This window comes from Magnolia sinica, chromosome 6 (assembly GCF_029962835.1).
Source record: "Magnolia sinica isolate HGM2019 chromosome 6, MsV1, whole genome shotgun sequence".
In the NCBI taxonomy this organism is placed as follows: domain Eukaryota; kingdom Viridiplantae; phylum Streptophyta; class Magnoliopsida; order Magnoliales; family Magnoliaceae; genus Magnolia; species Magnolia sinica.
Genome location: NC_080578.1, coordinates 34579971 through 34652059, shown reverse-complemented (window position 1 = coordinate 34652059; position 72089 = coordinate 34579971). Strand labels below are relative to the sequence as shown.

General features: G+C 39.2%; 2 protein-coding genes across 2 annotated transcripts; one reads left to right on the top strand and one right to left on the bottom strand.

Annotated features, from left to right (window-relative positions):
* The first annotated feature begins 13649 nt into the window (after positions 1-13649).
* Positions 13650-17177, top strand: LOC131248644 (glucan endo-1,3-beta-glucosidase 11). The gene is made up of 3 exons (XM_058249012.1): positions 13650-13977; positions 14057-15168; positions 16804-17177. Exons 1-3 carry the CDS (start codon positions 13923-13925, stop codon positions 16888-16890), a joined length of 1254 nt encoding a protein of 417 aa, XP_058104995.1. The 5' UTR covers positions 13650-13922; the 3' UTR covers positions 16891-17177.
* A 3052-nt stretch (positions 17178-20229) lies between these two features.
* LOC131248643 (ubiquitin carboxyl-terminal hydrolase 9-like) lies at positions 20230-53074 on the bottom strand. The gene is made up of 13 exons (XM_058249011.1): positions 52523-53074; positions 51479-51730; positions 48420-48564; positions 39314-39373; positions 39120-39215; positions 30728-31129; positions 30473-30613; positions 30058-30228; positions 24423-24680; positions 24161-24309; positions 22409-22978; positions 21953-22229; positions 20230-20746 (listed from the first exon to the last, which is right to left on the bottom strand). Exons 1-13 carry the CDS (start codon positions 52672-52674, stop codon positions 20585-20587), a joined length of 2835 nt encoding a protein of 944 aa, XP_058104994.1. The 5' UTR covers positions 52675-53074; the 3' UTR covers positions 20230-20584.
* Between the last annotated feature and the right edge of the window lie 19015 nt (positions 53075-72089).

Sequence of the window (72089 nt, the reverse complement as noted above, 5' to 3'; positions counted from 1 at the left end):
CGATTCCCTGAAACCTAATAAAGGGAAATTCAAGAAGAACACCCAAAAGAAAAACAGAAAGTTCAAGGGCCCATGCCATGTCTGTGGAAAAATCGGGCACTATGCTCGAGTATGCCGCTATCGCAAATCTAAAAAAGAGGAAAGTGCAGTAGAAGAAGGCGATATCGTGGCTATGATCACTGAGATGAATACCATCCAAGGCAAAGTTCCAGGATGGTGGTATGATACTGCCACTACTGTACATGTGTGCTACGACAAATCAACCTTCAAAACCTATGAGGAATTGACCGATGGTCAAGAAGTCGAAATGAGTAATGAAGTCCGATCGAATGTCGTCGGCAAAGGAACTGTCGAACTGATATTCACCTCTGGAAAGAAAGTGATTCTAACTAATGTACTGCACGTCCCAGACATGAGACGAAACTTAGTTTCTGGGGATCTTCTGGGAAAACTAGGCATACGGGTGGTGTATGAGTCAGGTAAACTGATTCTGTCCAAAAATGAGAATTTTATCGGAAAGGGATATGCTTGTAACGGAATGGTTAAGTTTTCTCTGAATGAAAGTAGCACTTCTGCATATATGGTTGAATCCGCTAGACTGTGGCATGATAGACTAACCCATATAGGGTATAGTACCTTGAAGTTCATGGCTAGGAATGGTTTGATCTCATACGCAGATAATGAAACTGAAAAAATGTGAAGTGTGCATAAGATCCAAGATGACAAAGAAACCTTTTCCAAGTATTGAAAGATCGTCTCAAATATTGGATCTTGTGCACAGTGATATCTATGAGTTAAACGACATTCTTACTCGTGGAGGTAAACAGTACTTCATAACCTTTATAGATGATTGCTCTAGTTATGTGTATGTGTACCTATTAAAGAGTAAAGATGAAGCATTAAGCATGTTTAAAATATATAAAGCAGAAGTGGAGAATCAACTGAATAAGAAAATAAAAATTCTCCGTAGCGATAGAGGAGGAGAATACTTCTCCAATGAATTCGATAACTTCTGTGAAGAACATGGACTGATACATCAATGTACAGCGCCATATACACCTCAACAAAACGGAATAGCTGAAAGGAAGAATAGAACATTAGTAGAAATGGTCAACTCAATGCTGATAAGAGCAAAGTTGCCGCTAAGTCTATGGGGAGAGGCATTGCTTGCAGCATGCCATTTAATAAACAGAATTTCATCTAAAAAATATAAAATATCTCCATATGAAACATGGAGATGTAGAAAACCTAACCTAGGATATCTAAAAGTGTGGGGGTGTCTTGCATATTGCAGAACCCCTGATCCAAAAAGAACTAAGTTAGGACCAAGAGCTATTAAATGCGCCTTCGTAGGGTATGCACAAAATAGTAAAGCTTATAAACTTCTAGACATAGAGTCTAATACAATAATAGAATCTAGAGATGTTGAGTTCTTTGAGAACTCACTATCCTTGGAGTCAAAGAATAATGAAATCCAAACTCCTAATAAAGAACCAGATAGCACAGCTCCACAGATAGTGGAAGCTCCTATTGAGCCTCGTAGGAGTCAAAGAACAAAAATAGAGAAGAGTCTAGGAAATGACTATATAGACTCACAACGTGTCATTTTCCATCTTGTAGAAGGAGATAAAGAAAATGTTATAAGAAAAATACTTATAGTAATAACTATAGAAGATGATCCTAAAACATATAAAGAGGCTATATTTTCTAAAGACTCAGCTTTCTGGAAAGAACCTATAAATGATGAAATGGAATCCATACTATCAAATTAAACATGGGAACTAGTTAACTTACCTCCAGGTTCTAGACCCATAGGTTGTAAGTGGGTATTTAGAAAGAAATATCACACTGATGGAACTATCAAAACCTTTAAAGCTCAACTAGTAGCTAAGGGTTTTAGACAAAAAGAATGGATAGATTACTTTGACACATACTCTCCTGTAGCTAGGATAACATCCATTAGGATATTATTTGCGCTAGCTTCAATACATCATCTTCACATCCACCAAATGGATGTAAAGACTGCATTCCTGAATGGTGACCTCAACGAAGAGGTATACATGGAACAACCTGAAGGATTCGTTCTACCAGGAAATGAAAACAAAGTATGTAGATTAGTCAAATCATTGTATGGATTAAAACAAGCACCAAAACAGTGGCATGAGAAGTTTGATTCCAAAATACTTTCTCATGGTTTCATGCATAACGTAGCTGACAAATGCATATATTCTAAAGTAGATGGTAGTTACATCGTTATTATTTGTCTGTATATTGATGACATGTTAATAATAAGTAATAAAATGGAAGGTGTAACTGAAACAAAAATATTTCTATCTTCCGTATTTAAAATGAAGGATCTTGGATAAGTTGATACCATTCTTGATATCAAAGTTAAAAAATATTATGGGAATTATGCTTTGTGTCAATCTCATTATATTGAGAAGATACTAGACAAGTATCTTATAGTAACGGAGATACTGGAAGGATTTCACCTATATGAACGTAGAGATGGTGCCGTCTCTCATAAGAGTTAGGAGTTTTTCTCTCGGGATCGTTCATGAATTAGGATAAGCACATGGACATTAATTGTGCTGAGAAAGATTGTGGGAACTCTAACAAACACATAGCGAATATGTGTGTGGTATTTCCAATTCTGTTATCTAGGAATAACTGGTTCAAAGCTGCGGCTACCAGTTATTTCGACAGAGTTTTGAAATACTTACACTAAGGAAAGATTAAAATCGAAAGATATCTTTCTTTATGCATATAAGCAAATTATTCTGGCAGTATTGTTTAACCGAGAAAATATTTTTTATAAAAATCAAGTGGGGGATTGTTGTAAAAATATTGATTTTAATAAAAAAATAAATATAATATAAAAAGTTGTTTTGAAAAACACTTTTCTACGAGTTTTTTGGAAATAGTCCCATATGGAAAAGAAAAGAGAAAAACATGTGGTTTATATGAAGGATGTGGAGTATTATAATATTTACCCACCTAGTTCGTGGACTATGGACCTTGCACCCGCGCGCGCGCTCGCGCTCGGGCTCGCGCTCGGTCTCGGTCTCGGTCTCGGACTCGGACTCGGACTCAGTCTCGGACTCGGACTCGGACTCGGACTCGGTCTCGGTCTCGGTCTCGGTCTTGGTCACGGGCTCGGGCTTGGTGCGAGGGCGTGGGCATGTGAGGCAGTGTGGCTGTAGAGGCGCTAGTGGCGCACTTTGCACTTCGCACGTCCGCATCGTGTCGCAGAGGGTCACTCCTTCACGACCTTGAGCGAACCGAAGCGAGACATGTGCGAGTCGCGGTGCGACTAAGTGGCTATGGCAGGTGGTTGGTTAGTAGAGAGACTAAAGGACTGAGAGAGAGATCTCTCAGTATAAATAGAGGGACTGAAAAGAGCTGTTGCAGCAGAAACTGTAACAGCTGAGCCATTAGTGCAGGGTCCAGCTGTAACTGCTGCATGGCTAGCCCAACAGCTAGAAAATGGCTAGCTGTTGTCTCACAACAGTCAGCATGCAGCAGCTTAATGGTCCATGCACAACAGTCAGAAAACGGCCATAAAACGGCTAGTTTTCCAACAGCCAGAAATGGCTTAATGGAATTTAAATCTCTGGACCATAAGCCCCTAGCCATCCTAGCCTATAAAAGGAGAACCTGGATGGGTTTCCAAACCATCTCAACTCACTCCAGCAAACCCATACGAACTGAGACAGCCGGCCCCTCTCCACTTATATATTCAAGTGTTTACAGCAACATAGCAAGGGTTATACCTTAGCTTGAAGAACAAACCAGCGGTGTGGTCTAGAACGGTTCAACTAAACCGGTGGCTGAAGATTTGAACTGACCTGTGCAGAAGTCAAAACTCTTTTTCTCTTCTTTTCTTCTTCTTTTGGGATTTTTTCCTTTATATTGTAATACTGTCAAAAAGCGTGTAATTGAGTTCCATTTGGTGGGCCTTCGTGTTTGTTGAACGCAGACCCACACCAGGCTCGTCGTATCCTAGAAGCTATTTACCTGTAACCTATCAGCATACTCAATTCACTTGAGTAAGGACAAATAACGCTTTAAGGATAGCGTTTCAGACGTGCTTCAGCCTGTCCTGATTTCTGATTATTTTACACTTTTCGGTTTCCACATTATACAGAAATACATTAATCTATATAATTTCCAACAGTTCATGGTAATTTTTATTTTTTATTCCACCTGTTGATTAGGTCACACAGGCATGGATGAAGGGAAAACACAAATATTCCCTTCATCCAAAACTTTTGTGCCCTGAGAAGTTTTTAACGGGGAGCGTTTAATCACCAATGTTCCTGTTTCCTGTGGTGTAGTCCACGTGAGATTTGGATCAATGTCTTTTTTTCTGTTTTTTTTTTTTTTTTTTTTTCATGCCCTGAAATGATATGAAAAATAATAAGGATGGAGAGCATAGATAAAACACATACATCATGAGGGCCCACAAAGCACCGTCCAGTACCTTTTAGCTACTGACAGCGTCAGTAGGCAATCCGCATGCCCATGTAACCGAAGTTACCAACCGAAAGTAGACTATTGCTCATCGTTCATCTGCAATATCCATCGGGCGACAAGGTAAATCTAGTCTGGGCGATGCCCCATACATCTCATAGTCCACCAGATCAACAGTCCCCATCAGGCGATCACCAACCTAGACTACTGCCACGTGTACAGCGGTAATGCTGCCAGCCAGAATAAGTGAAGCCTGATAAATTTCTCGAAGCCGAGGTTTAGTTTCGTCATCCTCAATCAATTTGGGTCCTACCGTGAGAGTTCACCACCATTTTCAAAATAGCATACTTATTCACCGTACAAGCAGCCTACGGTAGTGTTTATTTACAGTCCAACATTAGTTCCCGTAGACATGGAGGGGGAAGACACAAATATCAGCTTCATTCAAAACTTGTATAGATTTTAACAGCTGTAGGAATTTAATCACTGTTGTTTACATGGTAAGGTCAACCTGAGATTTGCTTCATTTTGTAACTCATCCCTTAAAATGACTCGGAAAAAATGAACATCATAGATAAAACACTTACAAAATCCCTATAGAGGGGAGTGGATTAGGTGAGACATTGCCTTATTGCTATATTTATTCTATATTCATGTTGTACATCTGTGTTTTCAAATTATTTTAGAGTACGAACTAAAAATTATTATTTTCTAGCATGATTGCCCACCTTACTATATTTATTTTATATCTACACCATCCGCACGTTTTTTCAAAATTATTTTAGAATATGAACTAAAAAATATTATTTTATAGAATGACCTGAAAAATAAAGCACATCATGTTCTCAGGTGGACCATACCTCATAGAAACACAGCCATTGTCCATTAATAAGTCATCAAAGTTTTGGATTAAGGTAATATTTTTTTTTCTGAACATCCATACTCATGTGACCGTGTGTACAGGTTTGATGACAAATAAACAGTAAGAAAATATTACATTACTCCCTAATAAGTTTTTGATGGTAGGGTAATCAATCACCAGTGTTTCATATGGTATGGTACACCTGAGTCTTGGATCTGCTTTATTACTGGGTTTATCTAAAATTACTTAAGAAAACAGATGAACATCAAGGTAGGTCTACGCCAGGGGCCGCACCTTTGATAAGGCCGGGGGCCGCACCTGAGCCGCTCCAGGCCTCTGATTTCATGGGAAAGCGCAGTAAGTTTCTGCGCTAGGAACCTAGGTGGGCTATCTTGATGTTGGTGAGAAATCAACTCCGTCCAATCCATTTTTGACCTAATTTCATAAAAAGGAGATAAAGTGAGCAAAATCAAAGACTTAAATGGGCCGCGCTAAAGGAAAAAAGGTGGGTAGGAAAATTACTACCGTTGAAACCTCCCTGAGTCGACAGGGATGTTTACATGCCTTCCATACGGTTAATAAAGTCATTACTAATGTGATGAACTGAAAACATAAATATTAGATTGATTTAAAACTTCTTTGGCTCCACGAATATTTCAACTGTTAGCAATCAATACTCACGTTTTCAGCCCACTTAAGTATTGGATCCGGCTCATTTTAAGTTATACGTAATAAAATGAGATCAAAAGACGGATGGATGGTATGGATTTCTTACAAACATCGTGGGCCCCAGCTAGGTTAACAGCCGAGGGACTTACTGCCAAAGGCTTTCGCAGTAAATCCGCGTCCTCCGCTCCAAGGGACGCGGTTTGCGTACGACAGCGTCAGTAGCTGCTTGGCTATTGACAGTGCTCTGTTAGCCCCGCATTGATTTTTATGTTTTATCGAAGCAGTTCATCTATATTTTCAGATCATTATATAGCACGAGCCCGAAAATGAAGGATATCTAAATCTCAGGTGGGCCACATCACAAGAAAACAGCGGCAATTGAATGCTCACCATTAAAAACTTCCTAAACTCACTCTAACGTTTTTTGTCATCCAACCTGTTAATTAGGTCACGAATACCTGTAATAAGAGAACAAGCAAATATCAGCTTAATCCAAAACTTTTGTGGCCCTGAGAAGTTTTCAATCACCACTCTTTCCTGTGGTGTGGTCTATATTAGATTTACATCTAACTCATTTTTGTGATAACGCTATAAAATAGCTTGGAAAAATGAATAAAAGGTTTGGATAAGATGCATACATCATGATGGGCCCACAGAACACCATCAATAGCCACCTTGCTACAGAAGTAATCAGTACGCAATCCGCGTCCATACTCAAAATGCCGTTGAACGATCACATGTCTAATCGTCTTTAACTCGTCTCTTCTTTGTTTTTACCTAAAGTGAGCTGGGACAACCCACCGTCTTTTCGGCGCGCGTAAAGGATAATTTGAAGATAAAGTAGATTCGGGAGCACCGTCATACGGTAGATCTATCTATCTACAATACATTACGTAGGTGTTGTATCAATCGTGACAGTCCAATTAGTAGGCCCAATTACTCTTACCCATGTGTCAAATAATAATAGCCATTATATAGTCTTCATTCATAATTTTCATTAATTCCCCCCTTGATGAATGTGGGCTATCCGATTGTTTTGTAGACTACTATCCGTTTGGAGGTCACTCATCATATGGATAAGATCATCTCATATCTGTTTGGAGGTCACTTATCAGATGGATAAGATCATCTCATATCTGTTTAATCGGAACGATTTACCATCCAACGGTGCAAAATGGTAAGACATGTGAAAAAGCGGATCAAAGTAGATAAAGCGGAACCGAGAAAACAGAGAAAAGTACATGTGAAAAAAGGGCGTGGATTGAGTGTTACTCGGGTAACATGGTTGTGGGTGTTACCCCGACTGTATGGGGCCCACCTTGATGAATTTTCTTTTTTTATATCCACGTTGTTCATCCGTTTTTCCATTTCATCTTAAGATTTAATCCTAAAACTTAAGGAGATCCAAAATATTAGGTTAACCATAACATGGAAACTGTGACGGTTGGCCATTAAAAAGTTATTGTGAGCCATAAAAGTTTTAGAACAAGCTTATCTTTGTATTTTACCTTTATTCATGTCTTTTCAACCTTATCAATCAGTTGGATGGAAAATAAAAATTATAATGGGCCCTAAATGGGCCATAAGTGATTTTTAATGGTGGTCATTAAATCACAACTGTTAACTATGGTGTGGTCCATCTGATATTTTGATCTGCTTAAATTTTAAGGTCACATCTTAAAATAACCTGAAAATATAGATGGACGGCATGGACATACACAAGATTTATCAAGGGTAGGCCCATACGGTTAAAGTAATGCCAATAGAGTGTGGTTTAGGTGAGAATTGGACTCACCCAAGATTGTGTGACCCTTACATGGGTGCTCTTGATTTAGGGGTGCGCATGGGTCGGTTCGGTCCGGTTTTGGGGTGAAAACGAAATCAAACCGTTCTTAACGATTCTACAAATTTTGGAACCAGAACCGGACCATTAGCACCCTAGAACTGAACTAAAATCGGACCGTGAAAAACAGTTCGGTTCTACGGTTCTTAGCTTTTAAAAATCCAATCCAGTTAGTTGATTTGGAAAAAAAAAAAAAAAAAAGATGAAGAAAAAGAAAAGATGAAGAAAAGAATAGAGATTGTGATGTACCTTTCCCTTCATTCCCCGGCAAACACTCCACCACTTCACGGCTCGCGGAAGAGGCAGTCGGTGTGGGAGAGGTCGGAGAGGCATTGGGCGAGGCCGTATACGGAGCCGTTGACATGGGTCCCCCAGCCAGCGCGGTTAACTTGTTCAGAGAGGGACTCCATGACGGCGATGAATTCACTGATGAAGTTCGAGCGGACCGCGTTGACAATCCCACAGAAGAGGCCTGGTTTGGTGATTCGGGGGTCGGAGAGGGAAATGGAGAAACACATGGAAAATGAGAAGAAGAGAATGGGGAATTGTGTTAGAGATTGCATTGAGTTGGGTGTTTTGAATTTGGAATTTTCTTTGTCGTGGGGTTTTCTTGAGGCAGAGATCTAAATTGGGATTTTTTATTTTGGGTTTTCTATGAGAGAGAGAGAGAGAGAGAGAGAGAGAGAGAGAGAGAGGGCAGAGGGCAGAGGGAGGGGCGACAGTCGGCGAGCTACAAGAGAGGGCAGAGGGCAGAGGGAGGGGCGACAGTCGACGAGCTACAAGAGAGAGGGCAGGGGTAGGGCAGGGGCTGAAACTAAAGGTTCAGATCGACGGTTCGGATCAACGGTTCGGTTCATAGTACGATTCGGTTCTACAGGATCCTAAACTGGAACCAATTCGTATTCGACAGTTCTCAAAATTTTGGAACCGGAACCGGAACCGGTGTTGTCTAGAACCAGACCAAACCGAACTGATCCAACGGTTCCGGTCCGGTTACAAGGTTCCACCGGTTCGATGTGCATCCCTATCTTGATGTATGTATCATGTATCCATTCCATCACACCCAGATCCATAGCTCAACTAGCAGACTAAGTGGAGATACCTCGTTTCAACACTTGAGGTCTTGGTATCGATCTCTAGCGGGGGAGGCTAACATGGAGTGTGTACACACATGCATGTGTACTAACAGGCTAACCCAAAAAAAAAAAAAAAAAAATGTATCCATTCCATATATCTGTTTTTCCAAATCATCTTAGGGCATTATTTCAAAAATAAAATAAATTTAATTATTAAGTGGACTATACCACAGGATATAAAACAATAGTGATTTACTTAACAATTAAATTTGCTTCATTTTTTAAACAATGCCTTAAGATGATACCTAAAAAACAAATAAATATTGTGAATATATAATACATACATCAAAGTGGGCCCACAGGGTAACTGTCTTGAGTAAATCTAGGGTCTCACCTAAGCCACTCTCATCGGACTGCTTGGGAAATGGGAGCCCACATGTGCCAAGGTTGGTATTGTGGATGCTTGGTGGGTGATTGGCGTGCCAAGATGTTTGTGTTGGTGGGCGCTTGGTGGGCCCACCCTGGTACTAGTGTTTTTATAACGGTCACCCCTCCTTTCTAGAGTACGACACAGAAATGATATAAATTCATATTTTACGTGGACAGCACCATATGAAATATTGGTGATTGAAGATTGAATGGGCACCATTAAAAACTCCTTGAGAGAGCTATAAAAGTTTTGTATCAAGCTAATTTTAGAGTTTTTCCTCGTTCCATGTTTTTGTGATCTAATCAACGTAAACATTACAGCAGTCGGTTTTCAATGGTGGGCGTTCATTCACCGTTATTTCCTTTGGTGTTGTCCACTGTATATTTGGATTTTACTTCATTTTTGGATCATTCCTTTTCAAAAAAAAAAAGACTTAAAATGGTTGGACAGCTTGGATAAAACACAAGCATCATGGTGGGCCCACGGAGCACTCGCCAGAGCAACTTGATGCTGACAGAAGAGGTTCCATGATTGATCCATGTGTCAGAGGTGGAGAAGATAATCTCGGTTCGATTCGAAGAAAGGAGTTATTTGATAGACCACTAAGGTGTTACCCTTATCATGTGGAGCCACCTTGATGAAGATGTTATGTATCCATGTTACTCATTTGTTTTTTCAGCTCAATTTAGAACATTATCCTAAAACTTTAGTAGATCCAAATCTCTAGTGGACTGCATCACTGGAAAAAGTGACAAATGATTATTAAAATTTTCTTGTAGACTGCAAAAGTTTTAGATGAAACTGATATTTGCATTTTACCTTCATCCATGTCTGTTTGACCCTGAAAGGGAGCAGATGTGTTACTAGAATAACACATTAATGGGTGTTATTCTTGTTGGGATTTGTTCTGCGGAATCACACAAAGATTGATCTAGGATGACAATCCAAAAGCACCAAGCAAATATAAGAAAATACAAAAATTTAACGTAGAAAATCCTTTTGAGAAAAAACCATGACACAAAGCGACAGAAATTCACTATAAAAGCATACATTACAAAGAGAGATGACTTACCCAATTCGAAAAACCTCAAATCTCATCCTTGCTACACCTTTTGAAAACCTTATAACCCTTTTAGAAACCCTTGGAATACTTTTAGACAGCTTTAACCTACCTTAGAATGGCCCTAGGGACTCCTATTTATAATTTAGGAAACCTCACTTCCGCACTTCCCTAAAACTGCCTCAAATTTACGCAATTCGCAAACGATCCGCACATAATCTGCACAACATTCGACTTGTCGAACCTGTCTTTCGACTGATCGAAGACTTCAGGAATTCTAAATACATTGTTGTTGGACTTCGAGCCGAACTTTATAGGATTAGTCGAACTTTTCCAGATTTAAGACGCCTGTTAATAACAATCCTTATTATTTGTAGCCCACCTTGATGAACGTGTTGTCTTTCCATGCCACCCATTTGCTTTTTCAGCTCATTATTTTATTGAGATCTGAATCTACTTAATTGTTTGGACCACTCCTAAAATGGGCTAAATGGGTCACATTATTAAGATGGGCCCCACAGTAAGGGTAAGGATGCAGATTAGCTACTGATAGGTTGAGCAGCAAGAGTCGGTATTGAAGTGACATCACCAAGTTTTGTGGATCCCACCATCATGTATGGGTCATATCCACACTGTATACATCATTTTAGGGTTGATCCAAAGAATGAGGTAGACCCAAAGCTCTTGTTGATCCCACCAGACAAAACAGTGGAGAGAGTGATGCCCATCATTGAAACATTCTTAAGTTCCACCGTGATGTTTATTTGAGATTCAACATTCATAAGTTAGCACAGACATTAAAGAATTGAAAACACAAATATCAGCTTGATCAAAAACTTTTGTGGCCTTTATAAGTTTTTAATGGTGGGCGTCACTCTCTCCACTATTTTCTGTGGTGGAGTCCACTCGAGTTTTGGATTGACTCGTTCTTTAGCTAATGCCCTAGAATGGTCTCTCCAAATGAATGGACAGTGTGGATATGACACATACATCATGGTGGGACCCACTGAACTTGGTGACGTCACTTGAGTATGGCTACTCAGACCTGTCAGCGTCCACAGGGTAACAACTAATCCACCTTCGGTGGGGGCTTCATATGCAGTTATTCAAAATGGCACGTGAAGTTATCATAGCCAGAAGATATGTGTCGCCCATAGAGATTTTTGCAACAAATCAACTCTGTTCATAGTTTCTCATGGCCATACATAGGAAGATTTGTGAGTGAAAGGAAGAGAAATAGGGATGCAATTCATGTATTGATTTGAGTACGGAAAAATACTCATATAAAGATATCATAAAAGCTATTTTTAGAGAGATCTAATAATTATATAAAATTTAGTTATGCTAATATTAGAAAAAAAAAAAAAAAAATCTGTTACCACTGTATAAGATTATTCAGGCTAATAAAGAGTCCAGAAATCAGGAAAATTCAAATTTCATGTTAACCACACCAAAAGAGATTGGTCACTCACCATTGAAAACGTTTTTGGAGGCTATAGAAACTTTATACAAGGATTATATTTCTGCATACAGTTTATCTGAATAGTAGCAATCATATGAACGGTTTGGATGGCATAAAAAGACCAAATTCATTTCCAGGAGGGGTCCCACGTTGGACTACTGTACTACTGGCATATAGAAATCGATGTACAAATCGTGTACCTTCGCGCATCACAAGAAGTTTCTGTGATCGAAAGTTAGGTGAGGCCCACTGCTATGTTTGCAAGAAATCAATTCCGTTCATCCATTTTTTTCGCTCACATTAATGACATAATATCGTAAATGAGACTATTAAAAACTTAAGTGGGCCGCACAGCAGAAATGGTGGGGGAGAAAAATGCCTACCTTTGGAACTTTCCAAAAACCAGCTTGGCTCGGCTCGAAAATTTTTTGTGCTAAAAAATTCAGCCCAAACTGAGTTGAATTGAGCTTTTTAGAGTCGAGTCGAGCAAGCTAATTGGGCTAAACTCAGTTCCATGTACAACTTTATCTGTCATCCAAGTTATTTATAAGTCAATCCCATTTAGATGAACAAAAAACGTAAAAATATTAGAACGATACAAAAACTTAGGGCCTATTTTCGAAGCCCCCAGGATATGAAATCCTCCCGGTGCGTTTGGCACCATGGATTGTGAATTAACTTTAATCCAAAAGTAGCTATGCATGATATATTTATAGGGATTTCAATATAATTACTAAATCAACTTTAATATATCTAATTAGTAAGATATGTAATTTTTGACACAATGGTTGCAGTAAACCCGTTGAAATATATGCTTTGCCTGAAAATGATGAAATTCCAAGTCTCGGATGGGCTACAAGCACAAGATCATGTCTAAGTGACTAACCAATGATTTTTAATCGTTAATTTACATGGACAATGTTTGGACGGTGCTAGATAATGTTTGCTCTCTTGTCCAAACAGGTAGACGCTCGTTCTCTGTTGGACATAACGTTGATATCCAACCTACTATGACCAAATCCAACCTAATACTCCCGTCCAAACGTGCCCTAAGCAGCCGAACAACCGGGGATCCCAAACCCTCATCACAACCAAGGGATTTGAAACCCATTAAATCCACGGTGGCAAATGACCCCAACTTCAAGAAATGTTTTAATGGCAATTATTTTACTCTCTATTATTTTCTCTCATGTGGACCACGTGAGTTTTCAAGTCGATTTCTCACAAATATTATAGTGGGCCCCACCGAACTTGTAAGTTCCTGCATTTCCTTGTCGGCGATCCGCCTCCCGTCAAAATCTGCGTACGTAGGAACGTTGCTCGAATTAAACCAACTAAAGTATAGAATTCACCTTACTAATGTCACAATCCTATAATTAACAAAATTAAACAATTCTAACCTATATGTGGACACGTGTTTGTTGACATGTTACCATTGCATCTTTTCATTTTTTTACCGTCCAGTAACTGTCCACTGATCTAATAGTCAGATGATCAAATAATACTGCATTTTGGTTCATGACACATCCATATAGCGACCCATAATTTGGACGGTTCAATCTAACTTACCTTCAGCCAACGACACTTATTCAATTTCTAAGTGCATATCACTATCTGCTGGAATATCAAAGTTCTTCACAAATTCCAGAACATGACGCACCTAAGTCTGCTTGTTTTAAATTGAATATATTCTCTGTGAGTGCAACTGCACTGCTGGCTTCTGCTAACGTGTGCCGTGGGTCCACGTTAATAAACAGCACCATGCACCAGCTCTTTTTAGGGAAGAAAGAAAAGATAAAGGAAGGAGAGAGAAAGAGAGAGGGAGCTGTCAGAAGCTCCGAGACTGAAAGAGGGTAACGGCTGTTAACGGCGTATCTGTTTCACCACGTGATCTCCTGAAGTAGATGAATGGAGCATGCGTCAAGATTCTTGCCGACAACAATCTCCAGACATTAACGGCATACCTGACGCCGTTTAAATCACTCCCTCACACCTGCCTCTCTATCTCTTTCTCAACTGACGGAGATATCTTCTCTTACAAGCATACATGGCAAAGTACGGATTCATCAGCTTCTCTTCTCTTCTCTTCCTTCTCCTTTCAGGTATCTCCCCCTTCTCTCTGCTGCATTTTTTTCCGGCGGAATCGTACATTTTCCGGCGATATCTGACATTTCCAAGCAGGTTTTACCATCACAGCATCCTCAGCTCCGATCGGCATCAACTACGGCCAGATTGCCGACAACCTCCCCTCGCCGGAATCCGTCGTCCCCCTCCTCCGCTCCATTGGCGTCGGCAAGGTGAAGCTCTACGACGCCGATCCCCGCGTCCTCCGCGCATTCGCCGACACCGGAATCGAATTCGTCGTCGGCCTCGCCAACGACTGCCTGTCCAAGGTCCGCGACCCGTCGAAAGCTGTGAACTGGATTAAATCAAACGTCGTTCCCTACCTCCCGGCTACCAAGATCACGTCGATCACCGTGGGAAATGAGATCCTGACCAGCAACGACACGGCCATGATAGAGAACCTCCTCCCTGCGATGAAGGGCATGCAATCCGCGCTCCAAACCCTAGGCTTGTCGAAGCAGATCACAATCACCACCGCTCATTCCCTGGCCGTGCTCGAGACCTCGTATCCGCCGTCCGCCGGATCGTTCCGTAGCAATATGGTGCCCTACATTTCACCAATCCTCAACTTCCATGCCAAAACCGGGTCCCAGTTCTTGATAAACGCCTATCCCTATTTCGCATATAAGGCGAATCCGAAGCAGGTCCAGCTCGATTTCGTGCTGTTCCAGCCAAACAGAGGCGTCATTGATCCGGTCTCGAATCTCAAGTACGACAACATGTTGTTCGCTCAGATCGACGCGGTGTACGCCGCACTGGCGACATTGGGGTATGGACGGCTGAGATTGCAGATATCAGAGACAGGGTGGCCGTCGAAGGGGGATGAGAACGAGGCGGGGGCCACCTTGGAGAATGCGAGGAAATACAATGGGAATTTGATGAGAGTGATGATGGAGAAGAAGGGAACGCCGATGCGGCCAAAGGATGAATTGGATGTGTATGTCTTTGCTCTGTTCAATGAGAATTTGAAACCGGGGCCTGCTTCGGAGAGGAATTACGGGCTGTTCAAGCCTGACGGAACGCCGGCATATCAGTTGGGAATTGGGGCTGTTAATGGCAGTAGCAGCAGCGACGGTAATGGAGGTTCTGGTGGAGATGTTGGTGTAGGAGCAGTTACGCCGTCGCCGGAGGGTACGACGACGGGGTATTTTACCATCTCAGCTGCTGAGGTAATTTCTGCAACTTTGTCCTTTTTCTCTGGTTTGGGAATTGAGATCATCTACCTTCTTTCTTTCTTTTACTTAGGCTGTAGTGGTCTAACGTGCGCCTGGGGTGTGGGGGTGCACTGAATTGAAAAGGACGCTTTGAACATGGGACAGCATATTGGAGGGGATTATCTTACGGAGGAATATGATAAAGGGCCCACCAAACCTTACCTGTGCTGCTGTCTTTTTCTTTTGTCTGAACTGTTCATATGTTGGACCACATGGAAGATGGGACGTATTGAAAATATCCCTGGGTGGCTGATATTTTTCCTGTTGGATGTGGACCATTTGCATTTAACACCCAATTTGGAGGACCCAATTGGATTATTGGGCCATGGCCCACAAGATTAATGGGATAGGCCTCCCCCACCTGTAGCATTGCTGGGTTGGACAAGTTGCTGGTTTAGACCAAACATTCTATAATAATTCTTAGTTATGTTTGCTCTTGTTTGGTGCCTTCCAAGGAACAGATCCTAAGGGTGCAATTTGGGCGGGTTGGGTTAGGTCAGGTTGGAGGGTCAGCCCAAGCCCGACCTGACCTGAAAACTGAACCGGCAACCGGAGATTCCAACTGCCTAACCCAAATCCAATGGAACTTCCTCTGCACTCGTCTCAATTTGACCAACCTGACCCAACCCAACCCAAATATGAATGCCCGATTGTTTAGTGAGTAACTATAGAATATTGAGTAAACTTTGTGGGGCCCACGATGATGTCTGTGTCTTATCCACGAGTTTTACCAGCTCATTTTAGGGCATGAGTCCAAAACTGGAGCTCAAGTGGACCACAGCACAGGAAACCGTGGTTATAATGATGTCCACCATTGAAACCTTCCTAGGGCCCACAGTGATGTTTATTTGTAATCCAACCTGTTCATAAGGTCACACAGACACGAACGAAGGGTATGAACAAATATCGTCTTGATCCAAAACTCCTGTGGCCCCCAAAAAGTTTTCAACGACAGCTTCAATTCCCACCGTTTCCTTTGGTGTGGTCCACTTGAGCTTTTGGTATACTTCAATTTTGGGCTCATGTCCTAAATGAGCTGGTAAAATGGATGAACAACATGGATAAGAGACATACATCATGGTGGGGCCCACAGAGTTTACTTAGTACACTATAAGAAATTGAGTCAATCTGCATCCCCAAATACATGTGATTATTCCCAAACCTAACTCAAATTAGCTCAACTGGAACCCAACCCGGTTTCAAATTGGGTTGGTGTTTTCCAACCCAAACCTGATCCGAGGACCTTCTTGGGTTGGCATTTTCCAACCCACACCTGACCCAAAGACCTTGAGTAGCCAACATGACCTGACCCCTTGGATTGGGTCAATCGAGTTCGATTAACCTGAACGCAAGTAACCCTAATCCTAACCTTATAGTGCGATTCATGCAACTCGTTGTGAACCTAAAGCGGGAGTGGGAGAAGTCATCAAATCCGGATAGTAGTAGTTTGTATACAGTGGTAAATAAATATTTTTTTAAAACCCGACATGTGATGATATGGGATGTCAAATCATCTATGGAAGCTACTAAAATGTTTGTTAGATTGTTTTTGAATTGTACTGATATTATTATTGCAATTACTGGTTGTAGGGGAAATTGCGATTTGGTGGAGTTGGGCTTTGCTTGCAGCAAGGAGTGCCTTGGGCCTGCCTGAGTTTGATTCTACTACTTTTCTGAATTCTGGGTGTGCTGAGAAATGAATGGAAAGAGATTGCTCCTACGTTGCATGCAGATCATGCTGCAGGTAGGTTAGATTATATTAGATTAGATTAGATTAGGAGAGAGAGAGAGAGAGAGAGAGAGAGAGAGAGAGAGAGAGAGAGAGATCAACCACATTTTATTCTTGTTAGTCTTAAGAATTTCCTTTGTATGCTTATCATTATTGTTGTTGTTGTTACGAAATTAGGGATTGTACTAATTAAAATCAATAGCACCCCTAAGAGGGTTACAATCTTCCTTATTCATTTCTCATCTCATTCTCATATTGCTCATAGTTTGATCAGGTTGATCAGATCTGGACTGTTGGGTAAGGGACACTGATCATTTCATGGACTGCCATGCGTGAATCAAGCCAATCAGATTAACTGATCTGTCTAAAAGTTGCCATGGCCTTCTTAATAGTAACCGGTTTTCATCTCAATTCATTGGATTGTTGGGACCGACGGTATGCCAAAAGCTCCCACCAACAACATGCTTTCGGTTCATACATCCAAATTTTAATAAACAATCTTGATCTTTTATTTTTCAGATGGCTTGATCAGCCTGGCTGTTGTGATTTTCTTAATGTGAGCTGGAAATCAGATTCAGGATTGCTTGCCATGCTCCAGCTTTAATTCACTCTGTTGTCATCTCAAATTGGCAATGCCACAGGATTAAGACTCATGATGTTTGCCCTCCATCCCAAGCGGTGTTTGAAAAACTGGACGGACTGGAACTGGTACCCAGCTTTTAGAAAACCTGTCTATCTAATTTTCAGGATGAAATTACCTCAAATGTGTAACCAAGTTGGTCTTCTTTGTTGCACCGAAAAGCTCACTTGAGGTAATAATGATTCTCAACCACAAGGAAAATTAGGGTTTTATGGAAGAGAAGATTTATTTAATGCTAACCTTGAGAGGAGAGAAGTATCTCAAATAAAAGCTCTACACCAATATTTAGAAAAATTGCAATTACATACTAACTCTAATATCTTTTTTAAAGTATGGTGGTAATGAGGTATACCAAATTATCACACCTATTTCTAATAAGGTAGATCCAGTTTGACACCTCTGAGAGTACAATCCTCCTTGGGGGATAGGATCGTAACAAATCTACACGTGGACTGGAAATGGTTTGTCTTAATTTCCAACCACTTGTTCTAAATAGTTGTCCTTATTACACTCAATTGATCATGTTTAATTCCACATGAGTATGCACAATTTTATCTTTGCAAATTTAATCGATTAAAACTCATTAAAAATATTAATATAATAATATATAACAATTCATAATTAAATATGACACTATTTAATAAATTCAAGCATTCAAAATCTTAATATAATCCAATGAATAAATATATACAATGTCAGGAACATTCCAATAGACCATTCACAAGTCTTAACATTTGTTCCACCGACTGTTGGATGATTCAACATAGAAGGTCAGGAACTAATTTAATTATATCACGGTGCAGTGACAAATGGTTGAACCTGTTTAACCAGCAGTCCGAAACAATGTGGACCGACCGACAGACCCCTGGTCCGGTTTTAAAACATGGTAGAAAAGTGATGGGGTCGCTTCTCCTTAATTCAATATTCAGCTGGTCAAGCAGTACTCAAACCTCGGAGTTGTGATTTGAGACGACCACTTTTTTCTCAAAACCTAGGAAAAGGGAAAAGAAAAAGGAGTGGTCCTCTATTGGCGGGAACCCAATGCCTCCTCACCTCGAAAGGCAACCGAACATGGTGGACCCTTGTTCCTACAAACAAACAAACGCCTTTGGTTTTCACATGCATTAGCAGGTTATCGGGCCGGGTACATCATACAGTCAACTTGCGTCAATGTAGAATGTTCATGCAGTATCCAAGTCGTTGAACAGGTAAGCCTCACAATGTATGTTATGTGATCCAAAATCATGATGGTCGATATTGCAAAACTTGCATGAAACAAGGATTCTGATGGTATTCGTTGAGATGTTAGATGAAGGGAATATTTGAGGTTCGCTTTTAAGGGTGATCTAGCCCAAAATTTAAACAAGCCTGCAAATCTGGTAGTCACTGATCTTACACTAAAATACATTTTCATTAGTAAAACAAAAGGAAGTGGTAAAAGAAATGAGATGTCTGATATTAGATGCAGTCAGATATAGAAGGAGGTGGATGGGTCGCAGTCTATAAAAGTTGCTGAACCATCCAAGGTACAGTTAGAATGGTAAATTGTTAGTCCCAAAGTTTGACAAACAAATGGCCATTAATCAGAGGTTAGGATGAACTAATTTATCAATCCGATTGTTTGGGTCTTGAACCATCTGGAGTGGGTCCCATTCTCGAATTAAGTTAGATGTGCCGCACATAAAATTTTCTCATTCAGTTACGTAATCTATGTGATCGGCAGAAAACCACATAGATTACCTTATCTCCAACCTGAACAAACATGGTACCATATCACACCTGAAAACCCACTCCTAAGGGTTATATATTCACCACACAACATCTACATGAGCAAAGATCAAATGGCCATTAAAAAAAATAATAATAAAAATAAAAAAATAATAATAATAAAAATAAAAATAAAAATTTAAAAATCTCATGATATAAATCCAATGTACCACAATTCACATGACATGTATCACATCAAAAGACTCTAATGTCCTTAAATATGTCCTACAAATAATTCAATGTACCCTCGTCCAAACCTGAAACTGGTTTCATCAGTGCTCATCGCACCATTAGCATCCATGCCAAGCCTTTTGCTTTTCTCCAGACCTATTCAACACACGATGTAATACATGGGGTGCCATGGCATCCAATTACATTGAGAGAAGTAACCCTTCCCTCAATAAATAACCTAACCGTTTGCAAAGCAATACAATACACCACCGAGCTAGGGTGGAGATTTCTCCCTTCAAAACGCGATGAATAAAACTGATCACCTCCAGGCATCGTTGCCCCACTGTGGTCCATACATCTTTCCCACCAAAATGCTGAATCTGTCATGAAAAAGGTAGGCCCACCATGAAGATCCCTATTATCAATCATCAAGCTGAATGGCTACGTAGGCACACAACTCCTATATGTTGAGTCTGACTCTCGATTGTCCATTGATTCCAACATTAAGGCCCACCCAATGAGAAGACGTGATTTTGGTATGTTGATCTTCACGACAGGGCATACCGATTTCATGGTACTGATGTCTAGTGCAAGTGGCATGTTGATGGAAAATAATATATGTTCGTGCGAGTTTTGGTATCTTGTCCATAGCTGATCAGACATCTAAACAATAATGCCTATTACAATAGGATAAACAAAAGCAGTCAGATGAATCAACAAAAAATGCATCTACTCAGAAAATTAAATAAAATAGGAAGTCACTGCTATTCTAATTATTTCTTGACCATGATAGCTATACCCCCGCATGCCAATGCATCAAAATTTTAATCCCAAGAAAAAACAAGTCGCTGCCCGACCTATCTGCACCCCTTCCAAAAAAAAAAGATGTATATGTTCTAGCAGATCAGTGGAAGATCAAATCGATAAGGTTCTCCATAGCTGTAGCTACTACACAACTACCAGCAGCGGCATGTCTTGTGAATATTTGCACAGCATTGCAGAGGTACTTGTCTCTCTTCATCAGATCAGGGGCCCCATACCAAAAAAATGCAGATTGCAACTGTTCAACGACTTGGAGAACTGGCTCCGGATGGCTGTCCTGCACCTGGTTCAACTTTAACTCGTCTATAGAACAACACATAAGCAGCTGAGGTCTTTATGGCCTCCTCACCTACTGGTGAAACATGGCTGTCATCAAAATCATACCATCTGTTCTCATTTACAAGCTGCGCAGCCAACATAGAAACAAGCTGATTTATGAGTAAACGATACATCCTAATCTAAGAGTTTAACGCCTTGAAGAAAATAATTCACTCAAATAGATTAGCTCTGCAGTGAGGAATGAAAGCTTTTCCGTGGAGTCCATTTAGGGAAATTTGTGCAGATGAGAGGGATGGAGGGTACGATCATCAGGGGGCTACACATGCAGGATGAAAATCAGTGTTACTAGACACTACTTTTGGGTTTTGCAGTGTGACACTTGGGGATACTTGGACATTCCCTTGGGCATAACACTTCAAAATTTGAACAGAAAGTTTCCTAGCAATGTCATCAGAAAGTATTGCATGGTAGACTCTTGAGGTGTCAAAAACACGTTCTCCTCAAAGCCTTCATTTTTTCTCTCCTCACTCTCAAGCTATCCTCCATTTATGCCGTTGAAGAAACTACTAACTACTAGTAAAAACTTCCTATCTACCTCTTAATCCCTAGATTTAGTTCATTATACATTACAAACGCCTTGAACCACATAACAAAAGGCAGGCTTTGTTGTTCCTTTTGCTTGTTCTTCTGTTGGGGCTCTATAATTTTTATAAGAGATCAAGTGACTTTCATGCAGACTACTCTTTCTTGAGATGATTGTGTGATCTTTTTTTATGTTTTGTGAATTAATTATTAGTTGTGAATTTCACAAGTACTGTTTATTGAGATGATTATGTGTGAATTTTCTATGTTTTGTTAACTAATTTTTGCTATTTAGATTACTGGCAATCGGATTTTATTGGGCCCATGTGGAATTTCTTTATAATTTCTGTTCTTCAATTTTCTTCATTTAATCACAAGATTATTTATTTATGTTCCAGAAGAGTCTAGAGTCTACCATGCTGGACACTTTGTCACTTGGTCCTCGACCCATGTGTCTAGGTAACACTGTTGAAAATGGGCAGTTAACATTTCAACCAACCAACGCCAAGCATTGAAATAATACCCATCACACCTAATGAGCAAGCTGCCCTGGTTACTGGGTTCACCAAGGTGCATGCTTGATAAACAGCCCCAATCTTACACCTGTTCCCATGAAGCCCATTCTCCATCATATTCATGCAACTATCTCTGGCATTTCTCAGCGAACTTGCAGGCTTTCTGTAACCAACTTCCCCCAAAATTTAAGGAAACCAAAAGATAAAAAAAGATTAAACCTTATGAGTCATTACCTTGACATAAGCAGAATAGTGACCACCTCCTAAGCCACCATAATGATTGCTCACCGCATAGAGTTCGTACACATGAGATTGAGGAGCCCCACCCTTATGCTTTACATACTTGCTTAAATCAAGGTTATTAATCGGGAAGTTCACAAAGGTGTCAAGTTTGTTCTTCAAATATCGGCTGTAAGAAAATCGCTTTAGGTGAACAACTAGAATTTCTGGCAACCTCCATAAGTCCAGTTTCTTGGTAGCTTGCCTATGTTCCTTACAGGTAGGACAGTACCTACATTGCCATAATCAGATATGGAAATGAGTATGAGCATAATAGGTAGAGATGAATTTCCATGAAAATAATACAGAGTTTAAAGGCAGAGGTGAATTTCCCTGAAAATAATATGCAGTTTGAAGGCAGAGAAGATTTCCCTGAAAATAATACAGAGTTTAAAGGCGGAGAATACTGACCACATATCATCCGGTCCCAAAGGTTCCTCCTTCAAGAACGATTCCAGGCATGAAAATAAGGAGATTGCTTCCTGCCGTGTCTTCTTCATCGTGAATCCGGATTTGAGAACCTCAGGCAGATCCTCAAGGAAGCTGAAGTCATATAACTCAAATTCTCTCTCTGACCAATCCAACAAAACCTTTATGACTGCATCAGGTCTAATGGGGGAATCATTTTCAATAGGGATTCTGCTCAAACCCTTTTCATCAGTCAACCAAAGGTGAAAGCCCAGATCCTCACTAGGACTTTGTTCTAATTCCATGTCAAATATGGAGCAATCCTTAGGACTGGAACAAGGTTCGTAATTCTCCATCGGGCTGTCGGCATCAACTACTACACTAGAGCCATTTTCCTTCCCGGTCTTGACATGATTTGGAGGTAGGAATTCTTTTCTTCGCAAAAGTGGTGCAAGCACAGATCTCACTGCAGCTTGAATATCACCGCCAGTTTGCACATCCTCTCCTAAATAAGACACAAGTGGGGTTCCAAGAAGTTCCCGGTATCCACCATTCTGCAGGTCTGATGTGCTTCTGAAGCAGGCAAGTAATGGGAAATATTAGTAAAAATCAAACACAAGAAATAAGTCTTGCAGGTTACGCATACAATCCAAGTGTGTGTGTGTGTGCGCGCGCGCGCGTGTGTCATAGAATTAAGCTCAGATATTTCTCACAATTACAAAAGCTGGAGCATGAATCATGGCTGAAACTAACACCAAGGAAGCCAAGAACATGTAAACAGTGAATATATATGTTGACTAGTCCTGAATACATATGAAATTTACACTCCTGAAATGCTGAGAGGGTGAAAAAGTATATGAACCCTTTGGATTTAGTTACAGCAGAAAAATAAAAACCATTGGATGACCATGGAATGAACCAGCTACACACAAAAACTCACAGGAACACCCAGGAAAGAGTCAGCTGAGAAACAAAATCAAAGAACTGAACTACCATGAAATGAGGCCAAATGATGTGTAGATGATGTCAAACCTATCCAACAGCTTAGACGCACCATGAAGACACCCAGCACAAAAATCTGGCCAATCCAATCATCAGGTGGGACAGGTGAATTTGAGGATTATTTGGCATCGATACATTGTTTCTATGGTGTGCCCCAATGTTACCAAAAAAAAAACCACAGAACTCCCTATGTTTCCTATTCCATGTGAATTATGGGTCATTTGCAATCTAGATAACTAATTTTAGTGACCCAAAATTATGGCTCTTTATTCTTATTATTGATTAAGTTAATGCAAATTTCTATTTACGATCTAGAGATTTATACTTTTATTTATTGAGATATAATATAGCATTAAAAATGCAGGTCTATAAGAATAACATTCATCATTTCATACATAAATTACAATATATATAAAACTATATTGCACTCCTATCATTGTTGGAGTAACGCACATGATCCTACCCCTAGTGTACCACGTATTGGAGGTAGCATACCGCATACCAATTCCCATATCATGTACCAAAGCGACCCACAATCCAGGTAACCTTAGCATGCCCACCTGATAATTGAATTGGACCTAGCACACATCATGGTTGTTGGATGGGTTGGATGTCATCCACACAATGCAGACCCCATAACAACTCAGTACCACTACTAAGAGTGGTAGTTCAGATACCATGTGATCGTTTTCAGACACACACACACACACACACACACACACACACACACATGGAGATGGATCCAAGAGTTACCTTTCCCTCCTCATATGAAGTACTTCTAGTCTTGGCAATTTCTCACGCTTTATAGGAAGTCTATAGGCTACGATATGATCATCATCCTTTATCCCAGCTAACGGCTCAGAAGGATTGTCTAGGTATCGATATATTCGATGACCATAAACCTGGCAAGTGGAAATCTACTGCTTCAGAAACCATAGAGAACAACTGAATCAAACCTTGTGAAAAAATCACACGGAAAAAAAAAAAAAAAAGGCATTGGTAATGTAAATTATACCTCTGCGAGCAATATACTTTCATCAATCCTCAAGCAACATTCAGAGCTCAAAACCTGACTAAGATCTTTACAACAACCATGTTTTGGCACACTTACAGTAAAAGGCATGGGAAGAGCACTTCCATCTCCATAGAATACAGTAACTGTCATTGTCCGTTTGGCCATTGAAGGTAACGGCAATGACAAGTACATGAAGGGATCAAAGGTTACTGAAACTTTGCTACAATTTGGGCAGACCAAGGTTGATTTATATTGACCCTGAGAAGATTGCCAATCAGTACAAGTGGTTAGAAACAAAAGAAATCTATTATTTTCTTTTGAACTCGAATAAAAATCAGAATCCAATGCAACATGCACTTGACATAAAACTGGAAAATAAAATTCTGGTATCAAAACCCCAACAAGTTAGATCTCCAAGAAAGTACTCAGAAAAACTACAAATGAAACTTCGGTACAATTTGTGCAGACCAAGGTTGATTTATATTGACCCTGAGAAGATTGCCAATCAGTACAAGTTGTTAGAAACAATAGAAATCTATTATTTTCTTTTCAACTCGAATAAAAATCAGAATCCAATGCAACATGCACTTGACATAAAACAGGAAAATAAAATTCTAGTATCAAAACCACAAGAAGTTAGATCTCCAAGAAAGTTCTCAGAAAAACTACAAATGCTTTCAGTCTGCACGATGTTTGTTTCCTATCAGAAATTTGAGGCCAAGTTCCTTGTTTGTACCAAACATGGAAGTTCCCTGATCACACCAAATCTATACATGTGGGGCCCATTGGTTGGTTTTATCCAAGCCATTGATCTGAGCACCCCCATCGAGGATTTTTTGGGGCCCATGGTTCGTTCATCCAAGCCATATTGATCTGATCACCCCCATCATGGATGGGCATGCCCAAAAAATCTCTTGAATTGGTCATTTCTAACCTTTCCATTGTTGGTATGTAAATACATGGTTAAGAATAAATGCACCAACAGTCCACATACAACAAGTTTGGTTTTATCCAAGCCATTGGTCCGATGGCCCCCATCATAGATGGCCATGCCCAAAAAATCTCTTCATTAAATACAAATGAGGATTTTCTGGTAGTAAGATTTACTGAGTTGCTGTAGGCAAACTCGACTTGGGCTAGAGCCACGTCCCACTTAGATACATTGTCGCTTATGACATTCCTCAAGAGGTAACCAAGGCTCATATTAACTCGCTCAATTTAGCCATCATTTTGAGAACTAAAGCTTAGTCCCCAATCACTTCCATAAAGTGCGCCAAAAGTGGCCCACAAAATTTGAATCATGGTCCAGAGTTCTTGTTTTCGGTACCTAGTAAAGTCGCACAATTTCTATGAAAAATATGTTGGCAATATGTGTAGCGTCCATTGTCCTTTTACATGGAATAAAGTGGGCTATCTTCGAAAAACGGTCCACCACAACAAAACCCTTCAAGTCTTAGAAGGACCCGGAATAAAGTCCATAGAAATATCCACCCATTTTTTAACTGGAACAGGAAGCGGTGTATAAAGGCTGATATTCTACACATGACCTTTGGAGACTTGACATCAGCAACATCGTACTACGAACCGTTCAACATCATGGCATATGCGAGGCCAATATTATTTTTAATCCACCATGGCCAATGTTTTATCTCGCCCAAAGTGTCCACCTTGTCCCTCGTGTAGCCCAGATAGGATCTTTTCTCACAACAATCCTTTCGGAATACATAAGCGAGAACCCTCGAATAGATATCCATCATGTGAGATGAATTCACACTTTGGATCTCCGCCATCCACACACTTGTCAAGTATTTTGCAAAAATTGAGGTCTTTTTTGTATTGTTCTCTTAATGCCTCAAATCCGCCCACCTCCACAGTGAGAGTTCCTAGTAAAACCACCCTCCTAAAAGGGTCTGCTACTTTGGTCTAACTTCCAGCTTTTTGGTGCAAAAGGAAAGTATATTCTTGTAGAAAGTCATCCACTTCGCATGACGAGCATTCAACTACTTTTGGAAGTTGAAATATCTAAACGCCTCATGAGCCGAGAATAGAATGAATCAAGTAATGTCTCTAATGCCATAATGCCAGGACCACTGTATAGAATTTGAAATCATACGTGGGGTAGTTCTTTCACATATCATTAAGCTTCTTGCTAAAAAAAGCAATCGGCTTCCCTTCTTGACTCAACACCGCACCCATGCCTACATTTGAAGCGTCAATTTCCACTTCAATGACTGTCAAAATCCGGAAGAGCAAGAACTGGAGCTTCTGGCATTTCTTTTTTATGGCACCGAAGCTTCAATCCATTGCTTAGTCTATTCAAACTTGCCTCCCCATATGCAATCAATGACAAGTGCGATGATAGTGCTAAAATTTTGGATAAATCTCTGGTAAAATGTCACCAAGCCATGGAAAGAAAGAACCTCCAAAAGGGTTCGTAGGGTGTGCCATTCCATAATGGCTTGATTTTTTCTTGATCAACCTTAATCCCTTTTGCAAATACAATATATCCAAAAAAACACAACACTATCAACAAGGAATTAGCACTTTTTCAAGTTAAAAAATAGTAACTACTCGGCGCATTTGAAAGGCCGAATGGCATGATGAGCCACCCATACAACCCATCTCGGGTCTCAAATGCAGTTTTCCATTCATCTCCAACCAAATACTTATCGGATGATAATCAGTGCTTAGGTCAATCTTTGAAAAGACCTTTGCTCCATGTAGCATCTCCAGCATATCGTCTAAGTGAGAAATAAGAAACCGACACTTAATACCAATTTGATTGATCGCACGATTGCCCATGCACATCCTCCAAGATTAATCTTTCTAGAAGTTAATAATGCAGGAACAACACATGGTGGCATGCTTTCTTGAATTAAAAAGGAAATTTCTACACAGGCCCATAGGATGAGTGAATCATCTTGATCATCAAGCTAGAGTGTTGACACTATGACCACCTTTTAGAAAATTCCAAGATGTGCCAGCTTGGCAAATGTCGTGCCATGTAGAGGATCTTAGTTCTACTACATACATGTGGAAAGAGCAAAGGCCAAGATAATTAAAGGAATTTTTTAGGACAATTTTCCAAATTAAGTAATGTTTCAAAAACAGAATTTTTCTAATAAGCATCTAAAATAACTATGCATGTGGGCATAAATGTGACCGATACATTACCTCCATCAGCCAGTAATGGTATGTGTCTCTGATGCTTATCTGCCACCAAGATGTGGCAGACATGTATGGTGATAGGTGAGAGTCGTTGGTTATCCAACGGACTATGCTATCAACGCCTCAGGTGGTTGATAAGGAGTGATGGCTGTGACACAATATCTTGCACACCATTTGTACTTCTAGTGGGAAGATATGCACCACTCTGGTGAAGAAGGGGAGCAATGAGAGCATTGTCTCTCAAGAAGTGGTTAAGTAAAAACTCAAAGAATATAAGCACATGGTGACATGCTTTCTAAATTGTGACTTTGATAAAAGTCACAAGCATAAGTCATGGGTAGGAACTTCCTTTCTAACTTCTTTTCATCTTTTTTCAAGAATTTATTTTCTTCTTACGACAAATTCATTCGGCTTAGAAATCCTCCCACCATGCTAACACGTGACCGGAAAACTTCACTACTGCTAAATTCACCTTTTGATTTTCCATGATTTCCTTGTACTTGAATACCTTTTCCACCTTACTTAACCAATCAATGAAGTTGTCAACATGCAACTGGCCATGGAATTCCGGAATTCCTACCTTAATTCTAGGCTCCCTGTCACATTCCAACAATCGAAGGATTCGATCATTGTCTTCACAAACTAGGGCCGCCCATTATTGATTAGGACCTTGGTGGAGACCTCCCCCGACATCTCCAGATGCACCAACTTCGGTCTCTGGATTCCCCTCCAAGCCGAAGCTATCCCACTTGATTAGTTAGATTGCCTACCATATGCGTGACAAGATCTACTCCTCTGTAAATGTGCATCTCAATTAGGTTACAAGCACAAACTCTTCTAGTGTCACCTCCTTCGAGCCATAAGGAGATAATGTGGAGTTGGCAGATCCCCAACAATCACCTATTCTAACACCAAAATGGTGCAACCCGATTATCGAGTCAATGAAATCTCGATACCTTAAAATAAAAATAAAAATAAAAATAAAAAGTACACCCACAAGAATAATGGAGCAGAGAGTGAGAGAACTTTATTGATATCAACCTTCTTCTCTTAAAAAAAAAAAGTTCACACTAAGAAAATTTGGAATATCCAACTCCAACACCACCCTCCCCTTTTAGAGACACTAAATGAATCTTTAATTAAAAACCTCCCAAATAGGGATTGATTTCAAATCAATCATAATTTATTTCAAACCAAACTAATCTATCTACGATGGTGAAAACCTTATAATATTAAAAGCAAACAAAGAAAATAATCCTAATCACATCTCCAAATCAGCCCCGTACCTTCAATCACATTAATCACATATTCAATCATATCTTTAAATCAGCTACATATCTCCCAAAAAATAGTAAATTGCAATCATTGATTTAGAACCCCATATCTGCAAATAAACAATCCAAAAATCAGCACATGTTGGGCTCTACAATGGGCTATGGGCCTATAGTGAGCCTAGATGGGCTATGGGTCTGCATCACTTTGAGCCACACCAACGAGTCCAGATATGAAGACAACAAAATTCTAGGGGGGGTGGGGCAGGCACTCTAAGACACCTCGGATCTTAAGGCCGAGTAGCAAAGATTGATAAAGACGTCCACATCCAAGGACAAATTCACCAACCTCAGGAATTCTTCACACAGCCTCCTCCTCTTGCCCAACCAAACATTCTTCCAGAACCTAAAACCCCTCTCCCCTCCCCTACAAAGAACCCCACCCCCTCCTCGAATCTCTTGAATCTTTTCCCACACTCGAGATAGCCTTCCACACCCCCATCACCCAATATACGAAAGACTTCTTGGTCCACCAGCCCCTTTATTTAAAAGGGGCAAGGGGTAAGAGGAGTTTAAAAACTCAACGAGGATACTTGACTCAGTTCGAGTGGATTGCCAGTACACTCCGTATAAAACTTGTCACAATCGACTTGACTCATGTTTTTCAGATTTTCTGTCATTTCCCAGATTTCTTAAGATTTTTTCGTCCTCTACATCTATTTTGATTTATATATTAAATAATATTTTTTTAATAATCAAATAGTTATTAATACAGTTTCCAGATCAAGTTTTTCCTAGTTTTCTGTTGTCTTTGGGTCTAACCAACTCAATGGATTTTTGAGTTGAGTGGAATTTTTGGGTTTTCTAACAATGATTAAAACAAATAAACCGCAGTTGTACCAGTATGTATAATGGACTTGTACCACCATTTATCTCAGCCTAGGCTACAAAAGGAAAGTGATCATCCACGTAAGAAAATAATGGCAGATAGCATCTTATTATTTCACCTTGCAAGAAGAAATAGCAATGGGGAACTATATCTCTAATAGAAATATCAAGGTGGCAACAAGTTTTTAATGAGATCATCTGATTATATGCTTAAATTGCAAATAGCGTTCACACAGTTATTCCATAAAACCAGCTACTGTGCAAAATAAGATATACAAAAAGCAAAAGCACGCATAGAAACCACTCACTTGGCAAACATCCACAATAATGGAATCATTTCGAGCTTTGTGATTTCTCCAACACTCGTCTGCAAACTCCTCATCAGGACGACCATTTGCATCTTTAGTTTCAAAATAGGGCTTGTCTTTGACACGATTCAAATCTTCATGCAACCCGTCCAATAAAAAAGCAAGAAGTTCCTAGAAAGAGGCACAAAATAAAATCATGTAAAGCAAAGAATGCGAGTAAAGACAAAATATTAACAAGTAAACACTCCAAAACTAGTTGAAAATCCATACAATTTAATGACCACACCTAGTTTTCTCTGTATCTCCCTCTCTTTCACTAATTTCTTACACTCATTGACTTGTTTTCTGATATCATTTACTCAGAGATATGGAAACAGAATTCACATGCTCAAAGTATGTGGATGGTAATACTAACTTGAGAATCGTGCTGGTTAAACCCACTGAACTGGGGAGCAAACCGAGCAAGCTTTCCTTTAAAAGCACGTGGTGCAATTGGTATCCTCCCAGGAGACCACAATTTCCTCAATAACTCTCCAAATGCTATTGCAAGCTCACCCTGCATAGCTACTACAATATATTAGAAGCCTTCTAAGAATATAGCAATCGGGCAAGTATTGAAAAAACTCTACAATACAAAAAATAGTAAATGACAATGAGAAGAGTATCATACTTTCAATCCCAAAGGATTCCACCGATTGATCTCCTCACTGTAATCCTGTATAAAGTACTCAACCAGTGGGGGTGTATGAACTAAGCACTGAAGGGCACTGTTCATAAAGCAAGTGTTGCCGAGGTTCTGCAATCCATTTAATCCTCCACCATCTCCTTTGGTGCTAGTGCTAGTGCTCAAAAGTTCACGCCCATCTTCCGTATCCCTTTGTGTCGAATTCAAAATACCCCCATATAAGTTAGATCCATATCCTGTTGAATAACCATTGGACATGGTAGGGCCTCCAGCAATTGTTGTGGATGACCTTGAAGGTTCTATGGGTACCAACGCTAATCCATTTCCCGTTGAGTCCAAGCCAGAACCAGATGGCCAAAACCCATCAACCTCTACTTCCAAAAGAATCTGCACAAATAAACATGTTAACAGAGTAACCAAATAAACAAATATGAGCAACTGAATCTACAAATATAAGCGGGCAAAAGTCATCCCTTCAAACATTGTGTGCAATTTCTCAGGAATAACTCTTGAAAAAGTTGAATTTAGGAGAAATACAAGAACAACTATACACAAGTAGACTTTTGAACCCTTCAAATTCAATGCACTTAATAACTAACAAAAGAGGACAGATTGAGACTCTCCATGGAGTAGCATATTGTAGAAAATCAGAAATAGAAAAGGGGCCGTTTGGATAGAAGTAACTGGGGGTAAATGAAGGGAGTTGGGAGTACATGGTATTTTAAGTGTTTGGATAGAAGTAAAGGCATGCAAATGAAATGAAATGGAAGTAAATGGGCTTGTAAATGAAATCCTCCCTACAAGAGAGGATTTAAAAGTAAATGGGGTGAAATGCCTTTTGAGCTCCCTTGGAGAGTTGTGTGACTAAATAAAGATGGCGTTATGCACATGTCCACCATAAACATGACATGCTAGTGCTGCTCCAAAACCATCCAAATACTGGCTACATCAATAAAATCACACCAATAAAATGTTCCAAACCGTCTAAAGGTTGACCATCTAAATGGACGGTCAAAAAGCTTTGGAGGCTCAAGATTTTTTTTTAAATTTTTGGCTAAATTATATATTTCAATGGGCTTTTTACAATCAATCTATTAAATATCACATATGTCATTTGAGATATTCAAGTTGATTTGGGATATCACACATGTTACTATGAATATATTGAAAAAATTCAATGCATTCCAAATCCTCCCATTTACTCATATCCAAACAAAATATTTGGATTTTAAATGCATTTCATTTACTCCCATCCAAACACACATGCTGAGTAAGCCATTTACTCTCAATTCCATTTCCCATTTACCTCCATTTACAAGCTCCCAAACGAGCCCGAAACTGTTGAATAGCAAAGTCCAGCCCACGTTGTATTTAGAAACGGTAACCCCTTGTATTTAATAAAGATTTAGGGTTAGGGTACAGATTATCTCTCTTCCTATACCCTTTCTCCCCTTACACTACCTCTCTCTTTCTCTTTCTCCTCCTTTCATTGCAAAATCATGTGGTATCGGAGCGAAACGGTCTCTGATTGTTCCAACAACTACAGTCAATTCGATCTCCTCTCCAGCGTTCCTATCCCTTGGTGCATCTCTCGATAGCTGTTTTGACTGTGTCAAGGCCTTCATCTCCTCTGTTTTTTTATTGCAGAACTACTTGGGTTCTGCATAACTGTTGGCTGTAAATGGCGTAAGACATTGCTGCGTCTTCCTTTCTCCAAAATCCGTTGGATCCAGATTTGTTAAGGAGGCTAGATGTTTCTGCACACAATCCGATCGGTGTTATTGTTAGATCCAGATCTGTTGAAAATCTACCCGCTTCCTACTATCTTCATCATCAATGTTCTGATTTCGATGTTGGTGGCATTGCTGCATATGGTGGTGATGACCTCTTCTTCATCATCGGTTTGCCATTAAAACCGTTGATCCTTTATCACTGTTGGAGATTACGGTGGCCATTAAATCGGTCGCTTCCCTGCTGTAACACATCCCCGCAGTGAGGTCCCACCATTTGTGACCCATCTAGAACTGCAAGATCTGCTCACCGTTAGATCTGCTATTGATCCGTGAACGCTGGATTCATGATCTATTGCCGTCTTCTTCCTACCAGCTACCGGAAAGAAAGAAGAACCTGATCCGCCATTCCGATCACTATGACCATACCTTGATGGGGTCCACCAACTTATTTGCTGAAGGTTTGCTGGAGACATATTTGCTACATGTGTTTGTTGGGGTCCACCAGATTCACTGATATAAACGTATCTATTGTGAGGCCATACAGTTGCTGGATGTTTGCTGGATACGTGTTCAACACGTGGCTACAAAGTGGAATCCTCCAACAAGGCCAATTTCCGTGGGCCACTATCATCAAGAATCATCATCACCACCTGTTGCATCTCACTTGCTGACAGTCAGTTTCTGCATCATCATCGGCCAATTAACTCAGTTGATCAGAACGTGTATTACATGGTCTAGGACCATAAGACATGTATTAGTCCATCTTATCCAAAATCGAACAAGTCCATCTATTTAGGATCTATTGCAGCAGATTTCTCTATTGTGTAAGGTATGTTTGGACGTTCTGCATTTGTATTGTAGCGGCTGCAGTTTGTGGCCCACCTGTTTGGACGTTCCTCATGAGGACCATTGCTGTGGACTGGCCCAACACGTCACACTATTAGCTTTGTCCTATTACTTGTGCATTGTTTCGCTGGATAAGCGTTGGTTTGCTATTGCCGATGGATTCCAAGGCTGAGAGTAAATATGAGAACTTGTAAATTTCATCTGTCAAACTGCATGGCGTGGATAATTATTTACCCTGGGCCCGCTCAGTTACAATTTTTCTACAGTCAAAACGTAAATATATGCATCTTACTGAGAGATGCCCTGGTAAAAAATCTGACACCTTTTCCAAATGTAAAGAAGATGACTATCAAGTGATGAGCTGGCTCTTCCATGCTATGGAATAGCCCGTCTATCATAACATACCGGAACAGTTCAAAAGAGATATCGGATAGTTTAATAACAGTGTTCCACAAAGAAAAGTATCCAACGACTTTACGATATCTTTCAGGAATTTCAAACAATTAAGCAAGGAGATAATTTGCATGAGCATTGTGCTCGCTTTCTTGGATTAGCTGATGAGTGGAATCTCCATCATCCGTTCACTGAAAACTCGGCACAACAGCAACATCAACGCGAGGAGATTTTAGTTGCATTGTTTCTTGCTAGTGTTGGCCCAACTCAGATTATGGGAAGTGAACATGTTCCATCCCTCTCCGATGTATTTGCCCAAATTCTTCGTGTTTCCACACCCACCCTCCCTATATCGCTACCCTACTATTTCCTAGTCATCTGACAATGCGGCACTCCTTACTAATGTGAGCAATGCACATGATGGGCACACACCTTCTCGAGGAAACCGGGGAGGGGGCTGAGGTTGTGGACAGGCAAATGGACAACCACGATTCTGTGTTTACTTGAAAAAGACAAATCATACAGTTGATAAGTGCCGGAACCTGCTTGGCTGCTTCGGAAGCATAAATCTTCACAATTTATTGTCTGTACAGTTTTGCACAATATTTATCCTCTGCAGGAATCACTCACCAAACTTCGTGTACATACAAACCTCAGTAAAATAGAGTGGCAGAACAGAAGAACCTACACCTATTAGAGATCGCTCGTTCCTTATTAACTCACATGAATGTTCCAAAACGTTTTTGGAGTTATGCCATATTAACTGCCTGCTACCTCATTAAAAGGCAAACCTCGTTTGTTCTTCATGGGGCCACCCCATTTTCGGTTCTATTTCCTGAAAAGCAGTCCTTCCCATTACCACCCAATGTCTTTGAATGCACTGCATTTGTACGTAAATTAGGTGTCCATATTGATGACACCTAATGATAAACTCGACACACGTGCCTTTAGGTGTTTATTCCTTGAATACTCACACACCCAAAAGGGATATCAGTGCATGGATCCCGTCAATCAGCATGTCTATGTTAGTGTTTATGTCACTGTTTTCGAGGATATGCCATACTTCTCTATCCCTGTTTTGGATAACGATCTGATTGTCGGTTGTCCCCAACTCTAATGCCACTCCTCAACCATTTCATATTCCCTACATCACTCATGGGACAGTATGGGACGCATACTCCTACCGAACCATCATCGCCAATATCAACTAGGGTCCCTAAGAATCTCATTGTGTCTTACTTACCTTCTGACTTAGATCTTCCCATTGCCTTCTGGAAAGGTACTCATTCATGCACTCTTCATCCAATTCCCATTATGTGTCTTACGATCGGCTTCATCCTTCCTTTTGTTCTTTTGCTATGGCCCTATCACGTGATGTGGCCCTCACATCTCATCATGATGCCTTGGCACACCCTGGCTGGAAGAAGGTGATGCAAGATGAGATCGCCATGCATCACACTATCAAGTGGACATTGGTGCCTCTACCTCCTGGAAAGCGAGCCAGTTCGATGGTGGTGGGTGTATACAGTAAAATACCGGCAAGATGGTTCAGCCGATCGGCTCAAGGCTCGCCTCGTGGCAAAAGAATACACTCAGACCATTGGTTTGGACTACAAGGAGACATTTTCCCTCGTAGCTAAGTGTTGATCTCTCTTGCAACCAACAAGTCCTAGCCCCTATACCAGCTTGATGTCAAGAACAACTTACTCGACGGTGATGTTAATGAGGGAGTGTATATGGAGCAACTCTGTGGTTGTTTACCCGGGGGGAGACTAGGAAAGCACGCAGGCTGTGCAAAGCGATTTATGGGCTTAAGCAATCTCCTCGGGCATGGTTCAAAAAATTTAGTCGTGTGCTTTTTTATTTTGGACTTTATCGATGAAGGGGCATGGTGATCCTTATTGTCTATGTTGAATCTGATGATATTATTGTCTCAGGCAGTGATGTCGAAGGAATAACCGCAGCTAAACATTACATCTTGCAACATTTCAAATCAAGGACCTTGGTCCAAAGTATTTCCTTGGAACTGAGGTAGCAAGGTCCACCTCTGGGATCATGTATCTCAAAGAAAGAACATGCTTGACCTGCTGGATAAGACTGGGTTAATGGGATGTAAGCCTGACACTCCAATTGATCCAAACGTAAAACTAGCTGAAAGCAAGGGAGAGCTTCTTGAAGAATCAGAACAGTGTAAAAGACTGGTAGGCAAGCTCATATATCTTACAGCTACACGACCTGGTATCTCTTTTGCAGTTGGAATGGCCAGCAGATTTATGCACCAACTACGTACTCATCACTGGGATGTCATTCTACAAATTTTCCGCTTCTTAAAGGGCAAACTTAGCAAGGGTCTCAACTCGTGTATAGAAGAAATGGACACCTCCATGTCAAAGTATATGTAGATGCAGATTGGGCTGGATCCATGGCAGATAGAAGATCTACCTCTAAGTATTGCACATTTGTTGGAGGAAACCTCATAACATAGAGAAGCAAGAAGCAAAGTGCTGTTGTTAGATAGAGCCGGGCAAAACAGATCCGATCCAGTGGATCCGACCCGATCCGATCCTAACCGAACCAACAGTCTGGATCGGTGTGGATTGAGTTAGGTATTTCAGATCCGAATGATTTTCGGATCAGGATCGGGTCATCGTCAATCCGGACCGATCTGATCCGAATGGATCGGGTTTGATCAAATCCGACCCAATCCGGAGCCTTAGGAGGATTTTAATGGAGGATATCCAATCATTATTGTTTTCCTGTGGTGTGGTCCACCGGAGATTTTTATCCCTCTAATATTTTGTATTAAGCATTAAAATGATCTGTAAAAATGGATGAACGGCATCGATGAAATACATACATCCTGGTGGGGCCCACAGATCACAGAACACAGGGACTCCGGGAGTAGCCAATCCGTTTCTGTCAGAAGCATCAGTACCACGCACCACTGACACCAGCTACTACTGTAGCCTAGGCTAGCTGTAGCTAGCTAGGTACGTGGCGTGCGAAGATGAGACTAACGCTCCTCGAGCTCCGAGTTATACGAACGGTTCAAACGAGATCGAAGTTATATGGGCCCCACAGTGATGTATTTATTATATCTACACCATTCATATATTTTAAGAGATCATTGGAGAACATTATCCAAAAAATGAATAATATCCAAAGATCATCTGGACCACACCACAAATAGCAGCAGAGAATGATTTTCACTGTTAAACATTTCGTGTGGTCCACTTGATAGTTAGATCTGTCTTATTTTTCGGCTCAAGCCTTATGACGAGCTCGCCAAAAGGATGGACGGTTTGGATATAACACATACCCCATGATCAGACCCACAGAACTTGCTATCGTCATTACAAGTCACTTGCATGAAAAGTATTCACTGGACTTCCGTGCAATGCACGTAACACATGTTCGGTAAAAGTATATATACGGTAACAGAGAGTTCTTTTGGAGCCATGTGGGGCCCACCTTGATGTATAAGTTTTATCTAAGCCGTTCATCCATTTTGACATATCATTTTAGGCCTTGAACACAAAAAGGCGGTATATTAAAGGTTAATGTAGACCACACCACATGAAATAATTAGATTAAATTCATATGATCCGAATCCTACCGAACCCGATCCGACTCGGTTTCACTGACCGAGTCGAACTCGGTTCGGGTCAGGTCAACCATGCATCGGATCGGTTCGAGTCAGGTGACCCGGACTCAGTCCCGGATCGGATCGAGTTCGGGTCAGGCCATTGAGACTTCGGGTCCGGTCGAGTTAGACCCAATCCGATCCAATCCGGACCGATGCCCAGCTCTATTGTTAAATCTAGTGCTGAAGTAGAATACCGTGCAATGCGTCATGCAGTTTGTGAACGCTTGTGGATTAGTTCTCTCCTTTAAAAAATCTGGCTTTTTATGGGAACTCAATGACTATATTGTGACAACCAGGTAACAACCCACATTGCCAATAATCCAGTCTCTCATGAGAGGACAAAGCACACTGAAGTCGACTGCCACTTCATTCAGGAAAAAGTGGCATTGAATGAAATGGTTATGGAACGTGGATCCTTCCAAGGACTAGCTAGCCGATGTTCTCACCAAGGGTTTACATTATGCACAAGGTGCAATCATATGTAACAAGCTCGGCATAATTAACATATATGCTCCAGCTTGAGTGTAGAAAATCCGGAATAGAATAAGTTTTTGAATAGCAAAGTCCGGTCCACGTTGGAAGCCCATTAGGCCTAACATGGGCCACACACGGTTTAGAAATGCTAAGCCCTTGTATTTAATAAAGATTTAGGGTTAGGTTAGAGATCATCTCTCTTCCTATACCCTTTCTCTCCTTACGTTACTTCTCTCTCTTTCTCATTCTCCTTCTCCTTCTTTCATTGCAAAATCACACATATAATTACAAAAATCCAATACAAAGGGAAACAAAAGAAACTACTAACTGAATTAGGGTAACTACATGACCAAATTGGCCCAAATACCTATATGCATGACTCTTTAACAGTTTCAGTCATCCAAGTTCATAACATGCATAAATTTATGAGAGTAATGACACTAAATAAGCAACATATCTAAACGATCAATGAAAAGAAGAGGCAAATTTTACGAATAATCATCCTGAACGATGGATATCACTCAATCATCTGTGAAAGATGTTAATTACATCAGTCATCAAAGGATATGCTAATCTAAGCCAACACCAAAAACAGTATAATGTGAGTTGAAAGTTTGAACTGCTCACATATGTATAGATGGTAGAGATGTTAATGAGCCCACATTAATAATGAAGAAACGAGACACATTCAAATAAGTAATAGACTGTACACATAAATGCGGAATGGTTCAGTGGACCCCAATGGATATCTATGTCATAAATCAAATGTAGATAATATATATCTCACTCATCATAGTACAGATCTTGTCAAGGGCTTTCATCACTACACAAATCATGGAATAGAAGAGACTGCTGACAAATGATAATACCATGTAGATATCTACTCAAAAGTTAATTTGAAGCATGAAACCATAAAGTATAAAATTATAATTACATAAATCAAGAAAATACCCTGAGTTTCCAACCAAAATCATTCAAAGGGCAACAAATTAAATTTCTTTGATATGGGTAACAAGAATTTTCTCTTTTGAAGTAAGAAGAAGATTTTACATAGTTTTTTCTACAGTAGACACCAGTCTAGCAATGAACCCGGCAACAAAAAAAAAGAGGCACCAGGCCTACATTTTCCACTTCCAGGAAAGGCCTACATTTTCCATATGCTATCATCATTTCATAAAACAACAGGCAAACTCATGTATCAATATAATAACCATAAAAAGGAATATTTTTTTTTTTTAATCCATAACCTAATATAAAACATGGGCACACTATGCAGAATACTCACATGTTGGTCCATCTGCAACTGAGCATCTTCTAGTGTCCGGTTGAAATCAGTCAATAGCTCTTGTTTCTTCTTGTTGAAGTAATCCCAAATCCGAACCTGTAGATTTCAAAAAGAAGAAGAATAAGAAAATAACAGAATCTAGTCATTTGGGGTGATATATAAAAGAATTGTAAAACCAAAATCATGAGACATGCCTTCTCCTGCTCTAGCTTCAAAAGGGTGCACACTCTGTTGTAAAGCTCACGTACAGAAGCCTGAAAAGGTAAAATCATTTAAGAAAAATGAACATATAGCTAATCTAACAGGATTTACATAATGTGTTAGCAGTCTCAAATTGTTGGTTCAACCTCACAATGAAAATGATAAGAAGGATTATAGAAAATTCACATAAAAGCTGAGGCCACCTGTATCTTGCTCAAAATATTGATGAAATTTTATGCATGATGCAATAATATCAGTGAAGATGTCCGATTAGCACATGGAGCATTAATTTAAGAGCAGCAAGGAGAAAATATTGCTAAAGCCAGTGAGTCAGCAGATTTTTCTCGATGCCTACTTCCAAAGTAATCTTTTGAGAACGTGACTAATTCATTCATCATCATCATCATCATCATCATCATCATGTAAAACTTGTCCCAACAAAATGGGATCGGCAAGCTAAGCTAATTCATTGAAAACAGAAAAAGAAAGATACAAAGATACAAAAAGCAGAAGGTGATCACATCGTGACTCTGCATCGAGGCTAACTACAACAGAAAAAACAAAGAAACCAAGGAGAGATTCAAACACAGCATCTAGAGCCAAATCTCCAAGAATAATCACCCAAAAACAATCATCTCCCAATGTTTGTTATTTCTAGGTCTTGCACTACCAATAGTGTGAAAGAATCTTTTATTTTTATCCCCTTCTTTTAACTAGGTGGCTCTCGAGCATTGTCTCCATTTAATTTCCTCCTCCTTGAGATGGCTTGAGTAACCTTGTGATAACTTCAGCCCTTAGCCTTCTCTTATGCCGAGAGCTCCAAAATTTCTGCCTTCATATCAAGAGCCTGAATTCCCTTTAAAAACTTGTCCAACTCTGTTTCCCTCCCTCCCAACACTTCCCTTTTCTAATCCACAATTTTATTCATCAACTTGAGTTTTTGGGATAACCAGAACCGAGCAAACCCTTAACTTCAAACAAACTCCACCAACCTCTGAAACCTGTCCTCCTCAAACCAGGTAAGCTCAAAGCAGAACAGTTTAGGGCCCCAACTCTCTGTCTCAACTGATAGAAAACAGGGTACTGGTCCGACACTAGTTTTAGCAATGGTTCAGAGAAAGCAAGCCAAAACCTCTCCATCCTTGCCGACAAGATAAGGAACTTGTCCACTCTAGACATGATTAGCTTAACCTACCCATTGGACCATGTGAGTTTCCCTCATTCATCAACAAACCAACTAGCTCATGCTTACTTACCAATCAAAAAATAATAATGATAATAAATAATAAATAAATAAAATCTTTCATGCTTCGAGAAATACCCCACCACCAAACTTCTCAAATGAAATCAAATAACATTAAAATCCCCACCCAAACACCAGGGAAGATCAAACCAACCTCTAACAGAATCAAGCTCATTCCAAAAGTCGGCCCCTTCTACCTGCTTGAGTCGGACCATAACTATTGTAAAGTACCACCTGAATCCAAAAATAGCATCCTAGGCTAACAACATCCCCCTCGCCGAACCCACAAAACTAGACTCCGCCCAATCTTTCAACTTTAAACCCTACAAGGAATCCATTATCCTTCTATGAACTGACTAAAGCTAAGATTCCTAAAAGAAGATAACCTAAGCTTTCCACTTGCAACAAACATCCTTTTATCTTTTCCCTTTTTTGAGGACATCCCAAGCCCCTCACATCCTAACACAAGATCTTCATTTTGGAATAGATCTACCCCTTCTTAGCCCGGCCTCAAGATCAGACTTAAATCAAGGACAAGGCTAACCAGCTCCCGATGACCTCTGGGTGATCTCGACGTCTTTTTTCAGACTTTGTCATAGAAATGACCGTGCCTCGATCTTTCACAAACTAAAAAAGAGAATAATAGTTCTCAATACTATCACCGAAAGTGACCCACACCTAGTATATCGCAACCCTCAACCACTTCCTCTATGTCGACACCACTTGAACCATGACCAGGTCTTCCACAACAGACTAAAGAACCTCCAAAGGGGAGGGAACCCAAGATCCCCAAAGCCATCTAAAGAGAAGCGACATTGAGGGCCTCCCTCAGCTCGCATCCTTCCCCCACCCCAGCTTTGAACCCCACCAACATGCCAACTGGCGCCAAAGCCGACTTGATCACCAAAGAAGAAGAAGCCATCATCCCTTTAGAGTCATATGAGACTTTAGCCAGAATCCCTTGAAGACTAGCTTCCATCCCTCTCAGAGAGAGATGAGGCAAGCATCCACCAAGCTCGAACTAAAGAGAGGTCCGTATAGGTTTGAACTCTGTGAAGGCAGCCAAAGTCAAGATAGTCATATATAGGCATGTGACAGTTTTTTAAACAATTGTCACACATGACCAAAAAGCATCAAAACCCACATGAGGCTCGCCGGACACATGCCACCACTCTATCTCGATCTCATCAACCCCAACACGTGGCAAGGCTGCTACATGGATGAGCACTGCCTCCTACCACTCTTTGAACACATGTCGCCATCCCTTGTCATCGAGATGCTGACAACGGCATCCTCCAAACCTCAAGCCGCCTACACAGGCATCCGAGCTAGCCCACATGGACTGACATTGCCACCCTCTGCCAAAGATGTTTACTAAGCCAGAAGCCTCCCTTCACGAGCCTGTGCCATCTCCTCCCAAGCCAGCACATTGTCCGAGCCTCCCTCAAACGTGCCACACGACACCCTCAAGGAGCCTTGGCCATCAATCGACCCATCAGTCGCGACAACATCTATAACTGCCTCTACTGGTACGCTTCTCGACATGCCACATGTCAACACGCTATCATCACCTGGGCTAACTGTCGTGCACAATGCCTTCGAAGGCCTCCACATCTTCCTCATGTCACTTAATGATATGTGGGACCACCGAAAAGATGCTCCCTCATTTGTCATTGCTAACCTTGAAGTGCTCCAAGGAGGAGCTTTGATAGCGGCCTCCCCCAATCTTTCTCCTGAACACTTCCCCTCCAACCCTAGCACCTCTGTCACTACATTTACCTCCACCTTGACCTCTCATAAGTCATACCTAGATCAAAACCCTTTCAAGCACAGCAGATAATTTTTCTTCTTGAATATTCAGGCCACCCTGATCTCTGCCCCTACCTTTGTAGTCAGATCCAACAGCATTGTCTCGCCAATACAATGATCAATAAGGGCAAAGGTTTCCAAAAACCACAGCTTCAATGGGATGCCCCAAACTTGGTACTAGTCCCACACAAAGATCGCATCGTCCTCACATTGCTGGAGTCGAACCACCACCACCTCTACGAAAATGGCTCCCACTATCAAGATTCGATTAAGCTCCGATTGGGGTTTGAAGGTTACCCAAAACCTCTGAATTTGATAGGTACCTAAGATAGAAATCTCCCTCCTCAGCACCCCCGCTTTCTAGCACCAACGATTCCACCTCCTCCATGATTGTCCCGACTTTCACCTCGGCCATCAGACTCCGCTACAAAACCCCCCAAGCGTTATCAACTACCTTTGGATAGACCTGCACCACCGCCCCCCCAACTAACATCTCCTTCCACTACCACTTCTCCCTGCTCGGCTCCTGCCATGAGATTCTTCCTTAGCTTCCCCTTTCCTTCCTTACTCTCATCCAAACACCATGCACAACCATGTCCCTGTAGGACTGAGAAGAATACAACACTTAATCAAACCCATTGGCCCCCTTTGTATCTTCGAACATTCCCTTTTCGACATTTTCAACCACCACCTTCCTCGCAATTTAGTAGTTAGCTCTCAGGACCATACCTGGCCCGTCAGACTTACAACTCCCTCCCTTCAAACTTTTTCGAGTGAAGTGTCGTTGCCACCTTCGAGACATCCTCCGCCTTGCTCAGTCGAATGAAAGCAAAGCCCCTAAATCCCTAGCCCTAAGAATCACCACCTCCTGGACCTTCTCTCCCTTCCAAATACCCTTTTGAAGTTGAGCTCTAACCACCCCTCCAAGAAGTTTTCCACAAGAGGATGGGAAGCACAGTGAGAGGCCTAGGGGAGGAGACCCCACCACCCTACTTCCCTACTTTAAACCACTCTTCACATGACCTAGCCCCCACAGGATTGCTTCCCCTCCCTCGGCCCCCATTTCCAAAAGCTCCTCCACCAACAGCCTCCTCCAATAACACTTCATTTTGCTTGCTTCTACTAGGTGTCCAAGAACCCCCATTACTTCTAACCCCCCTACCTGTCTCCCCCACCCCCCACCCCCCGGGCTTTGCTTCCATATCAGGCCTCTTCTCACCTTCATCACAACCCCCGCCGATGATGTATATCATCCGCTACACCTCCTAACAACGAACTCAGCCTATAGGGAGCCCCCTTCCCCTCGAAATTCTCTTCTTACATGCCTTGATCCTCCCTGCTAGCGAGCAACTCAAGAATAGAACTTGGTCTTGTCTCGCATTTTCACCCTTGTCGAGCATGAATACCCTAAAAGATATCTCCCTCTCATCTGCATAGGAGATCGCACTCTCATTTGTCACACTTGCTTAGCAAAGATCTTCCCATTGATTTTGTTGCCAAATGGAAATGTGAAAAGTTCTTTTCCTTGGTAAATGATTATGAGATTTGCAAAACCCTCATCTCCCCATCATCTAAATGTGTCCAAAGGAGCACATTCCACACAATGAAACCCCACATGGATTCATAGTGATCCATGACCTTAGCCTCTTTATTAATATTTAATCACTAAAGAGAATAGTGATGGGAAACAAATTGCCAATTGCACAATGCCAAAATCCCAAGCCAAACATTCTTCCAAAATCAAATGCTATCACAGTGACCCACCACAAGTCATGTCCCTTCCTCAGGCAAGCTACCAACTTTCTCAAGGATTCACCGACCCACATGCTCTTCTAATACAACTAATAGCATTCCAAACATTCCGCCTCCTGCAGTACCATATTTCTAGAAAACGACTCCAGTCTCCACAAGGCTTCCAGTTCTTCCCCACATTTCTACCACCATTTACCAACAAGGGCCTAATTTTAAAATAATTTCAACACATGGTAATTATATTTCTATGCAAAATTATGCTTGCATTTTGATTATTGTCAACCAAGACTGTGAATAAGCTTTTGAGTAAGCTAAGGCATCAATAAACTAAAAAAGGAAACCAAACGACGATATAAACCTAGATGAGTCAACGAGAATGCAACTTGCCTTGGGGGATATCCAGTTGTTATTAAGCTGAGTCCACAAGGTACAAATTGTTCAATACAAAATGTGATGGGAACATCAAAGTACCTACTTGGGTGTACCAGAGACAGAGACGACCACCCACATCAGCGCAACTTTCTTTGTGGATGGGAGACGAGTTCCAGATGGGGCCCACCGTGCCATTTTGAAGACCTCACATGCATTGGACGTGCATCAGGAAAACCTCACTTTGGAATGATGCATGTGGGCTACTTAGGAAATCATTTTAGTCATAAGATTTCTATTTCGTGTCGATCCGACCGTTAGATCTTGTCGATCAGGCTATCAAGCCACCAGATCTTTTAGATCTGGGCTCATTGGACTCTGATATTGCTTTCTTTACGTTTTTGTTATTTTTAGGAGTTATTTGATGATTGAGATTGTTAATAAATGTTTTAGTTTTCTTATTTTGGATGATGAGTTACTTCACTTAAGTGAGTGGTATAGTTGTAATTATACTGATTTTTAATTCCAAAATTTTAATAATAAAAGCACAAGGGAGGCGGAGTTCAACCGTAGTGAAGATTTGAGAAGAAAAAAGAAGAGAGGAGCTCTCTTGTGTGAAGAAATTTTCCTCCTTATTTTTTAGGGCTTTTAATAAACACTCACTTCCAATTAAATAGTGGAATGGTAGAATCTTGTTTGGTAGTGGATTCCCAAAGTTACATCTTTCGTCTTTCTCTTCTTCGTCTTCTTCTTCTTCTCTTGTCTTCCTCTTTTCCCTTCCATTACAACCTTCTAAGCCCTAGAATTTCAATTTCCACTTTTTCCCAATTTAAAAAAAATCCTAATTCCAAAATCTCCAATTCCCATAAACCCTAATTTTCTGAATTTCAGATTTTCCCCTTCCTAACCCTAATCATAAAACCTACAAATATGTCACCTGATTGTGAAATGTGCCTATGCTAAATTGGAAGTTTTATCCTTCCATCGAGCCCAATTTTAATTAATTTATGTATTTCTTAGCATGCGGGCATGTGATTTAGGTTAAATTAGATTTATTTCATATTATTACTCTTAATTACTTGGTGGGTTAGCATATTTTGTTAATTGAATTACTTTATGGACTCTTTCATAATCTCCACGTTGCATGCTAACATTAAATTATGTGTCCTGCATCAAAATGGAGCACGTCTACTGTAGAAAACCAAGGAACAGTAGCTACAATGGATTATATGACATTTTGTACGTGCGAATGAGTACCTCAGCATAAGTGAAACCAATAAACCATCATATACAAAAAATTCCTCAACTCAAAAAGCCTCACAACCAGAGAGATTTTAGGCTTGGACTCGGTCCGTGGTAAAATCACCTGTAAAGACATGGATAAATTATATCTGATCGTGTTATTTGTGATCCTTCACTGCATCACTGGCTGTTTTCTAGCAACATTTGGAGAAGTACCATGGCTGTCAATTAACTCATATTTGTGCCTAGGGGTTTACGAATGTAGCTCATAAAAATGCAACAAAGAATTATAAAAGTCAACAATACTGCGAAGTCCAATTTTATTGTTTTTATTAAGCATGGCAAGTAGGAGAAAACTCAATTGATATTCATAGCAACATCCAAAGAATTCTTCCAGTCAATATCAACTTGATTGGACAGAGATCTCCAACTAAATAAGACATTTTTTTCAAGTGACTATTTCATTCAATGGAATCAAACAAGAACAAGAGGAGCAGAAGTTCTGATACAAGTAGAAGACCGCAAAACTCCTTTAGACAAAGAATCCAATAAATGCTCCTTGCACATTCTAGGTAAACGAAATGTTTACCCTTGAGGAGATGAGGTGGATTTTCATTAAATATAGACACAAGCTTCCACAGGCCACCTTGGCCAATGTGGGTCCACAATAACAGAGTCGCCTTCTGCAATAATTGGCACGGTGAACTTACATGGGAATAGATGAAGCCATGCTACCAGGGAGAAAGCTTCCACCATAGAAGCATCACCCACTCCTACAGGCCCAGAAAACACACCACAACTGAACCTTTACCATCTCTTATGACACAGCTTATACTACGAGGGTTTGCATTTCCAAGAGACGAAGAGTTTTTTTTCTTTTTCTTTTTTTGAAAGATGAGAAATTTATTGAAAGGCAAAAAACAAGGAAGACAAAGCACTCAAAAGAAACGAACAAAGAAAGCAGAAAAAAGAAAAGAGAACTAATAACACGAAACTGCTCCACAGCAGCTCCAATAGAGGAAGAGTTGAGCTTCCAGTAGCCAGAAGGAGGAGAATGGCACCCACAGGCCACTTTTTCTGCACCTAGGAGATATTTTCTACTTTGTCAGTCCAAGGTACACAGTCCCCAGAATTCCAGTGGCATTAGAGCCCAACTGATAAGGCAGCTTTTGATTCATCCACCATGTTCCAAATGGAGACTTCCCTCCCCATGAAAATCTCCTTTCTTTCTAACTTCCCAACATTGGTCATGGAAAGCATCTTGGACAGGATCCCTCCCCCAACCTTAAATGGTCCACTCCCTAGCACATCATGTTCTCTTCACCGTGCTGTGGAAAACCCACTTCATTCTTTCAACAAATAATAATAATAATAATAATAATAAAACCCACTCCATCGCAAACAAGTTCCAGAAACAACCCCATATCCTACAAGCCTCTTTGTAAATAAACATGACATCATGCTTATAAGAAAATGTTGTCATTACTTGTATGATAAATAAATAGAAATGCCAGACCAGGGCTACGAGACAGACGATATTGCATTCAGATTAGAACCATCTAACTAAATTTCACCAAAGATTTTATTTATAATCCAAAAACTTGGCCTAGAACCAGCTCTTTGGGGTTGGCTTTACAGATCCTTGTTTACCAAGAAGAAATCCCATTCAAAGATCGGCTGCCTACCTGACATCAACCTCTTTCACAAAGGCCTGGAACCAGCTGGTACATTGCTATCAGGTGCTGTTCTTGCAATAAAGTTGTTGTTATTGTTATTACTTACTAATTACTATTAACTTTTTTCGGTGAGTACTCATTTTGATTATCTAGGAAGTTTTTCTGCAAAGTATCATCATTCATCACCAAACTTAACCATTCCATGAGCCTTCACAGTGCTGAAGCCTCTGGCTCTAATGTACCAATATCCACAGCTATTGCCATTGCAGCCAAGCCTTCCACCACATTACTCCCCAGTCCCCATAACTTCCTAAGAATAAACTTGTTCCTGGAGTAAGGAACTCCAATATTGTTCACGTCTTTCATAAATTTCAGAAGACTAGTTTGGATTTTGCATGTTATAAAATATGGGTGCTCTTGTTGAAATTAGGACTGAAATCTGTTGACAAGTTTCAGAATAACCTAACATTGTGCTTTCCAAGTTAAGCTACAAATTGATCTAGAATCAAAATCTGTTGCATATATGTAGACCATTAACTCAAGCAGTATTCTGAAATCGTTAAAGAATCAGAGAAATGGTTTTTTGTACTCCGAAACTTCCTTTACACAAATAGGCAAAATCGCAACAAATAAGAAGTATACTCTTCCAAATTATGCACTCGACCACACAACCATACAAAGTCAATGCTTGGAAACATGTTTATACATTCCAGTAAGATAACCTAAAATAGGTAAGCAAAAAACATCACAACTCCCATGAAGCTACATATTCTAAATTTCTAATCTCTAGTAGTCAGATAAACTCTTTGTTTGCATTGGAAAATTCAGAGAAGTAAACATTATAAGGCAGCAGAAAACCAGCCCTAAACTCAAGTCTAGGATAGAGAGGATTTTCTAAAAACATTTTCTATGTGTGAACATCATGCTTGACAAACTTTAAAAATAAAAATTATTAATAATAAAGAATTTTAAAATAAAATAAAATAAAGAACGAAAGATAGTAAGTACCCTTTTACTTATCCGGATGACTGATTGGGTGTTGTCTCTAGCATCAATTAGTTGAAGAGAAAGGGGGTAAACCTCAACAATAAAACCCTTCCGAAAAACACCCTGGGAAATTAGCTTTCGAGGTATTGCAGGTCCTCCAGTGTACCTGAAACAAAATACCAAAGAGTAGCCATGAACAATCAAATGATAGCAAAAGTACAAAAGAAACACATATGATTGTACCAGATTCTGTATGTATGTCAATTTATACCAATAACAATTTTAAACTTGAAACAAGTGAATGAGAACATAGCAACAGCAAATATCCAAAGGAGCTTTAGCAATACACAAGCTAAGCATCAAAAACAAAATATAGGCACCATTTAACTACATCAGCCATCATCATAGCCTTGACCCAGATATTTAGGGTTCACTTTACAAATCCTGTTTTGCCAATTAGTCCTACGAAGTAGACCAGCTGCCTGCCTAATCCTCATTTCCTCGGCCTGGGACCAGTTAATGCATCATTAACAGGTGGACCTACAGTAACTACATATAATCAGCGTTTGAAGTATCGGTATCACTACAAGTTTCACTGACCAGGGATATGGAAAGAATATCGATATCACTAATAACCGGAAATGTGGGGAAACATGGGGAAAACGGTGGAATTTTCAGCGAAACTTCAGGAGATGTTAAAATAGACATATTTGCATTTTAGAAATAAAAAAATTGTAAAAAGAATGCATACATGACAAGTTTCCATTTAATGAGGCCTTAAAAGCATGTGTTGTTGTAAGAAATCAGTCCAACCATCCCATCCGGCCTATTTAACCATCCAAACATCCATCGATATTGCACAATATCAACAACACATGATATTTCACCAAGAAATCATCAGCAATTGGAAAGAAAACGAAAGATTGTTGTCTCAATATCACGCATGTTGCAATATCGATAATATCGAGATATTATCAATATCATCAATGACAAATTAAACACTACTTACAACCATGTGTCCATGAAAAAAAAAAAAAATTGAAATAAAAATTTACTATTAAAATATCATCAATACACTTATGATACAAGCATTACCTAGCATTTTCATAGTTGAAATATTGGCGATACATTGGCAATGTTGATGCATTGGCAATACAAGCGACGTCTAGAATTTACATAGTTGAAAATATTGGTGATTACATTAGCGATATTGATACGTTGGCGATACTTAGTGATACATTGCTAATACATGGAATTTCTGATACTAATCGCTACCAGTGTTATCGGTATCGCTGAGCTGGAGATAAAGATAATATCGAAGATATTTCGATAATATCGGAGATAATTTGAACACTGCATATAACACAAAATTGTAGCCTCAAAACCACCAATCAAGTTCAACAAAACATCCTAAACTGATGGCCAGCATACCAGTGAAGTTGATTTGGAAGACCCTCATCATACTGTTAAGTGGTACAAGTTGCTGAGAATGGAAAGATTTCTGAGACAAACTGGTGGATGGGTTATGGGAGTGATAGGGTTAAGGTTTAGAAGCTTCTGGGTGGCTGGCTGATTATGAGCGGTTTTGGGTGGAGCAGGGGATATTCTTGGATGCTGGATTGATGCCATGGTTAAAGGAAAAGTTAAGAAAATTGGTAGAAAGAAAAATTAGACATTGGAAGTCAACATTGCTTGCAGTTTTATGGTCTATTTGGCTGAAAGGAAAAACAGATTTAAAAATTGCAGCGAGCCCTTTGGTAGCATTATCAGGAAAATTTTCCTTCTGATCGGGGAATGGGTTCCATGATTCCTGGGTTTTGGGGTGGCTGCGGCCTCTTGTATTTTGTAGTTGCTTTTCTTTCATGTTGTTTCACTGCCTTTTGGCTTCTTTAATAAAATATCAATTCTCAAGAAATCAGCAATTGGAAAGAAAACGAAAGATTGTTGTCTCAATATCACGCATGTTGCAATATCGATAATATCGAGATATTATCAATATCATCAATGACAAATTAAACACTACTTACAACCATGTGTCCATGAAAAAAAAAAAAAATTGAAATAAAAATTTACTATTAAAATATCATCAATACACTTATGATACAAGCATTACCTAGCATTTTCATAGTTGAAATATTGGCGATACATTGGCAATGTTGATGCATTGGCAATACAAGCGACGTCTAGAATTTACATAGTTGAAAATATTGGTGATTACATTAGCGATATTGATACGTTGGCGATACTTAGTGATACATTGCTAATACATGGAATTTCTGATACTAATCGCTACCAGTGTTATCGGTATCGCTGAGCTGGAGATAAAGATAATATCGAAGATATTTCGATAATATCGGAGATAATTTGAACACTGCATATAACACAAAATTGTAGCCTCAAAACCACCAATCAAGTTCAACAAAACATCCTAAACTGATGGCCAGCATACCAGTGAAGTTGATTTGGAAGACCCTCATCATACTGTTAAGTGGTACAAGTTGCTGAGAATGGAAAGATTTCTGAGACAAACTGGTGGATGGGTTATGGGAGTGATAGGGTTAAGGTTTAGAAGCTTCTGGGTGGCTGGCTGATTATGAGCGGTTTTGGGTGGAGCAGGGGATATTCTTGGATGCTGGATTGATGCCATGGTTAAAGGAAAAGTTAAGAAAATTGGTAGAAAGAAAAATTAGACATTGGAAGTCAACATTGCTTGCAGTTTTATGGTCTATTTGGCTGAAAGGAAAAACAGATTTAAAAATTGCAGTGAGCCCTTTGGTAGCATTATCAGGAAAATTTTCCTTCTGATCGGGGAATGGGTTCCATGATTCCTGGGTTTTGGGGTGGCTGCGGCCTCTTGTATTTTGTAGTTGCTTTTCTTTCATGTTGTTTCACTGCCTTTTGGCTTCTTTAATAAAATATCAATTCTCAACACCAAAAAAAAAAAAAAAAACATTGGGAGCAAAGAAGAATGCAAGAGGGGGAGAGAGAGAGAGAGAGAGAGAGAGAGAGAGAAGCAAATGAGACACCATACGCAAATGTCCCATGAGGAATGAAAGAAAAAACTCCGGAAATGATATTACCATTCAAGGAGCTTCTTCCAGACTTCTTGAGGAACCAAAACATAATCATGTCCTTCCTCCAGCAATCTACGAAGCTCCAGTTCATTACCATCACCTTCCATTCCATTCAACACTAGATCAGAATTGTCAATCTGTCCTGGTCTATGCCGGTTTGAAAGGGACCCATTCATGTGATGAGAGCTACTACAATGCTCATCAATTGAACAGCCGTTCTCGTCTTGTCTTACATATTCCTGCCAATCCCTCCACCACCTGCAAAATTAACATCCAACAACAAAAACACCAATGGAAAGGTTTCAAAATACCTTTCCTAGAAAATGAAACAAAGGCATCTGAAGTGATTTTGAATTTCACCCTATCTTTTTCCACAAAGGCAGTGGAGAAAGAAGAAATATCAGGAATTTATGACATACATTAAAGAGGAATTATATGATACTTAACCCAAGGATATGTAAAGTATCTTATCCCTCGTCTGTACACGTGGGCCCCTTGGTTGAGTAATCCAGACCCCTTTCACAAGCTTAGATGGATGGACCATGGCCCAAAAATCTCTCTAATCGGACAATCCCAACCCTTGGTGTCCGAAAATCAACAGTTCAGAAAGAATGCAGCAACAGTCCTCATGTAACGGGAAGAAGGCCAAAGATTTTAGGCCTAATATCTTCCAAATTGGGATAATCTTTTAGGTCAGATTAACCACCCATATCATCAAACTGTGGCCCACACTGGCAGGAACTCATGCCAGAGGACACCATGCACTCCTCAGACTGTGGAGAGTATGATTCATCAATACAAATCAGATAAAAATCGAAACAATGTTCTCTATAAGGAAGAGAAACTCCTCAGAATCGACCTATAAAAAATAAATCTGTCGACTAGAGATTGATCACGATTCGATCCCAAAACAATCCATCGAACACAAGCATGCATCTGATGCAGATATTGAGTCAATCCATTAAAATCGAACAAACACAGACCAAAAGAATATATGGCTACATGAATCCTAACAACGATCCGTAATAATTCCACATGCAGATCTAATACCTGTTAGAGACGACGAAATACAAGCTCCCTTCCTTCAAATTAGATTCCGCCGCTTCTGTCAATTCCTTGATTATTCGCCTCTCTTCCTCCGGAGTGCACGGCAAGCAGCTCTCCTCATTCTCCATCAGGAAACCCGAACCTGGAATCGTCATCGTTGATCCCCAAGCCGATTTCAATGGATCCAAAAGAATCAACGAACAAATTGAAATTCTAATGGAAAGATACGATTTTGATCCCGGTTCCGTTGAAGGGATGGGAAAAATAACAGTCGAGATGGACGGTAGAGATGGATAGGGAGAGCGGGATTTTTGGAAACCCTACAAGGAGAGGGAATTTGAGGGAATTTGGGGGAAATGAGGGAGAGCGAGAGAAATAGAGAGGGGCGAGAGAGAAGAAACAGGAATGCGAAAGAAGAAGACGAGAGAACTACGATTTTCTTTTCTTTTTTTCACCGTTTGGTGTATTTGATTTCTTCGGCTTTTCAACTGTCCCTCTCTCTCCCTCACTTGAATCACGCTTTCTAGGAGAGGAGAGAGGGCCAGAATCCTCCACAACCGGTTTTTGGGGACTCGGACTCAGTAGTTACCCCTCCAGTACCGAACTCGGTACTTGTGGGAACCTCCGTGGACCCCACCATGATGTATGTGTATTATCCACGCCGTCCATCCATTTTTACATGTCATTTTAGGGGATGATTCCCAAAAAACTATAGATCCTAATCTCAAGTGGACCATACAAAGGAAACAGTGGGGATTGAATGGCTTCCATTGAAAACTTCTTGTGGGCCACAGAAGTTTTGGATGAAGTTGATTTTTATTTTTCCCTTAATACAGGTTTATTTTAGTTCAGGAATAGGTTGGATGGAAAATAAACATATCAGTGGACCTTAAGAAGGTTTCAACGGTGGACGTCACTAGCCTCACTCTTCCTGTGGTGTGGTCCACCTGAGCTTTAGATCTGCCTCATTTCTGGGCTCGTACCATGAAATAGACTCACGACATGAATGGATGGCGTGGCTAAAACACACAAATCATGGTGGGTCCCATGGAGCTTTCCGGGAGGTTAGAGGGTCACTACCGAATCCGAGTCCCATTTTTAAGCCAGCGACGACAGCACCCGAGCTTCGTGGTCCCACCTTTTCCTGTTTTTTCATCACCGTCCATCAGGTGCGGAGCTCGACGTCCGGATCTGCGGCCAAAGATTGTATAGATCCACTCATCAAGTGCGCTACGCCACCGAACAATGGGATGGGGACACAAACAATGGAAACCTTCCGGATGATACGTTGATCCCACCACATAGTGTACATGCCATCCAAACCATTTCATCTGGTGATGATAGCTAGGAAGAAGTAAAAATCCAAAACTTAGCCCGATCCAAGACTCAGATGGACCACGCAGAGTAAATTTACAGATTTTAGCCTTGATTATACATTGTTCTCGGTTTCGTGGCCCACACGAATTATGGATCGACCTGAATTTTTGGTTGTCATTTCAAAATAACGGGATTCACATGATGGACGGAGTGAATCTCAAAAACACGACACGATAGGTCCCACATGGCTCGGGTCCTATAGCCGGTGGGTGGAACACCTGTTGTATAGGAAGCCGCTCAAGCGAAAATTTTACCGAGTCGAAGGTTTGCTCGAATACATCCCGACGTATGACAACAACAAACGTCGGGACTCTAGCGTTGAATTTGAGCCTGATTTCAATGATGCAAACCGCGTATTTGACAATAATCTCCCTTGGATGGTTACTTCAAGAAAACAAAATCTCATATTAAATACCTTAACTCATTGATTATATACAAGTTTTTCTGACCGTTAAAATTTTTGGCAAAATATCAAAACTTTCAAAGGTTGAAATATTTTAAATAAGAGCTTTTATTTATCATATTTTTAATATACAAGGGAAGATTTATCATATAAACGGTTTCGATCATTGGAATATGACCACAATTCAAAGTGTAAAGTCCCGACGTATGCCATTTGAATACGTCAGGATGTAATGGAGAAAACCTTGCTGACAGGACAAAACATTTAAAACGATTTTCGGGAAAGAAGCGATAGCGTACATTCGGAAGCAACAAAATCTGTGAACCATCTGACGGAAACGATTGGGACTCAAGGATCGGACGGTGGAAGCGTCCTCATGTATTGGACCAAAAATTACCGTGATTTCATTATTCAAGTAGCCGATCTGTGATCAACGGTTGGAATGAAAAGTGCATACAAATTAGAGGCTAGGATTGTTGAACCAATATGATTTTGGGACACCGACTTAGCCAAAGTGGGTAACGTGACGGCTTATCTTCGAGCTAACATGCGCAGCTTGTACGTTTTGTAAGTGCCTGTGTATTCCCATCACAATCTACCAGAGAATCAAATAACTCCTGGCGGTTCTGATACTCCAAACTGCTAAAATAGTGGGATCTAGTGTCTGACCTCAGCATCAAATTCGGATTGATTTGGATAATAGTAACCGCTGATTAATAGATTTTGCTTTGATCATCCATTTTATATCCATCATACAATAGTTAGATTTATTCATAAAGTGTGATTTTTGGTTTGTGGCACAGCGAAAGTGGGGCATATGATTTGGATGGTTTAGATCTTAGTGCTTGTCCACCGTGTATACAATGGTGGTGCGCATGTGTATGGATCAGCAGCTTGCTTGAGTATAAAGTTTTTATTGCGCGGCAAAACTGGGCAACCAGAAGGCTGGTGTACCACACACCACTGACACTAATTGGTGTGGTTAGTTGTCGTGCGAAGACGAGCGCTGACGCTGATCGAGCCGAGCCCGGGTTGTAGAGCGGTTCAAATGAGATCAAAGTAACATGGCCCGTAATAATGCATTTATTATATCCACACATTTTAGGAAGAGGATGGGCTGGTGTACCACACACCACCACCGAGCTAACTTGTGTGTTGACGTCACTAAGGGCCCGTTTGGCCGGGTGGATTGGAAGGGATTGAATGGTAATAGGGTGGATGGCATGGATTTCTAGGTAATTATGGCGTTGTCAGTGGATTGTCTGGAGATCCATGGGATTGCTAAATCCGGTCTGTTTGGCACGCCCGGCTAATCCCGGGATCAAACCTTCTCATCCCTTCCAATCCCTCAAACCAAACACGTCCGGGGCAAATTTGAACAGTTTAGGATGGATTGGATGGGATTTAAAGGTAATGATGGTGTTGTCAGTGGATTGTCTTAAGATCCATGGGATTGGGATCACACCACCGACTGTTTGGCATGCCCGGCCAACCCCAGGATTTAACTTCCAATCCCTTCCAATCCGACCGGCCAAACGAGCCCTAAGTTATATAGGTCCATCATGAGGTATGTGTTATATTCAAATCTTACTTTTGTTTGGCAAGTTTGTCCTAAGGCTTGAGCTGAAAAATGAAGTAGATCCAACTATCAAGTGGACCACACTGTAAATAGCAGTGAAGGATTGAACGTCTACCTTTGAAACCCTTTTGGAGGGTCACAGAAGATTTGGATCAATATGATATTTGTTTTTCCTCTTCATTATGATATTTGTTTTTCCTCTTCAACCAGTTATAAGTGACCCACAGAACTTGGTGACGCCAACACACCAAGTAGATTGATGTTTTATGGTATAATTGGGCATCGAGTCGAGTTATACTAAGTTAGGGATGACCCGACTCGATGTGAAATCCAGTATACCTGACTCGATTCAAGTCCGAGTCTAACCTGGACTAACTCGAACCAAGTCCAACCCGGTCACAAGTACCGAGTCGAGTCAGCACCAAGTTGAGTCAAGTCAGCACCAAGTCAGGTCAAGTCAGCACCAACCTAGTCACACACTCCTCAAGCTCTACGGGATGAAATCACAGCTCAGAACTTAGGTGCACCTATCGAAATTGCAGTCTCTCCATCAACTACACAACATCTCAGATCTGAAAATGTCAAATTCGGATTATTTTTTTTTTATATGTACGAGACAGGTTTCGGATCAAGTTAAATCAGTACCAAATTGAATTTCAAGTTGAGTTACTAGGTGACCCGAACTCAACTCGATTTGAGTTCAGATTGTAAGAAGTCTACTCGGCTTGGATCGACTCACCCACTTGGTTTGGGTTGAGTTAGGTCTGAACAAGTTAGACGAGTCGAGTCTGCCGACTCAAGTCATCCCATGCCCAGCTCTATGTGTGGTACACCAGCTAATCCGCTTCATACTTGAATAAACCCGACGTATTATATTACCATACGCCAAGACCATATCATTTAGAGTAGAGGTGTCAAGCCGAATAGAACGTTGCACATGGCTACCTCAAAAATCTTCTAGACGAGGATGTTTGGCTCAAATCAATGGTTCATTAAATGTGTCCGTGTCGAGTATGTCGGTGCAAATGCAATTCGAATTGAACCCAATGCCTTATGACCCATGTATAAAATAGACGAGTTAAGATCGGATATAGGAAGATCGGCCGACCATTTAACCATAAATTGTGTTGAATCATGCAATTAACGAATAAAATGATTTATACTAAAAATTCACATGTGGTGTAATGGGATTACCATGGTTGCGCTATGGAAGTTGTGCGGGGCTACGAAATGAAGGCTATATCCTAGAGAGGGGTGGTTAGGAACAAATAAAATTTTCATTTTTGAAACCGAAATTGCCTACTTAAACTAATATGTAAATTAAGTCAAGAAAGGCAATTACCTCTAAGGCTTCCAAGCCAATAGAAGTTCCAATCACATAGACTACAAATAGCATGATAAGTAAACAACTAGTTTATAAACATGATAATGTATGAGTGTGTGATGTACTAACTATCAACTCCTAACATTCATCTAATTATACATTCATATAATTAAATATTCCCCATATAAGCATAATTAAATAAGTGCTCAAATACAATCCTAAAAACAAACATGTATAATGGCTCGGTTTCCCTACTTCACTCCCGATGTACGCACTCAACCAATAAGTGCATTGGATTTCACTATCGGGTGTTTTAAATCAAGTTGACTTCTAACCTTTGCAATCTTACATAAGGATCGGCTCCCACAAGAGACGTTACGTGGTTTTTTCATAGGCTCGCCACGAACATCAGTCCTATACAAGAACCTACTGACGTACACTCTCATCGGAGGCTCCCGTAAGAGACTTTAATTGATTTTCTATCGGCTAACTAACAACTTCAGTCATAATCTAATGACCTATGTTTACTCCCGCCGAAGGCTTTCACAGAGACTAACACGTACGCGCCCCTATCCAGTGGCCTATACAAGAACTTGATTTATGCCCTACACAAGAATCTGGATTTGGGCTCTACACAATAGCCGAGGTCCTACACAAAAACTTAGTTGAGTTTGGCAATTTAAACTCTACACTCAATCATACATAAGGAAGGAGTGTACTCGGACTGTTACACTTGGCAACTTACTTGTTGGATTGAATCCCTTTTGTAACGCTTTCTCAGGTTGTTTGATCGATGTTCTCCTATACTTCAATCAACTCTCATTTTCTCCCCCAATCATAGTGTCGATGTTTTGTTAAGGCTTCAGTTCAAAGATTAAAACACATTGCATGTAGTGCTCCTTTGAAGTGGCCAAGGTGAAAGGAGATTGGTTGAATCTCATACAACTAATGGAAAGTTCTAATTCCTAAGGGATTTACCTATATGGGTCTCCTAGAGGATTTAAACGATGGTATACCTATAGAGGTTGAGTCTAATCTCTAAAAAATGGTAGAGTTCAAGCTCATTTTCAAGGTATAAGTTAGAATCCTCATTACAATATTAATCTCAAGGGAGATGACTTATAACTCATAAGTTTAGAGGCTTGGGATAAAAGATATAATCATGGAATTACCTAAGCTTTTATTTCACTAAAAATTCATCATTATGCCTAAGAACCAAATGTCTTTTATAAGGAGTCAAGTGGTCTTTAATATATATATATATATATATATATATATATATATATATATAAGGAGTCAAGTGGTCTTTAATGCCATCGAAGTGAAGTATCAATGTCATCGAAAGTTCCTTGATGCCATCAAGAAAATCGGATAATATGATTAATTCTTGTTAGACATCTGAATTACCTATTCGATACCATCGAGTAGTCTTCGATGCCATCAAGTGAACATTTGATACAATTGAAGGAGACCTTAATACCATCGAGAAAATCAGATAAAATGATCAAATCTTGCTGGACATATCTAAATTATTAACACGATGCCAACGAGGAGAGATCCCGTTGAGGTTTGCTCGATGAAATCGAGCACTACTTGAAAGTCTGTTGTTTTGGACGTGTGATTTCACAGCAGCTTCACGCCTCTTCTAGCTTTACTTATCATGTTCCAATTAAGTTTCTAAAGCTAATAGATGATCAACGTCCATCTACTGAGTTAATATCATTTAGAAGTTCAAGGGTTGTTTTGGGTCAAGGGTTAGGGTCACAAAGGCATATCTTTTACTTGTTTTTTGCTCTTTGATGCTCTTATCCACTTGTATCTTCGATCTTCAGCTTCCAGAGGCTTAATTGGCTACATGACACATAGACTCACGTGATTGACAAACAAGATGCACAAATCAATGCACTAATATGTACTTCTAATGAGTTCTTTTTTTTTAATAACTTTTAATTAAGCGTGTATTAGCTTATATTATTTAATATTAAGATATTATGACTTAAAAGAATAAAATTAGGCTGACCAATGAAATTAATAATGTAAATGCATTCACAGTCAGCTAAAAATAAAAAAAAATAAAAAAAAAGAATAATTGACGATAATTTGTTTATTTAATGGAATATTAGGCTTTATAGATAAGAAAGTTGTCAGACATGAAAGCCAGATCACTTGCTTAGTTGCTTCGTGGCAAGAAAGTCGTTGAGAATGACAATTTGTTCATCATGTGGCTAGGTTTTGTTATGCGAGACAATCATAGTTCGAGGAAAGTGAGTGGACATCTATTCACCAAACAAGGCTTCATGATTAAATAATTGTTGTGGCGACTGCCTGTTCATCGCGCAGGACCGGCTTTTATAGCTAGACGTCTAATGTCAAGCGGATCATCAAAAGTTTATTCATCAATCAATTGGCCTTTGTGGCAGGATGATCCTTGGAAAACAACTGTCCATTTATTACACTATATGTTGAGCTTCGCAGGCGAGTCGGTCATGGTTAGGATCAATCATTCATCACTTAGCCATGTGCTTCATGAGGGGAAGGTCGATGGGGTGATAACTTGTTCGTTGCTTCAGATCCTCGCTACATGGTGATTAGTCATGTGAACAACTATTTGTCCATTGCTTAAATCCCAACTCCGTGGGTAAGGTTATCATGAAATGACCATGTGTTCATTGCTTAATAAGAGTTCGTGGCAAGGTAGTCATAATTAAATGACAGTCTATTCGTCGCTTTGGTCAAGCTTCACAGTGAGATGGTCAACCGGAATCTCTAGGCACATCGCAAGATAACTTTGTTGCCCATCCATTGAGACCTAGAGATCTTCCTAGGTTTAATGACATGATCATAAACACAGGGTATCAACTAACATATCTAATATAATAAATTTGGGCTAGTTTGCAATATTATGTTGGCTTACACTAGAGGAGTTAGATTGAATAATATTAATAAATATCTATGGCAGACGGAGGATAGTCAGGGTTGCACTAAAACGAGTAATGTTATATTGTATAGGAGTGGCGTAGGCCCTAAGCTCTTCATTCCTTGCTAAATTTATAGAAGTACAAGGTGGTTTGTTAAAGACGCGTATTGGGATCGGTCTTAGAGATCTCATATGGATTGATTGGCCAATTAGCAAAAACATAGCTAATTATACTTCAAACTCAAGATGAGTCTTCCAGACCTTCAATCAACCAATCATCTAGCAAGCTAGCTAATCATATTTCTATCTTGAAATGAGACTTCATGATCTTTGCAGGATCAGCTTGCTTCTGGATGTGAGCAGCCAATCACATTTTGCAATGTGTTGTTGTTAGCAGTCACCGCCTTAACTAATAGTGTGTATTAAAGCTTTCCACTTATAGCTCCACATATGTGCAACTACTTGAATTTTGCCATGTGTAATAAGAAGAATCATCGCCAACTAAAATAGCGGCTATGAGTGTCCTTGCTAGGCCATTATGGAGCCTATGGTCTGTCTTTTTTTCTCATGTGTCATATAACAACTTTTGCTCAAGCTCGATGACACATGTCACATGGCATCAACTTTCATTGTGCTTCACAGTCTCCTCTTGCCATTCACATCGACTATAATAATTTTATCTTGATCTCCCATACAATCATGCCAACACTTGTTAGCTTAGTAACCATTGGATCTGCTCAGAATAGGTGTAAAAAAGTGGAAAATCTTAGACTTTTAAATCAATGGCTGACAAAGCAACGGTCAAGGCGAAGGTCCATATTTATCAGAAAAAATTAAATAATAACAGGGGCTTTGTGGAGCCCTCTGTGATGTATGGGTTTTATCCATGTTATTCATCCATTTTTTTCATATCATTTAGGGCACAAGCCTAAAAATGAGGTAGATTCAAGGCTCAAGTGGACCACACCACATGAAGGAACCATCATTCAAACTTCTAAAGGCCCACTTTGATGTTTATTTTCCATCCAACCCGTTGATAAGGTCACATAAACCTAAATGAAGGGAAAATACAAATGACAGCTTGATCCAAAACTTTTATGGCCCCCAAGTTTTTAATGGTGGGTGTTCAATCCATATCATGTGGTCCACTTGAACTTGGGATTTGCCTGATTTTGGGATCGGAGCCTAAAATCATTTAAAAAAACGGATGAACTATATGCATAAAACCCATATATCAGAGTGAACCCCACATAGCCCTTGCCTAGACTAATTCCAATTTAACGCGGATTGTTATGCCCTAACCAGAGGAAATTAAAATAGTCAGAAGCTATGTGGGGGTCCACAGAGATCCCCGTGAGAAATCCACTCCATCCATTAGTTTCTCAAACTCACATCATGATCAGATTCCAAAAATTGAGCAGACTGAAAACTCATGTAGGTTACACGACTAGAAATAGTGGTAATGTAAATGTCAACAGTTGAAAACTTCTTTGAGCCCACTATGATACTTATATGCCATCCAAGCTGTTCATAATGTTATTAACATTGGTATAAATTATAGGCACAAATACCATCATGATTAAAAACTTATGTGGCCCTAATAAAGTTTCCAACAGTACGCATTCAATCCATGTTGTTTTATGTCATGTGTCCCACACAAGCTTTAGATTTGCTTGATTTTTGGAGTCCAATCCTATCGTAAGTTTGAGAAACTAATGAATAGAGTGGATTTCTTACAGGCATATCTGTGGACCCCACATAGCTTCCAACCACAAAACTCTAGAGCACTGGCAATTGCATCAATTTCAATCAGAAAGTTTATTTATTGGTAGTCTTCAATTTATATATATATATATATATATATATATATATATATATATATATATATATATATATATATATATATATATATATGATTTGGTGCCCCCCTCCCAGTAGGACTAGCCTAAAATGTCAAATCAACCCAGTAATATAATAGGAGCAGATTGGCTTGACTTTGGGCACAAAGATATCTCTGTGCTCAGAGTTTTGTCGAGGTCATAGAGATGTTCGTGAGAAATACACTATGTTCATCTGTTTTGAAAGACCACAATAGGACGGGATTTTAAAAATCAAAGGGATCCAAAACTCACGAGGGCCATACCACATCAAACAGTGGGGATTGAACGCTTGGCAATGACAAAAGTTTTGTATTAGGATGATACTTGTTCCTGCAGTTTATCTAAGTGGTAATAATTCCATGAATAATTTGGATGGCATATAAGCATCATGGTCAGCTCTAAGAAGGTTTCAATAGTGGGTGTTGTAATTCCCACTGTGTTGTTGGTGTGGCTCACCTGAGTTTTAGATATGCTTGATTTTTAAAATCATATCCTATTATGGTCTTGCAAAATAGATGGACAGAGTGGATTTTTCACTGACATTTCTGTGGACCCCACACGACCCCTGTCACAAAGGTATCTCTATGTCCGGGGTCATAGGCAATCTGCTCCCCAATCTAACCATCTGGTTTTTACCTTTTGAGTTTGAAACAATCATTCATTTATGGCCAACTAAATGAATAGTTAGGATCATCTAATTATATTTTTGTGCCATTTCAAAATGGGGAGTTAAATTAATACCAGGAAGGAATAGAGGTTGATAAGGAAAAACTCATAATTTGTATAAGTTTTTATATTAACTCAAATTAACCTCTCAAATGTGAAACTAGTTATAAATAGATTGTTATATGAAGATTTATGGACACATGTTAGTTTGATTTGTAACATTAACTGTTTTTAATTTCCACCATCCATAAATGTGCACCATCACAATATCACTACATGAAAAATGTTAAAATTCGATAGCCTAAAATCATCGAATTTTTGAAAATTTGTTGGACGTAGGCGACGAAAACAGCCGTTGAATATTTGGAAGTCAAAAACCAAATTCGTTGGTGCGAAACTGTCAAATTCTTTTCAGCAGGCTGGAGGGAGCCGTTGAATGAGGATATGGTCAAATAAATATTTGACGACCCGATGCCTTCATTATGGAGCCCATTTTCGATAGACTTAGGCCATCAAATTTGGTTTCTTTGGTCGTTGCATTTTATTTGTATATTGATATAACAACAAAATTTAGTGAATTTAGAGCCTCAAGGCCATGGCTATGCCCGTACACCTGATAAACACATTTTAATATAATCTAAAATCACTATAATCCACTATTTTTTTTCCAAATCACATAAAATACAATTAATAATTCAAATCATATAAAATATAATTTATTCGAGGAAAAATAGTTTTAAGCTATTAATAAAATTTATAAGATGATTTAGTTGTGTGAGAATGAAAAATCAATACAATGGAAAAGTTTTGAAAAGGGCGAGCTTAACAATCCTAGGGGGGGTGAAGAGGACTATTCCAGATAAAAATTTAAAGTACTAAAATAATAAATAAATTAGAATAAAACAGAAATCTCAATAACACTAGTATTAAAAAATTGATTTAAAATTAGTTCGTAGGACAACCTTACACTAAAAATAAAGTTTTAGGTAGGATAACGTAATTTCGCGAACGTTTATAAGGATCAAGACTTCAAACCAAGTAAGAGATAATAAACCTATCTATTACAAACATTCACTACTTGTGTAGAAATAAAATTACAATTATTCACCACGAATACAAAAATTAAACATTCACCACAACACCAGGAGTTATAATGTTCGGTGTGTACACCAACGGTTCTCAAACAGCCACACCTACTCCACTCCCAATAATCACAACTCACGTGATATTGGCGTTCACTAAAAATAAGGTTTTCACAGGTTCACCTTAAAACCTTACACAGTTGTGATTTTAAAGGGCTTATCACAAACAAAAATCCCATACTAAGATTTTCTGGCTATCTCAGTCAAAACCAATACATGAGATTTTCTGGCTATATCAAAGAAACCAAAATACAAATAATAAAAATGTACTTATTTTCTCATTGAAAACGTTCTTGATGTAGCCTGTAGAATCGCTTTGTTTGAAGTAGAATGTTCAATGTCCAGTAACACAAACAAGGGTTCTAAGTTCTAAAATGATTTTAAATTAATTTAAACCAAAGTCTACTTGTTTGAATTCCTCAAGATCCCAAAGAAGAGCAATTACTCTCTTTAAAAAATAAGATTCATGAAAAGAGATCAATGAATTAAAACAAAAGGCTATTTAAACAAAATATTAAAATACAATATAATAGCTTGAAGATAATGGGGACTTCTCTCTCTCTTGGTGAAGGCTTTTCTTAGATTGAATGAATAATTTTGGAATAAGAGAAGACGTCTATTTATAGTTAGAAATGCTGTTGCTTCAACTCATCTAAGGTCTCCTTCGACTCGTCTAAGATCTAACAAAATTTTAAATTTTGGGCGCGATCGGATAAAATTGTTATTCGACTAGTCGAAGGCCTTGCTCGACTTATCGAGGGCCCTGCTAGGTTGGTTGAGCATGGGCTTCGACTGGTCAAGGGTGCCAAAATATAGTTACTGGACTTTGAGTCATGCAACCCTCGACTGGTCGAAGGACCCTCTTCGACTAGTTGAGGAAGCAGTGGAAAAATCCGCTTTTTTGCATTTTGAACTTAGATTAGTCGAAAATTTCTTAAACCGGTCGAGTCACATTTTATATTAGTCGAACCTAAGCCTAGACTAGTCAAAGTTAAGCCTATATAAAGTATAAAAACCCATATATGATTATGTTTTGAAAGGACCTAAGCCTAAGGTCTTTCTAGGGTCTATTATGCCCGAAAAGACTGAACATTGAAGTAGCTTGAACTTCTCAGAACTTGTTCTTGAATCTTTAATAGAGCTTAAAGTAGGAGTTTGAACTTCTATTAGTCTTTAGTAAAAATTGAACTTTCTTCATCCATCTTGATTCTCTTGAAGGTGAACTTTCTATCTTCTTGATTCTCTTGAAGGTGAACTTTCCATCTTGAATCTCTTGAAGGTGAACTTTCCATCTTGAATTTTTTTGTGTGAAACATATCATAAGCTGTTTTGTCTCATCGAAATTTGAGAAACAAGAGTGTGCTTTATACATTATGGCACTTACAAGTTTAACTGAAGTTTACCTAGATATTGTAATCGTTGCATTATTTTCTCTGTCCTATGAAACAATGATGAAGTAGATGTATTGCATCTCTCTATATTATTTACATTATTCTTTCCAGAATAAATGTTTCTTCCACCACCATTATCTGACCGAGGCAATTAAGATACAAGGTTTAAATTCAGAAACAATATTGAATTTGAATCTTCAACAATATCAGTAAAGAGATTTTTAATTAAAAGATTATAATCCAATTGATGTGAAGTTTTCAACAGTAAACTTCATACTACACATCCATTAAAAAAAATAAACATTTGACTATGGTAATTATTTAACATTAAGTTACAAAGATTGTGACATAAAAGATCAAAAGAGTATAATTTAATCTACTACACTTTTTTAGCGAGTAATAAAATTTATTAAAAATGAACAGAAGGAAAATGTAATTCATTTAGAATGAGCACCTTTTGTAAAAGCAACAAAGTCTACTAGCTTTTCTTCTTTGTTTATGACGTATTGTCAAGTTGTTTTCTTTCCTCACCTTTTGGTGGCCCTCTAAACAAATTTTTAGTTATCTCTCTAAAAAAATATAACTTCTTATTAAGATGTAAACTAGCACAGTAACTATTTCATATGAGGATTTGAGTTAATTCTTTTACCGGACTCTTCATAACCAATGAGAGAGTTGTTCATAACTTCAAGTGTAGGGTCGTGATGTAGTAATAACCTGGTAAGAACGAGGTTGAATCCACAGGGAATGGGGAACATAGTCTAAAACTAATATAAGTCTAACTTCGTTGGTCTGGGTTTTTAATCCAGCGATTTAGAAAAAAGGTTTTGAAATAATAAAGATAAAAGACTAAGGATCCAAGAATCCACCTATAACAATCTCAATATTCAATCTACTTGATTCAATGATAACTCTATTTGAATTGAAGTCCTATCTTATCCAATCGGATAATGGAGCGATTAAAACATAATCTGAACTTTCATTGGATTAGTTCCCAAATATCCGTCTAATTGCAATGATTGGAGGGAATTCAATCATACACCGTGTTTAGGAGATGATGATGAACAACGACTTATACACATCACATAATTTAAAATAAGTAAGAAGATATTCAAAGTTCTCACAACATTTACTGTAATTAGAGTCATAATAAACCATAAAAAACTGAAAATATTTCTTAAATCAAACTAGAAATTAACGAAGTTCATCATAAACTTGAATCAAAGCAAACTAAATATCAAACTAAACAACAGGTTTCAACCCTTAGCCTCTGCTAAGAGATTAGCCTGACAAGACTAACATCCTAGAATAAAAACAAATAGATCAACTAGAACTCGTGAAGAAATCAAAGTTGAAGAACGTTGTCGGCACTCCACATAGGCCTTCTCTCCCTTTTCAAACCCTAGAGGATGCTTGGAACGTCCTATGGACTCCTATTTATAGTTTTGGAACTCCAACATCTACATTGACTTGGAGATTTCACAAACCGACCTTGGATTTACGCACTTCTGTTACGCTTCGGTCAGATCGAAGTCACGTCTAAAAAATTTGTGCAAAATATGTCAAATTTAGGTCAGACCAAAGTTGGCTTAGGTCGGATCGAGTCATGTCGAAGGTCAAGCCGAATTAATTTTGAATATCACAATTTCTTGCTGGACTGTTTTGTGCGATTTCGGTCGGACTGAACTTGGCTTCGACTGAACCGAGCTGGACTTTTTATTTCTGTTGTGGACTTTGTAATCTTTCTAATCCTTTCTTCCTCATTTGCACTTAATTTTCTTGGATCTTCGGCATATGAATTCTTCATTAATGGCTTTAAAATCTCCAAATTTTTATTGCCTTCTTTTGAGCTCTAAATCTATCCTTTTAAGCGCATATTCATCATAAGCTTCTGAATCACCTTGCATGATAAAAATGTATATAATTAAATTAAATTATCAATTAAATGCCAGGAAAACTAATGTAATTGAAAGGTTAAATATGCAATATTTGAGTCTCAACAAGAGTTGCCTATATACTTATTATCGTAATAAGATCAATTCATTATAGTTAGATATGAACACAAACCAAGCCAACTCTGTTAGCTCGCTTGGTTCGGCCTGATTCAGCTCAACTTAGTTTAGCTCGAATAACTTGTTTGAGCTAAGTCAAGCCAGAAATCCCAACTCATTTTAAAAGCGAGCCAAGCTCGAGCTGTATGCTAGCTCGATTTGGTTTAGCTTGAACCTTAGCTCAGTTTGGTCTGATTCGGCTCAGTTTGGCTCGACCAAGTATGAAGGGTCAATTAATATTTCTTGTTTGTGCCTTTGAATTAATCATGTTGGATGTGGTTGCTTGATCTTTAACTAAGTTAAATCAGCTAAAGTCTCAGTTGTAAAGAGTTTTTGATTAATTTAAAAATGAGTTCTGAATTGTGCAATTACACCAATAATATGTGTTTTTCCCTGTGCTTAATTGTTGTTGTGTTGATAATTATAACTAAGTTAAGTCAACCCATCTCTTAAGTTATAAATCGGGTCACTGAATCGCTGACTCAATGCGATCTTTCTTTTTCTTGTTGTAACTGATCTAATTTGGACTAATGGAACCTAAGTTCTTCTGAGTTAGAGCCGATTGGGCTGAGTCATCAACTCAGTGAGTTAACTATTTGCTTTCATATTTGCATAAACTCAATGGAGGATTAAATCAGGGTCATTATAAATCCTTAATGGTTTGATTGTAGGGGAACCTATTCTCCTAATTCGAATTTATCCTCTTCTAGTGATTCAAGTTGAAGAAATTGTATCTCATCATAAAGAATTTGAAGATTTTTCTCAAATTTTCATTTCTCTTTGTTGCTCAAGGAGGGTCTTTCTTAGAGGTGATGATTCACCCTTCAAGCTTTCATTCATTATAATAGTTAGATTAGTTTATTTTCATTTATCTTTCATGTTTAACTTATTACTTATGTTTACTTTACATGAATGATCTAGCTTCGTTTAACTCTACGCATGTTTTACGATGTGACTTGAATTATGTACGGTGTACATTATATAATTGATATGCTTTATATTATAGAATTGTCTCTCTAATCTAGTTAAGTAGACAATCTTATTTGTATATTGTTGATACACTTGTAAGTTAATAGAAGTGATGTTTGTTTGTATTTAGAAGGTTGAAGAGATTGTGGTTTAGCTTGACACTTAGTAGTTATATTAATGAGTTGTATTGAAAATATAATATTATATGTTGATGGATATGTATATTAGAGGTTCCTCGAACTAGTGGCCGGTTGTGAGTAAATTAAATATTACTTAGTCATAGACATACCATCTCATAGATTATTTGTGCCGATATGTCTTATAGATTGTATTATTTTGTTATGTCCTTGAAGGATTTGGTGCCAATGTGGCTTGTTAGGTTTGTTGGAACTATATCCGGACTTATGATAGTAATATCTACGTATTGAATCATGAGTGGCCACTAGTTACAGAGGTTCTTATAAATGGAATGTTTTTAATTTTTTATTTTACCATAATTATTTATAATCATTTGAGTATGTTAGAATCTTACTTGTTAAAGTCTCATGATCTGGGGATGGTGGTATGAGATACTATGCCTGAGCTGTCAGCCTATGCTAGGTGACTAACCCCCATAGTGACCTTTGAGCTTATCTGATGTGATGTTTGTAAATTAAACTAATAACAGTTAGGTTAATCATGCATACATGGCACATGGGCATTATCAGCTTTCTAGTTGATTATTTGAAAGACTATTATTATACTATTCGAACGACCCTTCTTATATTTTGAATGAGTCAACTGTTTGAAAGACCTATTCTCTTGCATGAATGAGCTAACTGTTTAAAAGGTCCATTCATATGTTTAGCCGGATGTAAATTCCTACGATGATTACATTCATACATCCATGTATTAATCAAGATTAAATTGACGATTGAATTGTTTGTGTTATATTTGTGAGTGGATTATATCTCCTTGTGTTATACTTGAATTATAGTTTGGATGTGTGACTATTTGTATTGTACAGGTGAGTTGTGAATTGCAATTTAGATATTATAGTTTTGCATTCTACTTGTAAAGTGTATGTCTTCTCAAGATGTGCAGGTTGTATCCTCTTATATTACATTTTTATATTATACTTTTGAAGCGCAAATTGAATATTATACTTCACTGAGTTTATTTGAATATTATTCTTAACTATTGTAATTCCTTGGTAATCTTAGGGGGGTATATCTCATTGTGATATCCATTGATGCTATCAAAACATATTCAATTGGTGTAGGATACGTAGATGTTATGTAGGTTGGTGCTCATATGGAACACGAGAAGTTGTCTGATACTGCAGCTTAGATTTGTTACTTTTTAGATTTCTTTCATATTTACTTTAGTATATTCTTATGAATTTGTGTATTTGAGTCATTGGTTTGCATAAGCCCTTTGGGCAGCTACTTGTATAAGTTAGATATTTGTATATGTTGAGATATATATTTTAGACATTCCCTTTATGCGTGCTTTTTTTCCCTTTCCAATGTGATGCTCATTTAAAAAAATTACTGTGAAATGCGGGCTATCCTTAAAGGTTAACACTCAAGATTTCAGAAAACGAGTACTAAATTCGAATTTCAAAATCTGAAGTGTTACATATACACATAAAAGATATCCAATTAAATCTTTACAACATGTAACAGGCGTATAAAAACTGAGATAACCAACAACTAAAATTCATCCCTTACCAACTTACAACTTAATCTGTTGGGATCCATCATGTACTGTAATGTCTTATTATAAAGTGAGATATGAGGAGTTACAAGTTGGACCTCATGGAAATAACTATTTACACATCCTATAAAATCACTTAATGAATATCTTTACAAAACTAACATAGTAATATCCATTGCACACTAATAACATATAAGCAATATTATGACACCATACCATAGGCTTTAAAATTTTCATATCCTCTAAAAAATGAATAATCTAGGGATAACACGCGCACACGCACACACACACACACACAATTAGTTGTTACATGCCCATGCTCAATAGTAATTATCATTCATCATCTAAATTCCTAAACCATAAATCCAAACCGTAAATCTGAAACCCTAAAACCTAAATCGTCAACACTAGACCCTAAGCCTAACCCTATACGTTAAACCCTAAGCTTCAAATCTTAAACTCAAAACTCTAACCTAATCCCCAAAATCCAAAACCCTAAAACTCAAACCCTAAACTATAAACCCTAAACCTCATACCTCAATCCCAAACCCTAAACCTAAAAACCAAAAATCCTAAACACTAAACCCTAAACCCTAGACCCCAAACCTAAAACCCTAAACTCTAAACCCTACCCTAAAATTCATGTAACAAATTCATATAGATGATCGGTCACCCAAGTATCTCAAGTTCATAAATGTACGCAGGCCTCACAATATCACAATTTCACACGGTTAAGTGGGCCATCGAAAATAATGAACATCACATAGTTTAGTGGTAGCAAATCCATCACCAATTCATGTAACTAGGTGGGCCACCGAGTTTTACGAACTCAGATAGTTTGGTGGCCGCATATTTACTACAATTTGACAAAGGCAAGTGGGCCGCAACATTTTAGACTAGGCAGATAGAAAATACATGCATCAAAGTGGACCCTTAAAAATTTTCCACTATTGGCGTTCAATTTCCCACTATTCAAATAAGCAACTAGTCTATAATAGTGTATATTTGTATGTAAGATGTGCTAACTATCAACACTTGGTAATAAACTAATCATGTATACATAATTAAATAGTTGAACATATAAGCATAAATAAACAAGTGTGCAAATTATAATCTCAAACACAGTCATATATAATGGTTTGACTAATTACCTACTCCACTCTCGGCGGACGCACTCAACCCATGAGTGTATCATATTTCACTATCAGAGGTTTTAAATTAGATTCACATCTAACCTTTATAGTCCTACATAAGGACTCTAAGATTTAGGCCCTACACAAGAGCCATGGTCTTGCACAAGAACCTAGGAATTTAAGCCCTACACAAGCGCTAAGGTCCTATAGAAGAACCTAGTGTGTATACTCTCGCTAGAGGCTCTTGTAAGAGACTTTGGTTGATTTTTTAAAGGCTGACCAACAACCTTAGTCCTACACAAGAACTAGATTTAGGTCCTAAACAAGAACCAATGTCCTACTCAAGAATATAGTCAAGTTTGGTAATTAAACTCTTACACTCAAACCTACACAAGGAAGGAGTGTATATGGACTCTGTAAATAACAATCTTACTTGTTGGATTTAAGCCCCGTTGACATGCCTTCTTGAGTATCTTGATTGTCGCTCTCCCGTGCTACAATCAGCTTCTCATTGCTCCCTTGATCATGTTGTCGTAACTTCACCAAGGCTTCAGCTCCACGATCAAACACCTTACATGTAGAGTTCCTATGCGGTGACCAAAGTGATGGGAGGTTTGGTTGAATCTCCTATAATCAATGAAAAATTAAGATGCTAGGGTATTCACCTGGATGGACACTTTAAAGTTGGATATATGTTAGAATTTACTAATAAGTATGGTGTCTATACTCTAGAAAAGGCTTGAGATCATGATCTTCTTGAAGAGGAGCTTGGAATGCTCAGTAGAGTGATGAATCACTAAGAGGATAGCATGAATCTCATTAAGATAGAGTGTAAGATGTTTGGTAGAGCTTAAGATGCACTAGGGTCTCTAAAATACCAAAATCCATCATATATGTAAAGATCCAGATGCTAGATTTATAAAAGAAAAGCTCCAATGGATCTTTAATGGTTAGTTTTTGGTTGCATCAAAATATTTTCGGTTGCACTGAATTATATTTCAGTCAGACCGAATTCTGACCGAAGGCTGCTAGACAGTTTT

Bases quoted from the DNA above. Each gene is read 5' to 3' on its own strand.
- LOC131248643 (XM_058249011.1), bottom strand. From the start codon at position 52,674: ATGACGATTCCAGGTTCGGGTTTCCTGATGGAGAATGAGGAGAGCTGC. The intron at 51,731-52,522 runs GTATTAGATCTG...TTAATTTTGCAG, and splicing joins TATTTCGTCGTCTCTAACAG to GTGGTGGAGGGATTGGCAGG. The intron at 39,374-48,419 runs GTACTTACTATC...TTACCTTTTCAG, and splicing joins TCATCCGGATAAGTAAAAGG to GCTTCTGTACGTGAGCTTTA.
- LOC131248644 (XM_058249012.1), top strand. From the start codon at position 13,923: ATGGCAAAGTACGGATTCATCAGCTTCTCTTCTCTTCTCTTCCTTCTC. The intron at 13,978-14,056 runs GTATCTCCCCCT...ATTTCCAAGCAG, and splicing joins TCTCTTCCTTCTCCTTTCAG to GTTTTACCATCACAGCATCC. The intron at 15,169-16,803 runs GTAATTTCTGCA...TACTGGTTGTAG, and splicing joins TTACCATCTCAGCTGCTGAG to GGGAAATTGCGATTTGGTGG.